Source organism: Salvelinus namaycush, chromosome 20 (genome assembly GCF_016432855.1).
Source record: "Salvelinus namaycush isolate Seneca chromosome 20, SaNama_1.0, whole genome shotgun sequence".
Taxonomy (NCBI): Eukaryota; Metazoa; Chordata; class Actinopteri; order Salmoniformes; family Salmonidae; genus Salvelinus; species Salvelinus namaycush.
This window is the reverse complement of record NC_052326.1, coordinates 39,900,281-39,957,679: the sequence shown is the minus strand read 5'-3', so window position 1 is coordinate 39,957,679 and position 57,399 is coordinate 39,900,281. Positions and strand designations below refer to the sequence as shown.

General features: G+C 42.2%; 3 protein-coding genes across 8 annotated transcripts; 2 read left to right on the top strand and 1 right to left on the bottom strand.

The window, feature by feature from the left end:
* The first annotated feature begins 4,007 nt into the window (after positions 1-4,007).
* LOC120065335 (transmembrane protein 263-like) lies at positions 4,008-7,493 on the top strand. The gene is made up of 3 exons (XM_039016252.1): positions 4,008-4,370; positions 5,209-5,293; positions 5,849-7,493. Exons 1-3 carry the CDS (start codon positions 4,362-4,364, stop codon positions 6,154-6,156), a joined length of 402 nt encoding a protein of 133 aa, XP_038872180.1. The 5' UTR covers positions 4,008-4,361; the 3' UTR covers positions 6,157-7,493.
* Positions 7,494-7,997: 504 nt separating this feature from the next.
* On the bottom strand, positions 7,998-22,824 carry LOC120065334 (cryptochrome-1-like). 3 transcript variants are annotated; one of them, XM_039016251.1, is made up of 14 exons: positions 22,689-22,824; positions 20,658-20,829; positions 18,704-18,812; positions 16,851-16,993; positions 16,572-16,756; positions 16,362-16,459; positions 16,140-16,280; positions 12,648-12,959; positions 12,309-12,460; positions 11,879-12,081; positions 11,597-11,719; positions 11,361-11,456; positions 9,823-10,043; positions 7,998-9,371 (listed from the first exon to the last, which is right to left on the bottom strand). In XM_039016251.1, the coding sequence occupies exons 2-14, from the start codon at positions 20,813-20,815 to the stop codon at positions 9,327-9,329; spliced, it is 1,986 nt and encodes a 661-aa protein (XP_038872179.1). In that variant the 5' UTR covers positions 20,816-20,829; positions 22,689-22,824; the 3' UTR covers positions 7,998-9,326. The 3 variants fall into 3 exon arrangements, with proteins under 3 accessions (XP_038872179.1, XP_038872177.1, XP_038872178.1); XM_039016250.1 differs by lacking the exon at positions 7,998-9,371 and having other exon boundaries at positions 9,931-10,043; positions 11,421-11,456; positions 11,613-11,719; XM_039016249.1 differs by lacking the exons at positions 11,361-11,456; positions 11,597-11,719 and having other exon boundaries at positions 7,999-9,371.
* A 452-nt stretch (positions 22,825-23,276) lies between these two features.
* On the top strand, positions 23,277-40,830 carry LOC120065333 (retinoblastoma-binding protein 5-like). Of its 4 annotated transcripts, none has more exons than XM_039016246.1 (14): positions 23,277-23,365; positions 24,823-24,848; positions 27,727-27,899; positions 28,103-28,243; positions 28,588-28,750; positions 28,937-29,046; positions 29,242-29,361; positions 29,659-29,812; positions 30,014-30,085; positions 37,925-38,042; positions 38,125-38,194; positions 38,311-38,558; positions 38,649-38,846; positions 40,037-40,830. In XM_039016246.1, the coding sequence occupies exons 3-14, from the start codon at positions 27,757-27,759 to the stop codon at positions 40,087-40,089; spliced, it is 1,590 nt and encodes a 529-aa protein (XP_038872174.1). In that variant the 5' UTR covers positions 23,277-23,365; positions 24,823-24,848; positions 27,727-27,756; the 3' UTR covers positions 40,090-40,830. The 4 variants fall into 4 exon arrangements, with proteins under 4 accessions (XP_038872174.1, XP_038872176.1, XP_038872172.1 ...); XM_039016248.1 differs by lacking the exon at positions 23,277-23,365 and adding an exon at positions 23,557-23,671 and having other exon boundaries at positions 38,649-38,726; XM_039016244.1 differs by lacking the exon at positions 23,277-23,365 and adding an exon at positions 23,557-23,671.
* Positions 40,831-57,399: the final 16,569 nt, after the last annotated feature.

Sequence of the window (57,399 nt, the reverse complement as noted above, 5' to 3'; positions counted from 1 at the left end):
AGTACAGTCTGTATGGCACTGCCATCACAGGAGACCATTCAGGAACAGAGAGATGTTTTTCTCTAGGCCGGCAGTGGGCCAGACGGCTGTCTGTTTCGAAGAACCTCACCACCTTCACCGTTGGCATGGCAACCAACACTCACTTGCTTCATGATGATCACAGTGCTTCCTGATGCTATGACTCACTTTGAGATCTCTGTGCATATTGACTAGGCTAACGTTATTTGAGGGTATTTTCATAAATATCTGTTTTACCGTTTAGAAATGAAAGCACTTTATGTATCCATTTGACTACGTTTTTGGGGGGGGGGGACAAATTCACTTATAGTGTATTATTATTATTATATATTTTTTATTTAAACTTTATTTAACTAAGAAAGTCAGTTAAGAAGAAATTATTATTTACAATGATGGCCTACCCCAGCCAAACCCTCCCCTAACCCGGACGACGCTGGGCTAACCCGGGTCTGTAGGATAGTACCACCCCGCAAAAAAACGGGGGTAAAACAAAAAATGTAGCTCAGTTGGTAGAGCATAGCGCTTGTAACGCCAGGGTAGTTAGTGGGTTTGAGTCTCGTGACCAGCCATAGGTAAAATGTATGCACACCTAACTAAGTCACTTTGTATGAAAGCATCTGCTAAATGGCATATATCATTGCTTATTATTAGATCAGACTAACCTAGTAATTTGCTTGTGTTACAGCTTTGATGAACGGGTTGAGACCAAATAGAGACTACACTGAGTCAGTCATGTGTGTCAATAAATGAGGGTCAACACTTGGATCACGAGCCCCATGTCTTATCTGAAAAGCAGGTCACCACCTGGGGAGGTATCCAGACCACCCACTGAGATGGAGGCTGAGATAGTTCTGGAACACCAGTGGCCCAATTCAGATACTTCTAGAATGCATTTGGAGAGATTTTAAACTGGGACCAGTGGCGGTCAGTGCTGTTTAAAATGAGGGAGGACAATTTTAAAGCTATTACATGATACTCAAATTTTCCCTATACCCATCATGAGGTTGCTACAACCTAGCCAATGAATGAAAGTTTACAACGTACAGTTGAAGTCGGAAGTTTACATACACCGTAACCAAATACATTTAAACTCAGTTTTTCACAATTCCTGACATTTAATCCTAGTAAAAATTCCTTGTCTTAGGTCAGTTAGGATCACCACTTGATTTTAAGAATGTGAAATGTCAGAATACTAGTAGAGAGAATTATTTATTTCAGCTTGTATTTCTTTCATCACATTCCCAGTGGGTCAGAAGTTTACATACACTCAATTAGTATTTGGTAGCACTGCCTTTAAATTGTTTAACTTGGGTCAAACGTTTCAGGTAGTCTTCCACAAGCTTCCCACAATAAGTTGGGTGAATTTTGGCCCATTCCTCCTGACAGACCTGGTGTAACTGAGTCAGGTTTGTAGGCCTCCTTGCTCCCACACGCCTTTTCAGTTCTGCACACAAATTTTCTATAGGATTGAGGTCAGGGCTTTGTGATGGCCACTCCAATACCTTGACTTTGTTGTGCTTAAGCCATTTTGCCACAACTTTGTAAGTATGCTTGCAGTCATTGTCCATTTGGAAGACCCATTTGCGACCAAGCTTTAACTTCCTGACTGATGTCTTGAGATGTTGCTTCAATATATCCACATAATTTTCCTGCCTCATGATGCCATCTATTTTGTGAAGTGTACCAGTCCCTCCTGCAGCGAAGCACCCCTACAACATGATGCTGCCACCCCCGTGCTTCACGGTTGGGATGGTGGTCTTCGGCTTGCAAGCCTCCCCCTTTTCCCTCCAAACATAACGATGGTCATTATGGCCAAACAGTTCTATTTTTGTTTCATCAGACCAGAGGACTATTTCCAAAAAGTACGATCTTTGTCCCCATATGCAGTTGCAAACTGTAGTCTGGCTTTTTTTATGGCGGTTTTGGAGCAGTGGCTTCTTCCTTGCTGAGCGGCCTTTCAGGTTATGCCGATATAGGACTCGTTTTACTGTGGATATAGATACTTTTGTACCTGTTTCCTCCAGCATCTTCACAAGGTCCTTTCCTGTTGTTCTGGGATTGATTTGCACTTTTCGCACCAAAGTACATTCATCTCTAGGAGACAGAACGTGTCTCCTTCCTTAGCAGTATGAAGGCTGCGTGGTCCCATGGTGTATATACTTGCGTACTATTTGTTTTAGTACTTGCGTACTACTATGTTTGTACAGATGAACGTGGTACCTTCAGGCGTGTGGAAATTGCTCCCAAGGATGAAACAGACTTGTGGAGGTCTAAAAAAAATTATCTGAGGTCTTGGCTGATTTCTTTTGATTTTCCCATGATGTCAAGCAAAGAGGCACTGAGTTTGAAGGTAGGCCTTGAAATACATCCACAGGTACACCTCCAATTGACCCAAATTATGTCAACTAGCCTATCAGAAGCTTCTAAAGCCATGACATCATTTTCTGGAATTTTTCAAGCTGTTTAAAGGCACAGTCAACTTAGTGCATGTAAACGTCTAACCCACTGGAATTGTGATATAGTGAATTATAAGTGAAATAATCTGTCTGTAAACAATTGTTGGAAAAATTACTTGTGTCATACACAAAGTAGATGTCCTAACCGACTTGCCAAAACTATAGTTTGTTAACAATACATTTGTGGAGTGGTTGAAAAACGAATTTTAATGACTCCAACCTGAGTGTATGTAAACTTCTGACTTCAACTGTAGGTGCACACAGGTCAAGAGAAAAAATGTAGGTGACAGACAGTGACACATTCAATACCGCCTTGTACACTCTTGCCTGCATCTAGCTGATATAGGGTGTAATTATTAGTCCAACAGTTGCAAACAAGATAATTTTTTTCCGATGGCAATAAATTAGTTAAACCAAAAGCTTACCTTGACTTGGAAGAGTTCCAGTGTTGTGTTGGAAAGTCATAGCCAGCTATCTAACACAGCATCCCTCTGTTTGAGCAGGGTGTTTCAGTAGGCTAAACTAGCTAGCTGCATTTGCTAGCTCAGTAAGTGAAACTGGAGAAAAAAAACGATGTAATCTCAACTATTGTCTTTCTCTCTCTTTGAGTTAACTACTCACCACTTTTTATGCACTGCAGTGCTAGCTAGCTGTAGCTTCAGTACTAGATGTATTCTTTGATCCTTTGATTGGGTGGACAACATGTCAGTTCATGCTGCAAAAGCTCTGATAGGTATGAGGACGTCCTCCGGAACTTGTCATAATTACTGTGTAAGTCTATGGAAGTGGGTGAGAACCATGAGCTTCTTAAGTTTTGTTTTGAAGTCAATGTACCCAGGGGAGGACGGAAGCTAGTTGTCCTCCGGCTACACCATGGTGCTACCCTACAGAGTGCTATTAAGGCTACTGTAGACCTTCATTGCAAAATAGTGTGCTCTAATCAATTATTTGGTGAAGTGATTATATTTAGTATACTGTAGTTTTATCTAAAAATTATAACTTTTTAAATGTTTTACCATTTTTATTTGTATGAAATTCACTGAGGAGGATGGTTCTCCCCTTCCTCCTATGAGGAGCCTCAACTGACCTGGACAGATAGAGCTCTTGAACCAGGGTTTGCCATGACATGTTTTTATGAATTAGGATGCTGTTACCTAATGATGAACACAATATATTTCCTTCGCTGAAACACAGGATTTCTGTGATAAGGGTCCATATAGAGTTATTATATTGTTGGTATGGTGTAACATATCTTATCTTAGACAAATGCTGAATAAACAAACGTTATATATTTCTCACCTGTTGTTATTTAGTTGAATGAATGTATTACCAAATTATAAAAGATGTACTGATTCTTATGAATTATATGCCATGTCGTGATTTTTTTGATAGCTATAGACCAAATGGTCAATGATAATTCGTCCATATTACATAACAGTTTGTCATGTTCTCTTTAAGTGAAGCCTTAAAAAGTAAATATGTAGTCCATGTAGTACACGTAAGAAGTGTAGCACTCATGAAGAGAGACAGGCCGCAGCCTGTTTTAGGTGACGCAAGATCCGGAGATGAGGGGCAAACGAGCGCAGTAGTTGAGGCGCCACGTCGGCAGAACCAACAAGATAAAAATTATACTTTTTTTTAGGAAAAGTTTGAAGCCTCGCAAGTACGATTATACGTGTGTTGAAATAGAGGGCAGGGCGTTATTAGTAAAGAGCAGATTTTAATATATATTTTTTAACAACAGTAAGAACTCGGAGGCGGAACATTGCGATAGTATTTCTCAAGGAGACAAACGAGCGCACCAGCTATTCTTTGTCCCAGGTGCGTTTTTTTTTTTGAAGACGTAGCATTCCCTTCTGCAAGCGGCCATCGGAAAGTACTGGAAATATGGTGAAGGTAAGGATTTGTCTGGCCTATTATATCGATTTCATTTTCACAATGCATTCCTATGTGTTTCGACAAGTAAAGTGATACTGCATATAGATTGGGGTATGATAAAACCATTGCGTACGAACGAAATGCCAAACCGAATTGATTAGATCCAGAGTGATGCACAGCTATTCGTTTTACACAACAGGTTAAAAAAACAAAAATAAATATAGTAAAAACGAGATATATCCCAAATGAATGACGTTTTGCTTTTCGTTATCCACTTTTCGTGAGTGTTATTCACTCAGCGCAGCATATGTATTCCAAACAGAGAAGAGCTTTCACGACGGGGTAACTTTTTAAGACCCTTGTTTTTAAAAACCTGTAGCTTGGCTCTGTCTTTAATGCCCCTTTGTTCATCAAAGAAAAATAATCTACACGAAACAACCAAGGATTATAGCCTATGGTTTTACAACAAGAGCAAGAACTTTTAAGATCAACAAGCACAGGTTTTTAACATTGTTTGCTTGACGGGCCCCGTCAAATTGAACGTTTTGCGCAAGAAAGCCACAATAATAGCCTTTCTAATATGCTGTTACTTAACCTACGTATTATGCACGTAGAACGTTTTTCATGGCTGCTCAGTAGGCCTACAGGGTAAAGCCTGAACGCACCCCCAACGTGGCAGCGAACATTTTTTGTACACCTATTTCTATTGAGAAATGTATTTCCAAGTGAGTTTGATTATACTCTTTTGACTTTACCTGGAGAGATGTTGCCTAATGCTTATAGGGCTAGTGGTGGTTTAACAACTTCTAAGATATACTACTTGTATTTATTTTTTTTATTTTTTTTCCTGTGTCAGAAGGTGAATGCCACCCCAGAGCCCCAGCCTGAAGGTTGTCTCATTGGAGAAGAACTGGAGCCCACTGAAAATGACCCCACATCAGGTAACTAGGCACAGAACACATCAACAGTGCACTCTGCATTGCACAATCTTTCTCTGCTGCATCACCCTTGGTGGGCATTTTTAAAGTGCCCGTTTGTCAAGGGACCCTTTAATCATCTGGGATATGGTGCAATTCAGGGTAAAGGGTTGGCTGTTGCTATTTAAGCAACTTGAGAGATGTATCAAGGGAATATGTTTGTTTGTGCAAGAGGAAGGGTAAGGGTTGTACTGCGTGTCAGTCTATCTTGTGGAAAGATTTCTCAGTAAGTGCATTATGTAGAATACCTCAAAGTATTGACATATGTTGCTATTGTTTAACAATATGATCCAATGTGTGTAGGTATACGCCTATTTCTAAAAAGCAGCCTCTTGAGTGCCTATATCCAAGCACAACCTGTTTTCTGTCTGGTCTCTCACACTCTGGTAATTGTCAGTCTCATAAATATGACACGTGGTCCTCACTCTTTCTTGCTCTCTGGTCTGTCTCTTTCTGAAACTCTACCGAGGTGTTTTTTTTGTGTGTTTGGTCTTTCTAAAAGCTATCTCTTTCTTCTAGATAAGGGAAAGGATGAAGGGAAGGAGCACCCCGTGGCACAGCCAGGCATGATCTGGCGGGTTGGGGGTGGCCTGTTCAGCGCCAGTAAAACAATGGTGGGCGCCACGGTAGGAGGAGTCGCCTGGCTGGGTGGGAAGAGTCTGGAGTACACCAAATCAGCAGTCACCTCTGTCCCCTCGATGGGCGTTGGCCTGGTGAAAGGGGTTGCCGGGGGCGTGTCATCGATTGCCGGGGGCGTGTCATCGGTGGGTTCCACTGTAGCCAGCAAAGTTCCGTTCAGATCCAAGACTAAGGACAAGGCAGAGTGAGGAGGAGATGATGATGGACACAACACACAATGCATTGCCCCCCCCCCCCCCCCCCCGACTGAGCCATAAGAGGATGTGATGAGTTGAGACAAAGCTAGTCACCGTGTTTTCAAAGTTGAATGGACATTTATTTTTCTTCTGTTAGTTTGTACAGCACATTCACTAAGTTGTACTTAGGGAGCTTGTTCAGTAGTGCCTTCTGTAGCCTCCCCTTTCCCTGTTTTTTTTTTTTTTTTTTTTTTTTTTGTTCTCAGTCGGTAACCATGTTTTTATGCAAGTAAAGTCGTATCGTATAAACATTTTTAAATCACGACAGCTGTGATGGAAACAGGTAGTTTTGGTAACTTGCTATTTAACGCAACTGTTATTCTGACAACTATAGGTAGTTGAAAATGCGAAGAAACATTGAACTTGAGATTTTCATTCGGTACATGAGTATTTAAGCGAAAAAGTACATTTTGTGCACTACGTCATCACGCACTAACTTATCTGCAACAAGTATGTTTGGTGGAAACACCATTGGTGGGAAAAAGCGTGTTTTCTTTATTTGAATATTCACATAAATCTGTCGCTAATTGGATGGAAACGTAGCTGGTGTTGAGGGAGATTCATGTTATTCAGGGCGGGGGTCACATACGTCCCTTTCTCTGCTGTCCTTACCCCCCCACCCCCCCTCCGTTCGCCCTCAACACAATTTCGCTGTGCAATGTGTACAGGGGCTTGTCATCCAATACAACATGGGCCCCTGAAGCCTTAAGACATTGTCTAGCAGTTTGAGACCGACATGCTAAGCTGGGTTCTTCTCCAACCAACTAAAGCCTGGTTTATGATGTGCTGGTATTTTTGTTTGATCTTCTGTGAGCGCTGTCCTAACACAGAACATTGCTCGTTTCAAAATGCTACAGTGAACATCTGTTGAAGGTATAGCTGTTTGGGACTTCTGAAAAGAGTTTGATAGCATTTACAAAACAAGAGTTGGAGGTGGTATGATTTCAAGAGAGACAATAGCCCTGTTAGGTTGCGGTGGTGGCATAATGATATGATAGCTTTAACCTTGGTTTTTCAATTGATTCATATATGAACTGGAAATGTCATCAATTTTATATAAAAAATATATATTTATTGATGAAGGGCTAGTCTCTCTACTGCCTGTCTGTTTTGACCCCTTTTTTATGTTTGTGAACATTTCTATAGAAACTCAGCATTTCAATGCAACATTTTGGGTTTGTTTGTCTGCATTCTGCCATGACTGGGCTGTTGCTGGTAGAGAATGCTGATGTGAATGTCTTGTATGTTTACTTTCTGACATAGTATTAAAGTGTCATAGGGAAGTTTAACTTTGCCTCTGTCTTATTCACAACTTGATGTACCTTGTGGTTTCAAGTCAAAGGCTGCCCAAATCTGTTCTTTTGCTAAATTATTGGTCAAGGAACTAAGCAGACCAGACCCAGCTGCTATTGCATTGGTGCCTATGGGAGAGCCACACAGTTAAACAGACCATTTTTGTTCAATGGTAAACTGCCTGAGTAGGACATCTTCATTTATCCACTGTCTTTGGTACCACATCACTAGATGAGGGTAGTCCATTGGGAACTGCATTTCTCTAATGGCATCATACTCTTGTGTAATGTCTATTTGCCATGTTGAAAGTGAGTGTTGCTGATCCTCAAGGGTCTGAGTGTTCGGGTCAATATGGAGTCCTATTATTAGCGTGGGTGCCAGACTGTTGCTGCATGACACAGCACTACATCACTATGGACAAGACAACAGGTTGACTAGTCTATAGCTCAAACTAACAGGCAACCAGCCAGACAAGATATAGAATCCTCTCAACAGTTATTTTTAATGCTCTACATGTACCAAAAGGAGATGTGCTAAATGACAAATGATCACTTATGTCTATTTCAACAAGCTGCTGATAAACCAATGGTATCTTGTATGTTATGTCTCAGGCAGGGATGTTTACAGACGCTTGCCTGCTCCATATCCTTGGTGTCAGTCTGGAACCAAGATGGTCTCTCCAAGTCAACTATTTCCAAACACAGAAGCAGATGAGAATGAGTGCCCCAGCTAAATGATTGTAATTACCAATATCTCTTATGAAATAATTAATCAAATGTTGCAAATTCCTAAACAAATTAAAATACCCTTAGAAATCGGACAAGATGGAACCACACATTTAAAAGTTAAGTGTACAGAGAGTTGTTTCAACCATTTAATTTCAGTTGAAATAGAATAGTCTACATAGACGAGCAGAGAGAGGTATACTGTATATACATTATTTGAACATGTATATCTGAAGGCAATTTTTTGGTAATTCTGTAAAAACAAAAGCAGCCATACACAGTGCCAGAGGGAAAACAAAAATGTACAAAAGCAACATACTGTTATTTATGGAAACATATAACCTGCATGATACCAGTCAACATACACTAGCATTTTCAAACTGAATATTGACGTCCTGCCTGCTGGTCACTGATATTACATTTGAGGGAGTTGACATTACACTATGGAAAACAGTATAAAGGAATGTAATGGTAATACATCTTTCAGAATCTGGTAAATCTAAGAACGTTTTCCAACGGCGGTGTCTCCAACAGACTGCTGGATAGATGGAACATTACTGCTGTGTGTCTAATACTGTCTAGTATAGGACACTGGTCTACCAACAGAAGTAACACTGACCTCGTTTAGACACTTCATATTCTATACCCAGAATAGCATTCATTCTTCACCCTCCATTTTAGCAGAAACTAGAAACATGTTGGGAAAATAACACATGAACAGCCATATGCTATTACACACACTTTCGCTACAGAGAGCAGCTGGTTTGATCTGACCAATTCGCTTGCTGTGATCCTCAGGGTTAGAGGTCAAAGGTAAACACTAGAGGTAATGGGTGATCCGGATCTAAATACCATGTCTCCTGTGAAATGGTTATATTATTCGTCTGTCTGCTCTGTCAGAATAAGTCCAGATGGAATTTGTCTTCAGGCTATCAGGCTGTTTCACAATAATACATTTGAGATCACAAATCTGAAAAGTAAGACTCAGGGACTTTCATGCCACATCTCATACAGGAACAGAGGCTTTTCCTTGATACAAAATGTAAAATATTTAAACATCTATGTACAGTATGTATAATAATATCCATCTATGACGGCAGCAGCTTATGAAGACACAGCCATCCTCTCATCCTGCTGACACGTACTCTTCTGAAACACAGAACAAAGGAAACATTATTATTATGCTTTACTAAGTAAATACCAGATAGGTTTACAGTATCACACTGCAGAATCCCTGAAACTGAGAGTAAAATAAATAAATATATTTTTTAAAAGCCTAAACTTTTCCCCCTACTAGCTCTGACTTTGCTGATAGCTACATTATTGAGGAGAAATGTACTTACTATGACTGAGATATGTGGTTGTTCCACCTAGCTATTTTAAGATGAACTGTAAGTCTCTCTGGATAAGAGCGTCTGCTAAATGACTAAAATGTAACATGTAAATGTTGAGTCAGTTATCCTATGCTCCAAAAAGTCTAACTTCATGAACTCAGAAACATGAATATTACGATTTTTTTGTAACTTATCGATCCCCCCCAGGTACATTACATTCTATTTTCTACAGTCTATGTTAACACACACATTGACCCCTGACTTACCTGTTTATTGTGTCGCTGCACCTTGAAGGCGTAAGACAGAGAGTCGTTGTCTCCGGCCACTTCCGGTTCCAACTCCCGTCTCCTCTTCCTAGACCTGCACCCGGCCCCGCCCCGGACCAGATAACCTGGATACTGAGGGACAACAAAGTCATGGGCACATTCTGTCCGACAGAGTTCCTGATTGGACGATTGGGCCTGTTCTGTGTGCGCCATTCCACAGCCTGCAGTGACAAAGAGAAAAACAGAAATAGACACATAAAAATTTCCTCCTGAACATAATACTGTAAGTGACTGTTGTGTCTAGTCTGATATGATATACTGTCTCTAGTCTGATATGATATCCCGTGTCTAGTCTGATATGATATCCCGTGTCTAGTCTGATATGATATACTGTCTCTAGTTTGATATGATATAACGTGTTGAGTCTGATATGATATACTGTCTCTAGTCTGATATGATATACTGTCTCTAGTCTGATATGATATCCCGTGTCTAGTCTGATATGATATCTCGTGTCTAGTCTGATATGATATCCCGTGTCTAGTCTGATATGATATCCCGTGTCTAGTCTGATATGATATCCCGTGTCTAGTCTGATATGATATCCCGTGTCTAGTCTGATATGATATCCCGTGTCTAGTCTGATATGATATCCCGTGTCTAGTCTGATATGATATCCCGTGTCTAGTCTGATATGATATACCGTGTCTAGTCCGATATGATATACCGTGTCTAGTCTGATATGATATACTGTCTCTAGTCTGATATGATATCCCGTGTCTAGTCTGATATGATATCCCGTGTCTAGTCTGATATGATATCCCGTGTCTAGTCTGATATGATATCCCGTGTCTAGTCTGATATGATATCCCGTGTCTAGTCTGATATGATATCCCGTGTCTAGTCTGATATGATATACCGTGTCTAGTCTGATATGATATCCCGTGTCTAGTCTGATATGATATCCCGTGTCTAGTCTGATATCCCGTGTCTAGTCTGATATGATAACCCGTGTCTAGTCTGATATGATATCCCGTGTCTAGTCTGATATGATATCCCGTGTCTAGTCTGATATGATATCCCGTGTCTAGTCTGATATGATATCCCGTGTCTAGTCTGATATGATATACCGTGTCTAGTCTGATATGATATCCCGTGTCTAGTCTGATATGATATCCCGTGTCTAGTCTGATATGATATCCCGTGTCTAGTCTGATATGATATCCCGTGTCTAGTCTGATATGATATCCCGTGTCTAGTCTGATATGATATCCCGTGTCTAGTCTGATATGATATACCGTGTCTAGTCTGATATGATATCCCGTGTCTAGTCTGATATGATATACCGTGTCTAGTCTGATATGATATCCCGTGTCTAGTCTGATATGATATCCCGTGTCTAGTCTGATATGATATCCCGTGTCTAGTCTGATATGATATACCGTGTCTAGTCTGATATGATATCCCGTGTCTAGTCTGATATGATATACCGTGTCTAGTCTGATATGATATACCTATCTATACCTGTCTAGTTTTACTCTGAGTGTATATCGGTCCAGGTCGTGGTCTAACTCCCCTGGGTCCCATCTGCTCCTCACCGTTCATTATTACACTTCTGTTTTCTCTACCACGGCCTGGATAGAGGAGAAGAAAGGGGGAGGAGGAAAGGAGAGTGGGAGAGGAGGGGAGGGTGAGAGGAGAGTAGAGGAGGAGGAGTTAGAGTGTGCTCACTTTGCAGTCATGGTGTGATAACAACAGTAAAGGTGTTTTAGGCCATGGTCCTTGCTCACCATGTTGGTCCCGCTGTGTTTTCTACCAGTAGAGGGCGAGGTCAGCGGCTTGACCGCATTCACATTCAGACCCTCAATAGGACTGTTTGGCACAGCAGCTAGTAAGCCTATCAGAAGAGAGACAAGTAATAATGAGCAGGTGTGAGAAAGAGAGAGATAGCGACACAGAGAGAAGGAGACAGACAGAAAGCAAGAGAGAGATAGAGAGAAAGAAAGAGAGAGAGAGAGAGAACAATACAAAGAGAGGGAGGGAGAAAAATACTTACAGATTCCTGTGTATCTGGACAGCTGCTGGTAGATTTGTCTCATCCTCTCTATGTTGAGTCGGCTGGCCTCTGCATGGTTCACCATAGGTTTGGGGTAGTCCACGCCGACCACACACCTGGCCGCCGACTGCACCTCTATGGGGGCGTTCCAAGGGTCGTAGATGTACTTGTCTGGCATGTCTTTCAGGACAGGTAAGTATCGCCTGCAAGCAGAAGAAGAAATTAAAACAGCGCATCGTCACAAATGCCAGAGGAGTTGGTTCAGCACCACATACAGACAGCAGTCAGACAGACTTACAGAACAGCCTTGCTAATGTATGACTTGTTAAAGCAGATACTTGGATACTTTATGCATTGATACTTTGTGTGTGTGCATGTTGTGTGTGTGTGCATGTTGTTTGTGTGTGTGCGTGAATTTAGATATACCAACCTGATGAAGTCTCCTTCTGGATCTATTTTTCGTCCGAAGCCCACAGGACAGTAGCAGTGGAAGAACTGCTGGAAGAAGGAACTGCAGGAGTGACACAGCCAGCTGCCTGCATTCACACTCCAGTCTGCATCCAGGAGCAGCTCCTCAAACACCTGACAGACAGGTAAACATAGTCAGATACACAGAACAACAACACGCAGTCATTCACACATAATGTCTCTACAGTTTTCTTCCTCGCCCTTCCCTCTCTCTCTTCTTTCATCCCTTCCTCCAAGCTAATCTACATGTCTTCTCTCCTCCAACCCTCATCTCCCTCCCTCCCTCCACCCTCCTCATTACCTTCATCCCCTCCTCCCAGCTGATCCACAGGTCTCCTCTGGTGAGGAAGCAAGCCACAGAGTGTCTGGCCAGGTGGTGGATCCATCCTTCCTGCCTCAGCTGGGTCATGATGGCGTCGATCCAGGGGAAGCCCGTCTTGGCCTCGGCCCACTTGGCCAGCGCCTCTGTGTTGCGGTCCCAGGGGATGCGGATACAGATGGGGTTGCCCTCCATCTTGTCGAAACGAGGGTTGTTAGTGGCAGCTGTATAGAAGAACTCACGCCACAGCAGCTTGTCGTAGAGGGAGATGGGAGGACTGTTGTTCGTCTTCACCTGTGGTGAGGACAGAGAGTGTGAGTTGGGGTTAGTGTTCAGTAGTGATAGTTGTGATCATTGTGAGTTGGGGTTAGTGTTCAGTAGTGATAGCTGTGATCATTGTGAGTTGGGGTTAGTGTTCAGTAGTGATAGTTGTGATCATTGTGAGTTGGGGTTAGTGTTCAGTAGTGATAGCTGTGATCATTGTGAGTTGGGGTTAGTGTTCAGTAGTGATAGCTGTGATCATTGTGAGTTGGGGTTAGTGTTCAGTAGTGATAGTTGTGATCATTGTGAGTTGGGGTTAGTGTTCAGTAGTGATAGCTGTGATCATTGTGAGTTGGGGTTAGTGTTCAGTAGTGATAGTTGTGATCATTGTGAGTTGGGGTTAGTGTTCAGTAGTGATAGCTGTGATCATTGTGAGTTGGGGTTAGTGTTCAGTAGTGATAGCTGTGATCATTGTGAGTTGGGGTTAGTGTTCAGTAGTGATAGCTGTGATCATTGTGAGTTGGGGTTAGTGTTCAGTAGTGATAGTTGTGATCATTGTGAGTTGGGGTTAGTGTTCAGTAGTGATAGCTGTGATCATTGTGAGTTGGGGTTAGTGTTCAGTAGTGATAGTTGTGATCATTGTGAGTTGGGGTTAGTGTTCAGTAGTGATAGCTGTGATCATTGTGAGTTGGGGTTAGTGTTCAGTAGTGATAGTTGTGATCATTGTGAGTTGGGGTTAGTGTTCAGTAGTGATAGTTGTGATCATTGTGAGTTGGGGTTAGTGTTCAGTAGTGATAGTTGTGATCATTGTGAGTTGGGGTTAGTGTTCAGTAGTGATAGTTGTGATCATTGTGAGTTGGGGTTAGTGTTCAGTAGTGATAGTTGTGATCATTGTGAGTTGGGGTTAGTGTTCAGTAGTGATAGTTGTGATCATTGTGAGTTGGGGTTAGTGTTCAGTAGTGATAGTTGTGATCATTGTGAGTTGGGGTTAGTGTTCAGTAGTGATAGTTGTGATCTTTGTGAGTTGGGGTTAGTGTTCAGTAGTGATAGTTGTGATCTTTGTGAGTTGGGGTTAGTGTTCAGTAGTGATAGTTGTGATCATTTTGAGTTGGGGTTAGTGTTCAGTAGTGATAGTTGTGATCATTGTGAGTTGGGGTTAGTGTTCAGTAGTGATAGTTGTGATCATTGTGAGTTGGGGTTAGTGTTCAGTAGTGATAGCTGTGATCATTGTGAGTTGGGGTTAGTGTTCAGTAGTGATAGCTGTGATCATTGTGAGTTGGGGTTAGTGTTCAGTAGTGATAGTTGTGATCATTGTGAGTTGGGGTTAGTGTTCAGTAGTGATAGCTGTGATCATTGTGAGTTGGGGTTAGTGTTCAGTAGTGATAGCTGTGATCATTGTGAGTTGGGGTTAGTGTTCAGTAGTGATAGTTGTGATCATTGTGAGTTGGGGTTAGTGTTCAGTAGTGATAGTTGTGATCATTGTGAGTTGGGGTTAGTGTTCAGTAGTGATAGCTGTGATCATTGTGAGTTGGGGTTAGTGTTCAGTAGTGATAGTTGTGATCATTGTGAGTTGGGGTTAGTGTTCAGTAGTGATAGCTGTGATCATTGTGAGTTGGGGTTAGTGTTCAGTAGTGATAGCTGTGATCATTGTGAGTTGGGGTTAGTGTTCAGTAGTGATAGTTGTGATCATTGTGAGTTGGGGTTAGTGTTCAGTAGTGATAGTTGTGATCATTGTGAGTTGGGGTTAGTGTTCAGTAGTGATAGTTGTGATCATTGTGAGTTGGGGTTAGTGTTCAGTAGTGATAGTTGTGATCATTGTGAGTTGGGGTTAGTGTTCAGTAGTGATAGTTGTGATCATTGTGAGTTGGGGTTAGTGTTCAGTAGTGATAGTTGTGATCATTGTGAGTTGGGGTTAGTGTTCAGTAGTGATAGTTGTGATCATTGTGAGTTGGGGTTAGTGTTCAGTAGTGATAGTTGTGATCATTGTGAGTTGGGGTTAGTGTTCAGTAGTGATAGCTGTGATCATTGTGAGTTGGGGTTAGTGTTCAGTAGTGATAGTTGTGATCATTGTGAGTTGGGGTTAGTGTTCAGTAGTGATAGTTGTGATCATTGTGAGTTGGGGTTAGTGTTCAGTAGTGATAGCTGTGATCATTGTGAGTTGGGGTTAGTGTTCAGTAGTGATAGCTGTGATCATTGTGAGTTGGGGTTAGTGTTCAGTAGTGATAGTTGTGATCATTGTGAGTTGGGGTTAGTGTTCAGTAGTGATAGTTGTGATCATTGTGAGTTGGGGTTAGTGTTCAGTAGTGATAGCTGTGATCATTGTGAGTTGGGGTTAGTGTTCAGTAGTGATAGTTGTGATCATTGTGAGTTGGGGTTAGTGTTCAGTAGTGATAGCTGTGATCATTGTGAGTTGGGGTTAGTGTTCAGTAGTGATAGTTGTGATCATTGTGAGTTGGGGTTAGTGTTCAGTAGTGATAGTTGTGATCATTGTGAGTTGGGGTTAGTGTTCAGTAGTGATAGTTGTGATCATTGTGAGTTGGGGTTAGTGTTCAGTAGTGATAGTTGTGATCATTGTGAGTTGGGGTTAGTGTTCAGTAGTGATAGTTGTGATCATTGTGAGTTGGGGTTAGTGTTCAGTAGTGATAGTTGTGATCATTGTGAGTTGGGGTTAGTGTTCAGTAGTGATAGTTGTGATCATTGTGAGTTGGGGTTAGTGTTCAGTAGTGATAGTTGTGATCATTGTGAGTTGGGGTTAGTGTTCAGTAGTGATAGTTGTGATCATTGTGAGTTGGGGTTAGTGTTCAGTAGTGATAGTTGTGATCATTGTGAGTTGGGGTTAGTGTTCAGTAGTGATAGTTGTGATCATTGTGAGTTGGGGTTAGTGTTCAGTAGTGATAGTTGTGATCATTGTGAGTTGGGGTTAGTGTTCAGTAGTGATAGTTGTGATCATTGTGAGTTGGGGTTAGTGTTCAGTAGTGATAGTTGTGATCATTGTGAGTTGGGGTTAGTGTTCAGTAGTGATAGCTGTGATCATTGTGAGTTGGGGTTAGTGTTCAGTAGTGATAGCTGTGATCATTGTGAGTTGGGGTTAGTGTTCAGTAGTGATAGCTGTGATCATTGTGAGTTGGGGTTAGTGTTCAGTAGTGATAGTTGTGATCATTGTGAGTTGGGGTTAGTGTTCAGTAGTGATAGCTGTGTGTGTATGTACACTACCTCCTTGTAGAGCTCTGCCAGTTTGCTGTAGAAGAGTCGACAGGACAGACATCCAAAGCGGAGGTAGGGGCTGAGACCCAGAGGACTGGGGAGCAGGGGGCTGGCGGTCTTCCTGGGACGCTCAAAATTCACCTGCCATGTCTGGAGAGAGAGAAAGGTTTAATATATAATACATATATGATATAAAACATAAGTCTGAGTCTGTGTGTGTGTGTTACGTACTGTGGAGAGGTCAGGTCTAAGTTGTTTTTCTACCCTGGTGAGAGCTTCACTCTCTCCTCCAGGCCACACAGCTGGAGCCAAGCCCTCAGTGTCAAAGCCTGGGGAGGGAAACAGGCACACAGCATGTTTAGACACTTGCGGTAAAAGTATTGAGAAAATGTGTTTTTCACAAGTATGGATTTCAATGGGAACAATTGTGAAGTGTCTTACCCAGCTCCTCCAGTAGGGGCACTCCATACTTGTCCGTGTGGTTGTCTGAGACGGGGGTGACACATCGACCCATGCTGGCCTGGGACAGAGCCTCTACTGGGGAGTCCGGGGGCAGCATGGAGCCCACCAACATCTGGAAACGCTTGAAGGTGAGAGGAGGGTGACCCCCGTTCAGCTCCATGATCCTACAGAGAGAAGAGGAGGAGGAGAGGGTTTCAATTCAGGGCTCGGTTTAATCCAAGCCTCCATGTGAAAATGTCATCCGGGTGTCCCACTCACTTGTCCAGGTCGTAGAGTGTGTGTGAGGTCCTGCTGACCACCTCCACTCCAGCCTCTGTGGCCAGCTTCCTAATGGCTGCACCCCTCTCCTTACCGAATGGCTCAGAGTCACACTCAAACGTCAGCTGAGAGATGTTCCAGTCCTGAGAGGAGAGGACACAGAAAACACTGATACAGTAAGGTGGATACAGTTGAAGTAAGAAGTTTACATACACTTAGGTTGGAGTCATTAAAACTTGTTTTTCAACCACTTCAAATGTATTGTTAACAAACTATACTTTTGGCAAGTCGCTTAGGACATCTACTTTGTGCATGACAAGTAATTTTTCCAATAATTGTTTACAGACAGATTATTTCACTTATAATTCACTGTATCACAATTCCAGTAGGTCAGAAGTTTACATATACTAAGTTGACTGTGCCTTCAAACAGCTTGGAAAATTCCAGAAAATTATGTCATGGCTTTAGAAGCTTCTGATAGGTTAATTGACATCATTTGAGTCAATTGTAGGAGTAACTGTGGATGTATTTCAAGGCCTACCTTCAAACTCAGTGTCAAACTCAGGAAAATCAAAAGAAATCAGCCAAGACCTCAGAAAGATAATTGTTGACCTCCACAAGTCTGGTTCATCCTTGAGAGCAATTTCCAAACACCTGAAGGTACCAAGTTCATATGTACAAACAATATTACGCAAGTATTAACACCATGGGACCACGCAGCCGTCATACCGCTCAGGAAGGAGACGCATTCTGTCTCCTAGAGATGAACGTACTTTGGTGCGAAAAGTGCAAATCAATCCCAGATCAACAGCAAAGGACCTTGTGAAGATGCTGGAGGAAACAGGTACAAAAGTATCTATATCCACAGTAAAACGAGTAACCTGAAACGCCGCTCAGCAAGGAAGAATCCACTACTCCAAAACCTCCATAAAAAAGCCAGACTACAGTTTGCAACTGCACATGGGGACAAAGATTGTACTTTTTGGAGAAATGTCCTCTGGTCAGATGAAACAAAAATAGAACTGTTTGGCCATAATGACAATCGTTATGTTTGGAAGGAAAAGTAGGATGCTTGCAAGCCGAAGAACACCATCCCAACCGTGAAGCACGGGGGTGGCAGCATCATGTTGTGGGGGTGCTTTGCTGCAGGAGGGACTGGAGCACTTCACAAAATAGATGGCATCATGAGGCAGGAAAATTATGTGGATATATTGAAGCAACATCTCAAGACATCAGTCAGGAAGTTAAAGCTTGGTTGCAAATGTGTCTTCCAAATGGACAATGACCCCAAGCATACTTCCAAACGTGTGGCAAATTGGCTTAAGGACAACAAAGTCAAGGTATTGGAGTGGCCATCACAAAGCCCTGACCTCAACCCTTTAGAAAATTTGTGGGCAGAACTGAAAAAGCGTGTGCGAGCAAGGAGGCCGACAAAACCTGACTCAGTTACACCAGCTCTGTCAGGAGGAATGGGCCAAAATTCACCCAACTTATTGTGGGAAGCTTGTGGAAGACTACCTGAAACGTTTGACCCAAGTTAAACAATTTAAAGGCAATGCTACCAAATACTAATTGGGTGTATGTAAACTTCTGACCCACTAGGAATGTGATGAAAGAAATAAAAGCTGAAATAAATCATTCTTAAAATAAAGTGGTGATCCTAACTGACCTAAGACAAGGAATTTTTACGAGGATTAAATGTCAGGAATTGTGAAAAACTGAGTTTAAATGTATTTGGCTAAGGTGTATATAAACTTCCGACTTCAACTGTATTTGCTGTCTCTGGTTTGAGGGTTTGGGTGAGGGGAGAGAGTATGGGTGAGGGGAAGACTGTAGGGGTGATGGGGTCTCACCTTAAAGAGTCGGGGGAAGATGTTGGCCGGCTGGCCTCGGATCACAAATAGACGGGAGTTGAGCTTCTGGAGGCTTGCGTCTAGATCTTCCAGACACTGCAGCAGGAACCTGAAACACAGGAGTGGGAGGACAACCGTCACTATATGGCCATGCAGGAGAGGACACTGCTTTGAGGGCATTCTCACAGTGTGAAGAGACTCATGTTTGTGAGTTAAACCTGACACCATGTATGATTGAATAAAACCCTAATAAGTCCAACTAAATAATACATTATTTAGAATGAAGAACACGGTTGTGGGCCAGGATATAAATAAAAACTCTAAATTACTTTCCAAGAAGCAGACTGGTGCCCTTTGACCATAATTAATATTAAGATGGTGATCGTATATACAGTATAACAGTGCAGGTTTCTGGCACAACCTGCATGACTGTAGGCCACCACAAGAGAGAGCGGTCTACAACAGAAACAGCCTAACACACAGAGGCCACTCACACCTTCACAACAAGCATGATTTCACAAAAACATTTGCCTTTTCGCATTTACCTTTCAAGCATTTATGGCCATTGAGGCACAGATTCTGGCACAGATTCAGTCCTTACTGTTGCAGCAGTAATATTTGGAATGAAACTGTGCAACGGTTAACATGGTTCAGTGATCAGTGTGGTATCCCAAATGACTGATTGACAGAAAACTCTGATCCTGCTGCCACAGAACAGCCCCCTGAGAGGAGAGCAGCAGGTGGTACATGGTGTGTGTGTGTATGTGTGTGTCTAGTGTGTTTGTGCAGAGTAAACACCTGAACACCTTTGAAGGCAATAAACAAGCTGTGGAGATAGCAGGCCTACACAGGGTTATCTGGGCTATCTGCCTGTCGATTCACACGTTTTCCAGATCAAATAAAATTTTAATAAAAAAGAGAAAAAAGTATAGTTGTGGACAAATTGACTTTGTCCTCAATTTAAAAGATGGCTAATCCAGCTACAGATCTGAGGGCCACTGCTGCATCCTGCTGCTTGAGCGCTTTTAAAGATCCAGCTAGGCCGCTCCACCACAGCACAGCCTGCTGTAAAGTCGGTCATCCCAATAGCAACCACTAACTCAGGAAACTTAACTCTCTATTGGCCCACTAACCTGTCTCCCTGCCTGGAAGACGCCATTTTACAGGCCTTGGCTCTAGCCTCGTTGGTTTTGGATGCCAGAAATAATGCCCCAGAGAGGACTTAATAATTTGTACAGAAAGTGAAAATATTGTCTGTTTCTATTACACTATGAATCCTCTCTTAACTGTGTCTGGAAGAGAGAAGATGTTGCTTTTGCCTGTCACTCATTCAATTAGGCCTAGTAGTAGTTATTCTATCTACTGAGATAAAATAATCAAGGAATAAGCACCACTACTTTTTAAAATACGAAATAACCTGGCAAATAATTGGAGAATACGCAAACATAGAATCCACTAACTTTCAATACAGAAGACAATGCTGTTAACACTACTTTTATCTTCAAAGCAGACAGAATTACAATATAGACCTACTTCTGCAATCCTGCTCTGCTGGGCCTATACAACTACCTGATCTATGGATGTCAAGATCCAGGCCTTCCACTGGCACATCTGATCACTCCATAGCCTACTTCTGTTTTCTCTAGCTTGGCCAGATAGTGGCAACCGTCTAATGGGAGCTGTTCTGAGAACCACTAGATCACTACAACTAACTACTATAACATCTGGTATGGGTCAATAAATTGGACTTCCAATTCACTTCTTGAATTGAAATGGAACAGACCACAATCCTGCCTACAACATCAACTTTGTAATACACTGAACAACACTGTTAAATAGTTAACACTGTAATACCACAATCAGAGCATACACAATGCATTTATGTCTACTGGGACAATATAATCTTATTGATTTGTTGGTTGATAGATGAATAGATAAGTTAGTTGTGCCTCACCTCCACCGGTTGACCCCCAGGTTGGAGGAGCCAGCGAACCAGGGGTCCAGGAAGTAGACACAGCGCACCGTGTCTGAATCCCGCACAGCCTCCAGCAGAGCCGGGTTGTCATGGAGACGCAGTCCTTTCCGGAACCAGTGGATGGAGTTCTTGGACATATTTGAAACAGGGACTGAAAAAAAATAGGGATTTTTTTTAATGTTTAGAAGCCCCGTATGTGCCATTGTGCAGGTTTTCCCAAACTCTGTCCTGTCACCATGGGTGCACATTTTGTTTTTAGCCCTAGCACTACACAGCTGATTCAAATCATCAAAGCTTGATAATGAGTTGGTTGTTTGAATCAGCTGTGTAGTACTTCGGGAAAAAAACGAAACATGCCAACCAGGACCAAGTTCGGGAAACCCTGCTATAGAGAACGGTTCACCTTTAAAAAAAAGTTATATATTTTTTGGTGCAAGTTATACTACATCTTTAAAGAGATGTAGTATAGAGAACTGATAATTAAACACACTGGAATAGAGCGTGCCATCTTGTAGTCCAAAGAAATGGAAATTAGTTACCTCTGTTTCATTCAGCTATTTCTATGAGTGAAATGAATGGGGAAGAATGGGGTTTTGGAACAAATTCCAAAAATAAGGTCTGAGATTAGTTAACACAGGCTTAGGAGATTTTATAAGTTTTGTTCTATCAGTCAGTTAACATTATCTTTATGAATTATGAAGCCTTTATGTACTTTATATTCTTGTTTTGATTATGTAAATGCTTAAAAATTCACAAAAAGTGACATTAGCTGATGAAGATTATCACATAGAGCTAAACATAAGATCTCTTAAGCCTGTGTTTACCACATACCTTATTTTCGGCAGTTATCCAAAAACCCTACAATAACCCCATTCACTTCCCTGTTGGCTTTGGCCAAGGAGACATGGCAGAGTTAGTGCCTACAAAAAGACACCATTACTATTGCTCTCTATTATGATTTATAATATTCATATTACACTATTTAATGCAATGCACTGTTCAATATTCACACTGTAATGATTATGAACATTTACATGTTCAGGTGAAAGTAGCAGACTAAACTAAACTCCACGATTTAAGATGTAGTTGAGTGTGGGAGGACTGGAGCTCCAACGTCACAGTTTTTTAAATAAAAAAGACTACTGATTTCAGCACCCAAAGAATAGCTCACAATTGCACACAACATTGTTCTGTGTAAATAAATGCAGGTTATTCTTTGGGTGCTGAAATTATGATATATATATATTTATTTTGTTTTTATCAATTCGCCCACACTAGTCGCAACTCCAACGTAAATCGTGGAGTTGAGTTTAATCGGCTAAGTGAAAGTGGACTTTAGTCAGAAATAATGTAAAATACTTGCAATGCTCACAGCACTTCCATTTGTCTTCAATTACAATATTTTCATATTTCTGTGACATGTATATAACATAATACTGTATACATTACAATACATTTATATGATGTATACAGTCAAATGGGACTGAAACAAATATGGTCATCCAAAATAGTTTAGATTCCTTCTACTCACTAAAAATAATAATTACCAAAAAAACACATATTTTTGGAGACAAATCAAACAAAAATATTATATTCCAAAAATAAAGCAATATTTTGTTATCAGCAGGCATGAAGAAAATGCAATAAATTTCGTTTCTCGATTTTTGAATAAACAGACGTTATATCACACAGATACAGGGCCGTTTAGAGCACTTCACAATGTAGGTCAATCTGGTGACCATAACAGCTAGACTGTTACAGCATCTGACCACAGCATCATTCGCATTATATACATGGCATACCTGCACACAAATTGTTCAGAAAACTCAAGACACACTTAAACACATTCTATACCTAATCCAAGGAAAGATCACTTTTTTGTTAATTGGCAATGCACAGCCTCAGAAGCGGGTCAATTACACTTACCTTATGTAAGTGTAATACATGTTCCCCTACTTTACAACGAATACCCCTAATACGTTATGATAACCAATAATCGCAAAAATGTACCTGTAATGTGTACTCAAGGATGTCTCTTATGTAATTACCGTTGACAGTGTCGTTAAATCCCACGGGTGGTCTCTCAAAATGTAAATTAAACTGTCTAGGGTTTTCTTTCCATAGTACAGTTCTTCCAGTGCAATAAATAGTTTCATAACTGTTCTAGCTACAGCGCATGCTCAATATTCCAGTGATCAACACATGATATAGAAAATATATTAATAGATATGATGTCTGTTTCAAACCACAGTACCTTTACTGTCTAGTTAGAAATATCTATTCTCCCAGCGACACGCCCCAACAAGCTACAAATTAACCACCTTGAAAAAAGACGTATCCAATTGGTGGATTTCCAAGTTACGCAGTGTGCATGAACTCACGTTTCTGTGGCATGGCTCCGGAACACTTTATGCAATATTTAGAGGCTTTTGGTGCACTACATATGATTTTTTTGGTGAAGTTTTCATTATGTGTTGAGCATTTTTATTTGACATGTAATACCTATATTTCGATAATCTGAAATCCCGCCCTGTTTTTATGTGTAACATGTGATTGGTTACTTTGGGAGAGACCCGGATGATCACTAGTGGTAAAATGTTTGAGTCCACTGGAAGAAAATATGTCTCAAAGTAGCGTGATGGCTTGCTAAAAACATGGGCACAAGCGCAACTGTGTCGGTCTTGATGGTGGGTGTTGGGTATAACGTTAATTTATTCAAATTTTGAATGAGTAGATTAAATCATGTGTACACAAATCTAAGTAACAATAATTAAACGAAAACACCCCAGTATCGACAAATGAATCCATTCCTCATTGATTTTTGTTTAGGCAGTTTCAGCATCGCTTTGTTTGGGGTCCTTCGTTAGGTAGGCACCAGTCGCGGTCTTGTTAACAGTAGAGCTACAAAGCAGTGTTTTGAATACATCAACTTGACTGTTTATTTTGATATTCGTGGTATCAAAATTGTTCAGCGATGAATTTAGAGTTGCTCGGTAATGATCATTTAACATTCTTCAATAATTGATTGGGCGCAAAAGCGCACGTAAACGAGGATACCGTAATCAGGCAGCAATACTAGCTAACGTTAGTAAGTAACGAACGCTAGCTTGTTCGCTACTAGCCCTCAAGAAACAATAAGAAGCAGTGAATAGTTAAACTAAATGTCCCTAGTGTTAATCGTACATTGAGGCACAAGGTGAAATCATACAGCAAATAATACGAAACGACTATACGTTAGCCAATGAATGAACGATCTGCGTATGTGAGGAACTGTCACTGCAGTTAGAAGGATAAACAGTAGTTTGATAGTCTATTTACTCTGCAGCCTGCGGATTGTGCTGGCCTATTTCAGTCAGTGATCTTGAATCTGTTGTTTTAGCATAACGGCTTGCGATACGGTTTTAGAAACCTTTGGAACTGAACTAATATGAGCGATAATCTTTCCAATTCAAAATATACACATACTGTACGCATTTGCACACTGCTGTGTATCTTTTGCATTTGAAAAATGATCACTGACATAAAAGGAACGTTTAAATGTTTCCATAAGCGAGATATTACAGTTTAGACAGAGCGTTTGGGTGATTTCCCTCACATGGCGGATATGTTCCTAAATAGAGATAATGCCTCGATCACACCAACAGTGTCATTGTACACAATGGTACTCGGCATCATCTGGATATGTGTACCAAAGGTTCAACATTCACCTTCTACTACCATTTCTGCCAAGCCGTCTACACATACAGTTTGATACATACTTTCGATAAATCCAAGTTATGCACCAGACAACGCAATGCTGCAAGGCAAACGCAGCGTTCCATTGGAAATAAAGTACTTCTGGTATGATCGTGGCGTAATACACTAGCGTTACCGTCTGAAGGGGCAAACCTAGGCCATTACTGTACATCACGGGTGTCAAACTCATTCCACGGGGGGCCGAGTGTCTGCGGGTTTTCGCTCCTCCCTTGTACTTGATTGATGAATTAACATCACTAATTAGTTAGGAACTCCCCACACCTGGTTGTCTAGGGCTTTATTGAAAGGAAAAACCAAAAACCTGCAGACACTAGGCCCTCCGTGGAATGAGTTTGACACCCCTGCTGTACATGAATGGGCTAACCATATTCTTTGTGTTCTACTACAGAGTCGTTCGGGCAGAACTATCCAGAGGTAGGCCATTCTTGTTCTAATGTTACCTGTAACTTGTCAACACATCTCTCCCTCACATGCCCCCTTCCTCACAGTGAATGTTTATGCCTTCTCCCTCACAGTGAATGGTTATGCATGTATGCTCATTCTAGTCATCAGAGTAGAACATAGCCAAGCAGTGCTCAAACCTTAGGAGGCATAACAGACGGTCCATTGAAAATATGACCAAAAAATTGTCAACCAAATTTTACTTATTGATACTAACGTAATTCTCGATTTGGAAGGCACTGGTGTCTTAGACTATTTTTTATATTTGCCGGTAGAACCCCGATAACTGAAAGATTTTACATCCACTTTTTGCACTGGGTTAGTTCTCTTACCATTGTAGCTGCCAGACATCTTACATTTCCCAACATCTTTGCTGGAATTAGTTATTTCTAGGCGCCATGGCCACATCATGATGATAGCAGCTTGTCACACATCAATCTACACACATGCTAGAGGCATTTCTCACTTGGTACAAATGTCTTTCTGAATATTTCCTCTTCGGAGTTCCACCTGCAACTAGAAACATTTGTTTTCCTAAATTTTCCAAATCAGGAATGAAGAAAGTACTATTCTGCAGTAGAGCAGGTTGAGAGCTTAAAGTTCCTTGGTGTCCACATCACCAACAAACTAACATGGTCCAAGCACGCCATGACAGTCGTGAAGCGTGCACAACAAAATCTATTCCCCCTCAGACTGAAAAGAGTTGGCATGGGTCCTCAGATCCTCAAAAGGTTCTACAACTGCACCATCGAGAGCATCCTGACGGTTGCATCACTGCCTGCTATGGCAACTGCTCGGCCTCCGACCGACCGTAACACGGAACCCTAAACCGTCAGCGCGCGTGCGCTATCGTGCATAAATGTATTTTGTCCCTCTACACCAAACGCGATCACGACACGCAGGTTAAAAATATAAAAACAAACTTTGAACCAATTACATTAATTTGGGGACAGGTCGAAAAGCATTAAACATGTATGGCAATTTAGGTAGTTAGCTTGCACTTGCTAGCTAATTTGTCCTATTTAGCAAGCTTGCTGTTGCTAGCTAATTTGTCCTGGGATATAAACATTGAGTTGTTATTTTATCTGAAATGCACAAGGTCTTCTACTCCAACAATTAATCCACACATAAAACGGTCAACCGAATCGTTTCTAGTCATCTCTCCTCCTTCCAGGCTTTTTCATCTTTGAACTTATGGTGATTGGCATCTACACTTTTACCACGACAACCGGCAAAACATTTCGTCTTTCAATCACCCACGTGGGTATAACCAATGAGGAGATGGCACGTGGGTATCTGCCTCTATAAACCAATGAGGAGATGGGAGAGGCAGGACTTTCAGCGCGATCTGAAAATAGAAAGGAGTTCTATTTTAGCCCTTGGCAACGCAGACACTCGTTGGCGCCCACGAGCAGTGTGGGTGCAGTAATTGAATAACATGGATTTCTACATTTATTTTGCGACGATCACGCACGCGACGTGTCCGGTCTGGTCGGCATGTCACTACAGAGGGTAGTGCGAACGGCCCAGTACATCACTGGGGGCAAGCTTCCTGCCATCCAGGACGTCTATACCAGGCGGTGCCAGAGGAAGGCCCTAAAAATTGTCAAAGGTTCCAGCCACCCTAGTCATAGACTGTTCTCTCTCCAGCCACACGGCAAGCGGTACCGGAGTGCCAAGTCTAGGTCCAAGAGGCTTCTAAACAGCTTCTACCCCCAAGCCGTAAGACTCCTGAACATCTAGTCAAATGGCTACCCAGACTATTTGCTTTGTCCCTCCTCCCCACTCTCTGTTGTCATCTATGCGTAGTCACTTTATTTAGCTCTACCTATATGTACATACTACCTCAACTAACCGGTGCCCCCCCTGTCTATATTGTTATTTTTTACTGCTGCTCTTTAATTACTTGTTATTTTCTCTTATCCATATTTTTTGAAACTACACTGTTGGTTCGGGGCTCGAAAGTAAGGATTTCACTGTAAGGTCTACCTACACCTGTTGTATTCGGTGCATGTGACTAATACAATTTGATTTGAAGTTAAAGGTATAATCCACCCCAAACCACTAATTCCTATGAGGTAGCTACACAATAATAGCAAAGTCAATTTCAGCATGTGAAGTAACTAGCTAGCTGTAAAGTCGCGGTAACAAACTGCACTATCAATTCAGGAGTTTATCTCACCGAGTTCAACTTGCAGTTCTCTACCCAGAGTGAGTGCAAGAGTACTTTGCTGTGGCAACAACGGCCCTTTCCCATGTTTCCGACAGACAGACACAGGGCTCATTGCGAGATGGTACTTGAAGGAGAAACTGAGTTGAATAATTTGGTACACTGTTGAGCACATCTCAGTGAAATATATACATTGTCATGACGATATAAATAGATGGATGTGTTATAGACAAGTTTGCCCATACCAGTTATTGGCTGATTTGGCGATCTGGAGTTCAGGTAATTGTTTTAAAAGTGTTATGAAATGTGATAGGGAATAATTGCACTATCTCCATTGACGAGAACCATGTAACTTTAGCTAGCTATGACGCGTTCCTACACGATTTTCTAATTTCACAGATGGACCACTTAGAAGTTAAATAATGGGGACAATTTTTATTGAACATAGGCTTTCACCAAATTGACAGGAGTTTCATGATTTTTATTTTTGGGAGTGGATTATCCCTTGAAGGTTGGTTAAATTTTTTTTTTACCGTATTGTCAATGGACTGTCTGCTCGACCACAAGCTTTAGCTATGCACAGGAGGTTCGAGCACAATTTGGCTAAGTAGAATATCGATATACCAATCTGTATGTGTGTTGTTTGTGAGTGTCTTGACATGGTTGCTGTCTCATTGGCAGGAGGCAGATGGCACTCTGGACTGTATCAGTATGGCTCTCACGTGCACTTTTAACCGCTGGGGCACGCTTCTGGCGGTGGGGTGCAACGACGGACGCATCGTCATTTGGGACTTCCTGACAAGGGGCATCGCTAAGATTATCAGTGCTCACATCCATCCAGTCTGCTCACTATGGTGAGAAAACAAACTGGCCACAAGAAAGTAAAAACACCGGCAAGCACACCGTTCAGAATCCGCAAACCATGTTTATATATGCTCAAATGTTCTTCTTGTATTTTGTCATAAACCATCATTTCGTTCCAGAGCCCTTGTCAAGGGGTGTATTGACTGTGGTTCTGAATCTTAACCTTCCTTAACGTTTCCCTGTGTGTCTGCAGTTGGAGTCGAGATGGGCACAAGCTGGTGAGTGCGTCGACAGATAACATAGTGTCCCTGTGGGACGTCCTGACTGGAGACTGTGACCAAAGGTTCCGCTTCCCCTCGCCCATCCTAAAATTGCAGTACCACCCCAGAGACTTGTGAGTATATATCTATATCTACCTCGTCCTATACCTCAGCCCAGTCTTATCCTTTCTAACTAATTCCTAACCTCATCCATCAAACTACAGTTAGTAGTACCGTCCCCACCCACCTGGGAGTATATATCTATACCCCAGCTCAGTATATACCTCCACCTTAGCTCAGCCTACACCTCAGCCTCTTATGCTTCCTAACTGATTGTCACTCCTAACCTCAACCCATCAAACTACAGTACCACTCAACAGACCTTTGAGTATCTGTATGGAATAATGGAATACTTGTATGGAAAAATATGGAAAGCACCCCTTGAAATCGCAACCTGTCCCCTCCCATTGTGTTTCAGGGACAAGGTCCTGGTGTGTCCTATGAAGTCTGCCCCGGTACTGCTGACGCTGTCAGACTCTAAACATGTGGTTCTGCCCGTGGATGACGACTCTGACCTGAACGTAGTGGCGGCCTTCGACCGGCGAGGGGAGTACATCTACACCGGCAACGCCAAGGGAAAGGTCAGAGGTCACCAGGGGCTGGGGCAATGGGCACAGTTTAGATTTGAAACCTTGTTTATTTATTTGTGAATCATACATACTCATTTTGTCATTATTTTTCTATTTAGCACTTTATAAACAATATATAGCTTGTGTATGTGTGTGTTGGAGTGTGTGCTGATTGTTTTCATTGATATAACCTTGCAGATTTTGGTGCTGAACACTAACACACAGGATCTGGTGGCATCGTTTCGGGTTACGACAGGGACCAGCAACACTACAGCCATCAAGTCCATAGAGTTTGCACGAAAGGGCAGGTGAGAGGACTGACAGTGACCTAATTTGTGTGTGTTTGGGACGGCTGAAAAGGCGGTAGGACTCTAATGATTGTGTGGGAATTAATTCTGGTGTTTAGAAGGCAGTTGTGGGCCGTTAATGGAGAATATTTAGAAGTTTCATCAATAGACCGATCATGATCCATTCTCTCTTCTCTCTTCTTCTCCTTCCTCCAGTTGTTTCCTCATCAACACAGCAGACAGAATCATCAGGGTGTATGACGGGAGGGAGATTCTCACCTGTGGGAGAGATGGGGAGCCAGAGCCCATGCAGAAACTACAGGACCTGGTCAACAGGTACACACACACCACCGCTGATAATGGCTGACCCTGGGCGTGACCCCAGTCTCAGAGGGTGTCTCAGGGGGAGTTGGGATATGCCAAAAACACATTTCACGCATGCGTATAATAGAAAACAGGACAAATATGAACACCACACACACACACACACACACACACACACACACACACACACACACACACACACACACACACCTTCATGGCGCATACAAACCACACACATGCACACTTTGATACATCTCTCTCCCCTTCTCTTTCCCTCTCTCCCTCCCCTCTCCTCCCATCTCTCTGAAGAACACCGTGGAAGCGATGTTGTTTCTCTGGGGATGGGGAGTACATCGTGGCTGGTTCAGCCCGGCAGCATGCTCTGTACATCTGGGAGAAAAGCATCGGTAACCTGGTGAAGATCCTCCATGGAACCAGAGGAGAACTACTGCTGGATGTGGCTGTAAGGAACCCCAAACCCCTTTCTTTCTCACCCTCACCCCCTTGGTTTTTATCTGGAGATATTCTCTCTTTTTTGCCTTGTTTCAGGGGGGGAAATCATTTTTGGAATTGTCTTTAGACTAACAGAATGAATAGTAACTCATTGTGCTGATGAACTTTGACCTGCCTCTGTGCTGACCTATGAACCCTGACCTCTCTTCAGTGGCACCCTGTGCGGCCAATCATCGCCTCCATTTCCAGCGGAGTGGTGTCCATCTGGGCTCAGAACCAAGTGGTGAGTGACAGATAACACAGGTTTGACCTGAGTTCTATAGCCTGGATCTGGTCTGGGTGCTGGACTGGTCTTTTTGCTAATGGCTAGGTCTTGAGATTGAGTGATTCTACTGCCTTTGTAAGGCAATGATGAAGGGTGGTTCCATGCCAGCATAGCCCAAAAATATTTTTGGTATATCACATTGTTCTGGCTATTTTCACATAGAAACTTAATTGGGAGAAAGGATGTTTGATATGCTTTTTACATTTGTAACACAAACCATTTTTGACAAAATCATGATGAAAATGGCAAATTTAGGAACTTTTTAGATCTTTAACCTTTCTGAACCACCCATCCCGGTACCTGGATAATTGTCATCAGCAACGCTGAATAGCATAGCGCCACAGTCAAATAATATTACTAAAAATATTTATAATCATGCAATCACAAGTGAAATATACCAAAACACAGCTTAGCTTGTTGTTAATCCACCTATGGTGTCAGATTTTGAAAATATATTTTACAGCGAAAGAAATCCAAGCTTTTGTGAGTGTAGTTTTCAATGCTACATCAGCTAACCCCAAATTAGCATAGTCACGAAAGTGTGAAAAACAATCAAATTCATCGCTTACCTTAGATAATCTTCGAACGTTTCCACTCACGAGACTCCCAGTTACACAACAAATCTTCTTTTTGTTCGATAAATATTACTTTTATCACAAAAAAACGCCATTTGGGTTGTGCGTCATGATGAAAAAAACGACAGCCTCATTCCGGTCCTGAAAGGAAGATGAAAATTTCCAAACGTATCAGATTAAAAAATATTACTAAAAATATTTATAATCATGCAATCACAAGTGAAATATACCAAAACACAGTTTAGCTTGTTGTTAATCCACCTATCGTGTCAGATTTTGAAAATATATTTTACAGCGAAAGAAATCCAAGCTTTTGTGAGTGTAGCTTTCTATGCTATAACAGTTTAGCCTTATATTAGCTTGGCTAGCATGGTCACGAAAGTAAGAAAAGCAATCAAATTAATCGCTTACCTTTGATAATCTTCGGGTGGTTCCACTCACGAGACTCCCAGTTACACAACAAATGTTCTTTTCTTTCGATAAATTTACTTTTATCACAAAACACCGCCATTTGGTTTGCGCAATATTTTGCGGAAACAAAAGCCGTGTTCCGTTCGACAAATCCCCAAAAGTATCCGCAATGGTCGTAGAAACATTCCAAATGTTTTTTATAATCAAACCTCAGGTTGTCTTTAACAAACATAATCGATAATATTTCAACCGGAGCATAACCTATTCAATAAGAGAGAAAAAGAAAATGGAGAGCCCCTCTCTCGCGCGCAGGAAATATTCGGAGGACACCTGACCTCTTTTGAAACATCTCGCTCATTTTTCAAAATAAAAGCCTGAAACTATGTCTAAAGCCTGGTCACAGCCTGAGGAAGCCATTGGAAAAAGAATCTGGTTGATACCCCTTTAAATGGAGGTTAGACAGGCCAGGAAACAAAGTATATATATATATATTTTTTAATATCACTTCCGGGTTACTTTTTCTCACGATTTCGCTTGCAGAATAAATATTATTTTTCTCACAGACAACATTTTGACAGTTTTGGAAACTTTGGAGTGTTTTCTATCCTGATCTATAAATTATATGCATATTCTACGATCTGGGCCAGAGAAAATTTACGTTTACGTTGGGTACGTATTTTGAAAAAAATAAAAAATAATTCTGACCCCTAGTGCTAAGAGGCTTGCAGTTGCGTCACAAATCAGCTACCAGCCGCACCAAGCTCCATGTTGGAAGACCCCAAAAAAATAGTTGGGGTACAGGAAATACATTTTATTCAATGGTGCTTGGCAAAGCAGAGATGACAAAATACTTTTTGTTTCACCCATACATCAATATTATTAAAGTACAGTATGTTTATAATATCATGAACAAGTTTTTTATATATTCCAAATTTCATTTTCTATATTCATACGTTTTAAAGGGAACTTTTGTTATGGCAACAAGGTGAAGGTGCCCTCCTCAAATGGCACAACAGAATCTTTCAGATTGACCGAAGCACAGCATATAGCAACCATCCCGTATACTTGAGGGATGTCTCCTTTAATATCTGGGAAAGGACTAAGTAGTAGAAGTAGATGCTGCGGTAGCATTGCTCATCTTCACGGTGGGAATCCAGTCGACATGGTGTCTTGATAAAGGTCAACTGGTGAACCTACAGTAGTACATCAACAAATGAAAGCAAACCTGATGTTAGAATATCACTTCTTCAGGTCACCTATACCACCAGGGCTCTTAATAGTTTGCTTCCTGTTTAATTCATTCAGGTGTTTAGTGTCACATAAAGATGACATTTATTGTCGGGCTTGAACAATGAATATACGATAACCACTGGAGTTTTTTGGGACAATAATGTTCTCCAAGCTATATGGATGTCATATTGTACAATTTGTCTCCCCTTTTCATGGTCATGGCTAGAAAGGATCCAGCTTCTGTCAAATGAACATCATATTTGACATTTCGTAACAGATTAGGAGAATTAGGTTAGGAAACAGGTTAACTAAAATGAACAAAAATTACTTTTGACAAAAGCTGAATCCTTTTAGCCAGGACTCCTTTTTTATAGGTCTAGATTACATGGTTGCATTCAAGACAAGGTCGTTTTTATTGATCTATTGTCAGTAGAGTAGGCCTAGACTACCATCCTATAAAAAATGATTCTGCTAATTTCTCCAGTCATATAAAGTGTAGTAGAATTGCATGAAATGTTTATCAAAGGCCACATTTTTCCTTTGGAAAGGAAACGGCTCTGATATAGCCTATAAACCTATGCCACTACACGCTTAATAGCCTAAATTAGCACTATCATATCTAGTCATAACATGAGGAAAAGTAGGCTTACATTTGTCTGCAATTGCGATGAGGTATGCAGTCCTTTGTCATAAAGGACTGCATGCCTAAGACCGAGTGTAAGGCACTGCATCTCAGTGCTAGAGGCGTCACTACAGACCCTGGTTCGATTCCAGGCGGAATCGCAACCGGCCGTGATTGGGAGTCCCATAGGGCAGCACACAATTGGCCCAGCATCGTCCGGGTTTGGCAGTGGTATGGCTGTCATTGTAAATAAGGATTTGTTCTTAGGTGACTTGCCTAGTTAAATAAAAAATAAAATTAAAAATTGCTTCCCCAAAACTTTAAACTCACGCAACACATGCTAATTGCTAGACTACAAGCTATCTACCTAGCTAATTTTGGCTAACTTAGTGTTGCTGTTAACACCTAGCATAACAGCTAAACTAAACTTGAAATCGTTCAGACTTGATTTACCAGTGAGGAAATGATCATAGCAGACCCGTTACTGACATCTGTCTGGGTTTAGGTCTTAACGGGCAAAAAGGTTTCTTCGCTTTTCTGACTGTTCGTGGGTCTTCTCTTGGTGTCACCAATGGTGCTTCATGATTGCGGGGATCTGTAAACATATTTCCCCCCCGTTGTCTTTCCTGCCTTGTTAGAGCAGACAGATACTCTACAGAAAATGACCGTAGTAATGAATCAACTTGTTTTTGGCACTGTTATCATGCAGTTTGGGGTAGCCACTCGGCTGTTGTCAGAAGAATTAATGCGGTGGTCTTCCAACATGGCCGCCAAGAGGTGTCGTACGTCACCTGCAAGCCCTCTATACATGCCCCCTGTAAGACCCAATGATCCGTGAACCGTACATGATACAGTCATCACCTTGGTGTCATTATACTCCTAATGGTGTGCTCTAAAATATGGAGTATCACTACATAGAGGCTAGGATATGCATATTATTAGTAGATTTGGATAGAAAACACTCTGAAGTTTCTAAAACTGTTTGAATGATGTCTGTGAGTATAACAGAACTCATATGGCAGGTGAAAACCTGAGATAAATCCAACCAGGAAGTGCGAAATCTGAGGTTTGTAGTTTTTCAAGTGATTGCCTATCCAATATCCTGTGTCTATGGGGTCAAATTGCACTTCCTAAGGCTTCCACTAGATGTCAACAGTCTTTAGAACGTTGTTTCAGGCTTCTACTATGAAAGGGGAGCGAATAAGTGGTATGGTTTAAAGCCTTTAGGTTAGTCACGTGCGCGGCCGTGAGCACAAGCTCCGTTACTTTTCATTTCTAAAGAAAAAAGGAATTGTCTGGTTGGAATATTATTTAACATTTATGATTAAAAACATCCTAAAGATTGATTCTATACATCGTTTGACATGTTTCTACAAACTGTAATAGAACTTTTTTGACTTTTCGTCTAGACTTTGTGCTCGCATTTTGGATTACTGGACTAAACGCGCAAACAAAAAGGAGGTATTTGGACATAAATGATGGACTTTATCGAATAAAACTAACATTCGTTGTCTGGCATGGAGACCTGGGAGTGCCATCAGATGAAGATCATCAAAGGTAAGTGATTAATTTTAACTCTATTTCTGACTTTTGTGACACCTCTCCTTGGTAGGAAAATGGCTGTATGGTTTTCTGTGGCTAGGCGCTGACCTAACATAATCGCAAAGTGTGCTTTCGCCGTAAAGCCTTTTTGAAATCTGACACAGCGGTTGCATTAAGGAGAAGTTTATCTTTAAATGTATGTTAAACACTTGTATCTTAGATCAATGTTTATGATGAGTATTTCTGTAATTTGATGTGGCTCTCTGCACTTTCACCGGATGTTTGTTTGAGACAATGCATTTCTGAACATAACGCGCCAATGTGAACTGAGATTTTTGGATATAAATATGAACTTTATCGAACAAAACATACATGTATTGTGTAACATGAAGTCCTATGAGTGCCATCTGATGAAGATCATCAAAGGTTAGTGAATAATTTAATTTCTGACTTGTGAGCCCTCTCCTTTGCTGGAAAATGGCTGTATGGTTTTCTGTGACTAGGCGCTGACCTAACATAATCGCATGGTGTGCTTTCCTAGTAAAACTTTTTTTGAAATTGGACATGGTGGTTGGATTTACAAGAAGTTTATCTTTAAAATGGTGTATAATACTTGTATGTTTGAGGAATTTTAATTATGGGATTTCTGTTTTGAATTTGGCGCCCTGCAATTTCACTGGCTGTTGTCGAGGTGGGACGCTACCGTCCCACTTGTACCAGAGAGGTTAACCAGGTAGGCCAGTTGAGAACAAGTTCACATTTACAACTGCGACCTGGCCAAGATAAAGCAAAAGCAGTGCGACAAAAACAACAACACAGAGTTACACATGGGATAAACACGGCAGCTCCTGTCCGGCGCTTCCGGAGTCTCCCGTCTATTCGGGGCCCGCTGTAAGGGTCCCCAGTCCGAGGTCGGTGGCGAGGGTCGCCGCTCCAAAGGCGCCACCTAAGTGGGCCAAGTCTATGGTGGAGTGGGGTCTACGTCCCGCACCAGAGCCGCCACCGCGGTGAAATGCCCACCCAGACCCTCCCCTATAGGTTCAGGTTTTGCGGCCGGAGTCCGCACCTTTGGGGGGGGGGGGGGGGGGGGGGGGGGGGGGGTACTGTCACGTTCTGACCATAGTTCCTTTTTTATGTCTTTATTTTGGTTTGGTCAGGGCGTGAGTTGGGGTGGGCATTCTATGTTGTTTTTCTATGTTTTCCATTTCTGTGTTTGGCCTGGTATGGTTCTCAATCAGAGGCAGCTGTCGATCGTTGTCTCTGATTGAGAATCATACTTGGGTAGCCTGTTTTCCCCATTTTGGGTGTGGGTGATTGTTTTCTGTTTTGTGTGTATTCCTTACAGAACTGTTTCGTTTTCGTTCTCGCTCTTTATTATTTTTGTCATTTCAGTGTTCAGTTTATTTTGTTTATTAAAATGGACACTTACCACGCTGCACCTCGGTCCTCTTCTCCTTCACCAGACGAAAGCCGTTACACATTCATTCAGATATTTTCATACATTCAGTTTTAATATTTGCATTTCATACTTTCCTGTACCTGTGGGCTGCCACTCGAAAGAAGAAAAATGCATACAAAGACAAAGAACAGCATCAACAGTTTTGTAATATTCTGTATGCAAGGAAAATAAAGAAAAAGGCTCTCCAACCCCCTCAGTCCCCATGCACCCGCCCGCATCCTCCCTCCCCACCCGGAAACCATGTCTTCCACCCTGCCTAGCCCCCCTCCACCCGCATCATCATCTTTCCTCAAACCATTACAATCCATGATATCGCCAAGGGTATAGATACCACATTTGGACCATTGGGGCAAGGCATTATTGTTAAATAGTCTGGGTGTGCCATTTCAATCCCAGTTGCATAGATTTTCAATTTTGCAGCAAATAGAAATTGTGTGAATAAATAATAGGGCTAAAGCGTAGTTTACATTTGTTTAAGAGAGAGATCAATGAACACCACATCTTCCAGGGCAATTAGAGCCACCATATTTCTCTGTTCTCAGCCAGGGAGAGGAAGAGTCATTTCTAAACCAATTCAAAATTGGGGGGTAAAATGCTAAATGCACTCTCTGTAAATGTGTTAATTTAGTCTGGGATCTCTTACCTTTTCATATACATTTTGAATACGCTCTGTGAATTTTATCCCAATAGCCGGAAGGGGGAGACTCACAAAATTCAACTGAGGCAATGTATTACATTTCACAATAGAAATTCTGCCGGTGAGAGCGACTGAGATGTTAGTCCATTCTACTGAGGTCTGATTGAATTGATTTTAGCCTTCTGTTGAAGTTTTTGGCAATGGTTTTATCTAAAGAAGGAAATATACTGTATCTATTCCTAAATATTTAAAATGACAAACAATTGGGATTCCATATGTAGAGATGGTGTCATCTGTCTCGTTCTTGAGGGGGAGTAAGGCAGATTTGGTTAGATTTATTTTATTTTTGAGATGTAGCTGAATTTGTTCATAATCTTCAAAGTGTTTGGGAGAGATTGAGATACTTTATCTAAATAATGTAAGATATCGTCTGCGTGTTATGAGATGGCTTGAGAGATATTGGTGTAATTCATTTTGATTTCCGAACTGCCTGGGCCAGGGGCTCCATAGAAGAAGAAACAAATAGCAGAGGTGAGATGGGTTCACCTTGCTTACTACTTCTAGTGATTCTGAATGGAGCAGAGCAGGTATGGCCTGTTATTACTATGGCTAAGGGAATTGACATATATAATTTTTTGTCCTATTCAATGGTTGCAATATCCGCTAATTGATCATTACTGCAAAGCTTGTTAGCCAGTAGAACACTGGGTCGATTACCATGGAAGTAATGGTTGAGTCTAACTCGATGGATGGCAAATTCTGCTCCGTCTTATAAAAGAAAATGGTTTGTGATACAAATGTAAAAAGCATGTTAAAGGTAGACTCAGCGAAATGACGTTACCTCGAGCAGCCACGCAGATATTGAGATGAGTGAGATGAAGACTTCGCTGCAACACAGTCACACACAATGTCTGCACATGTGCACGGGTTCACTTCACGCTGTTTACAGTGTGGTAGCCAGTGCACCAAAACAGCAGAGCAGTTGAGCCCTGTGCTTCAACGCTCATAGTTTTTGCGGAAATTGACCCATTATGCTGTTTACTTTCTGCATCTACGTCATATTGCTGAGTCTACCTTTAAACATTCTTCCTCCCAATGAAGATGTGAGAATTGCCAGAACAGTCTGGAGTACCAAAAATATTTTGGGGCTATGCTGGCGTGCAATCGCCCATGAAGCACTGTTGAAAGAGGAATCATTCAGGAGTCCACAAGATTCCAGAATCATAAACCAAAACTGTCTACTGATGAGGATGGATGTTATGGTTGTGGATCTAATGGAATGGGTTGGTTAATTCATTCCATGCTGTGATTTTGTGTTCAGGAAAACTGGAGTGCGTTCGCCCCAGACTTTAAGGAGCTGGATGAGAACGTGGAGTACGAGGAGAGAGAGTCTGAGTTTGATATAGAAGACGAGGATAAAAGTGAACCTGAACAGACAGGTACACACACACACACAAACATGTGCATAAATGGAGAGACATTGCTACTTGTCAGGGACTTATTTGTGTGTGTGTGTCCCAGGTGCGGATGCTGCGGAGGATGAGGAGGTGGATGTGACCTCTGTTGACCCCATTGTGGCTTTTTGCAGCAGGTGAGTGTGTGTGATGATGATGAAGGTAGACAGGTGTTGTGATGGTGATATTTTTATAGCTTTAAATAGGCAAGGCAATTGAATAGAAATGTAATTGCAACACAATACTGTGTTAGTGATGAGGAGCTAGAAGACTTCAAGGCCTTGCTCTACCTGCCCATCGCTCCAGAGGTAGAGGACCCTGAGGAGAATCCATTTGGTCCCCCTCCGGATGCAGCCGTCCAGACCGCCCCCGCAGAAGATGGTTCTTCCCACACAGGGGGCGGGGACAAGAAGCAACGCCAGCCATCCTCAGAAGGAGCTCCTCCCAAAAAGAAGGCCCGTACCACCACCATCATCGAACTACAAGGGGTGCCCAGTGATGGTGAGAGTCAGAACACACACACACACACACAACAACTTTTAACCATTGATTGGATACCTATTTGACTTGTGTTTTCTCCCCCTATCCCAGAGGTGCACCCCTTACTGGGGGTGAAGGGAGACAGCAAGTCCAAGAAGAAGACGGCAGGGCGGCCGAAAGGCTCCAAAGGTAAAGAGAAAGACTTCCCCTTCAGGCCCAAACCCTACAGGGGGGACAGGGTCTACCCTGACGGAGTGGAAGTGGGAGGAGGGATGAAGGGCAGAGTGGAGGGGGGCCTTACTGCTGCAGGTAAGGATGTGATATGATATGACGCCACAATGGGGAGCTATGCTGATCCTGCTAGCTACAATGCTTCACCAGCCATCTGCTCCCGCGGCCCGGCTAGGCCCACCCTACAAACACACACGGACCCTTTAACTGAGCCCAAACCGCCCACTATCCCCAGGCCCCCAACCCCCTACCCTACAACCCACCCTCCTTAGGTGGTGATTAGGAACTGATTCTGGGACAGATTTGAAATGTGGTGGTGGGACTAATCCAAACAAAATCAAGATATTCTCCCCACTGTGAGGGTTTGGGTTAGTTGTGATTCTGGCTTTCTGGTTGTTGGTTTGGTTTGGTTTCCAATATGGCCACCGGCCAGCCGACTGACCTGGAGCTAGATGGCTTTATACTGACCTGACCTGCGGCTGGTTTGTCTACTTCCTGCTTGCCCTTCCTGCTCCACTCCGCTCCGGCCTCGCTCTTCCCTGGGCTTGTGTGTCTGTAGGTGTGTGTTGGTGGATGGGTATATCCAGGTTTGTGTCTATGTTGGATGTGTTTGGGTGTTTTGTATATTTGTGAAATCAATTCTGCTCTAAGATCTGTGATGTTTGCTGTGCTTTTTTTAACAACTGTCAAATCATCCTGCTGGACCACAATGCAAGACACTGAGAGTTGAGCAAAACTGAGCTGTCATAGGCTGTGGTCAAAGTTCTTCTCATTTTTTTGTTGGTAAAAGACAACTCATGGTCCCTTGGGACCTATGCAATGTAATTGGGTCAAATTGCATCAGTGATTCAAAAGGAGAAATATACAAATGTTTGTTATTACAATACATTTGTGAAACTTTGCAAGCAAGCAGTGAGGGAATTTCTTCTATTGAATTATGTTTTATTTTCCAATGCACCTCCAAAAGCATATTCTTTCAAATTGCATTATTGAAAATTGTTATGGTAAGAGATTATACACCTGAAATGCCTCTGCTTTGAATTCTGTGTTTATTTCATGTTAACCATACTGTCTGCTCTGGGAAAAGTATGAAATCGATAGACTATCATTTCTGTACCTGGGAAGAAGGTAAGACAGACAATATTTAGTGTTCAAGCCAAGGTCAGGTCCTGAGTGTTTCTCCTCAGTAGATAAGGAGTATGTATGTATGTTCATTGTGAGACCTGTTCTATGTATTCTATGTGATATTGTTGGTGTTGTTCCTACAGGGAGCCTGGTTTCACAGTCCTACAAACGGCATGATATTGTGGGTCTGGACTGAGCCAGCATCATCATCGCCCCCCGTGGTTCTGAAAGGAGGACAGGCACCTGAACAGTTTTTTTTTTTACATTTTATTTTTTACTCTCCTAAACTCAAAAGACAATTTTTGTGACATCACTCAAGACTCATTATGACATCACAGCCTTCTATCACTCAGGCTGTTGACTGCGGGGTTTCGTAAACCCACGGGCTGTCTCTTTCTGTGTTGCCATGGTTACTTGGATTATCTCCCTTCTATCAAAGACTGCTGTATGAGACCTAATGATATCACAGGTTTGGATGAGAGTTCTGACTGGTAACTCTATGCCCCAGCAACATGGCAGATTCACACTTTTTCTTTTTGCAGTTTTTGGTACTAGTAACAGAAATGGACCAAGAGAAGGGTGGCATGTAGCCTAGTGGTTAAGAGCTTTGGGCCAATAACTGAAAGGTTGCTGGTTTGAATCCCCGAGCAGACTAGGTGAAAAATCTGTTGATGTGCCCTTGAGCAAGGCACTTAACCCTAATTGCTCCTTTAAGTCTCTCTGGATAAGAGCGTCTGCTAAATGACTCAAATGTAGAAGAGGGAAGCAACAATCTGTAATAGTAAAGGATCACCTCTTCTCTATGTCTGTCTTTTTCTCTGGAGGATCACTGTACAGATATAATAAGCTGCACTGTAGTGTGTCGCAACTTGTCTGCTTTTAACTCCTTCAAAATATATATATATATTATTAAACCATTTTGATTTTGGTGATGCCACCTCTGTGTAATTATTGAGTCTTCCTGACTGGAGTTTCTTGTCTGTGGAAGAATGATCTCTCACTCTGATTATCCCCCCCCCCCCCCCCCCCCCCCCCCCCCCTGCAAACACAATAAAATATCAGATTACAGTCACTCACTGCACAGTAGGGTTGAATAGGGGGTTTCCTGCCAAAACCCACTGCCTTTTCCCGGGATAAATATGTGAGAAACCGTTAAATTATATATTTTTAAATTAAATGAACAGCATAATGTGAAATGGAACCGTTAAATTATATGAGATGTCTAAATCTGTCTTCTCTGCTATCTGCATGATGAATCATCAACACTCAGGGTGGGGACAGAGACCGCATCTCAGTAGACTATGGAGCGCAGTCCATCTATCATCTTATGGTAACTTTTTTTTCTTGTGACAGTTGGGCCTACAGTGCATTTGCTGTATAATGCGTTGCCTATACTACAGTATGATAATATAACAACTGAATGCACGTCTAATTTACACATCTCCACCTGGCTTTCAGGGGTCACCTTACTTTTTCATTGTAAAGATATATATATTTTTTATATTTGCAGCTGCAGAGTTTTAAACAGCCTATTACTAGAATATCATTGCTATAAATCAGTGCACATTTGAACACTGTCTTTCTCCATTAATTCCATTCAAATTGAGTCCAAAATAGATAATCCTGTTCAAGATTGATTTCTGTGTGTATGTGTACAGTGGGGCAAAAAAGTATTTAGTCAGCCACCAATTGTGCAAGTTCTCCCACTTAAAAAGATGAGAGAGGCCTGTAATTTTCATCATAGGTACACTTCAACTATGACAGACAAAATGAGGAAAAAAAATCCAGAAAATCACATTGTAGGATTTTTAACGAATTTATTTGCAAATTATGGTGGAAAATAAGTATTTGGTCAATAACAAAAGTTTATCTCAATACTTTGTTATATACCCTTTGTTGGCAATGACAGAGGTCAAACGTTTTCTGTAAGTCTTCACAAGGTTTTCACACACTGTTGCTGGTATTTTGGCCCATTCCTCCATGCAGATCTCCTCTAGAGCAGTGATGTTTTGGGGCTGTTGCTGGGCAACACGAACTTTCAACTCCCTCCAAAGATTTTCTATGGGGTTGAGATCTGGAGACTGGCTAGGCCACTCCAGGACCTTGAAATGCTTCTTACGAAGCCACTCCTTCGTTGCCCGGGCGGTGTGTTTGGGATCATTGTCATGCTGAAAGACCCAGCCACGTTTCATCTTCAATGCCCTTGCTGATGGAAGGAGGTTTTCACTCAAAATCTCACGATACATGGCCCCATTCATTCTTTCCTTTACACGGATCAGTCGTCCTGGTCCCTTTGCAGAAAAACAGCCCCAAAGCATGATGTTTCCACCCCCATGCTTCACAGTAGGTATGGTGTTCTTTGGATGCAACTCAGCATTCTTTGTCCTCCAAACACGACGAGTTGAGTTTTTACCAAAAAGTTCTATTTTGGTTTCATCTGACCATTTGACATTCTCCCAATCTTCTTCTGGATCATCCAAATGCTCTCTAGCAAACGTCAGACGGGCCTGGACATGTACTGGCTTAAGCAGGGAGACACGTCTGGCACTGCAGGATTTGAGTCCCTGGCGGCGTAGTGTGTTACTGATGGTAGGCTTTGTTACTTTGGTCCCAGCTCTCTGCAGGTCATTCACTAGGTCCCCCCGTGTGGTTCTGGGATTTTTGGTCACCGTTCTTGTGATCATTTTGACCCCACGGGGTGAGATCTTGCGTGGAGCCCCAGATCGAGGGAGATTATCAGTGGTCTTGTATGTCTTCCATTTCCTAATAATTGCTCCCACAGTTGATTTCTTCAAATCAAGCTGATTACCTATTGCAGATTCAGTCTTCCCAGCCTGGTGCAGGTCTACAATTTTGTTTCTGGTGTCCTTTGACAGCTCTTTGGTCTTGGCCATAGTGGAGTTTGGAGTGTGACTGTTTGAGGTTGTGGACAGGTGTCTTTTATACTGATAACAAGTTCAAACAGGTGCCATTAATACAGGTAACGAGTGGAGGACAGAGGAGCCTCTTAAAGAAGAAGTTACAGGTCTGTGAGAGCCAGAAATCTTGCTTGTTTGTAGGTGACCAAATACTTATTTTCCACCATAATTTGCAAATAAATTCATAAAAAATCCTACAATGTGATTTTCTGGATTTTTTTTTCTAATTTTGTCTGTCCTAGTTGAAGTGTACCTATGATGAAAATTACAGGCCTCTCTCATCTTTTTAAGTGGGAGAAATTGCACAATTGGTGGCTGACTAAATACTTTTTTGCCCCACTGTATATACATAACATGTTTGTATATACAGTTGAAGTCGGAAGTTTACATACACCTTAGCCAAATACATTTAAACTCAGTTTTTAACAATTCCTGACATTTAATCCTAGTAAACATTCCCTGTTTTAGGTCAGTTAGGATCACCACTTTATTTTAAGAATGTGAAATGTCAGAATAATAGTAGAGACAGTGATTTATTTCAGCTTTTCTTTCATCACATTCCCAGTGGGTCAGAAGTTTACATACACTCAATTAGTATTTGGTAGCATTGCCTTTAAATTGTTTAACTTGTGTCAAATGTTTCGGGTAGCCTTCCACAAGATTCTCACAATAAGTTGGGTGAATTTTGGCCCATTCCTCCTGACAGAGCTGGTGTAACTGAGTCAGGTTTTGTCGGCCTCCTTGCTCGCACACGCTTTTTCAGTTCTGCCCAGAAATTTTGTAAATGATTGAGGTCAGGGCTTTGTGATGGCCACTCCAATACCTTGACTTTGTTTGTCCTTAAGCCATTTTGCCACAACTTTGGAAGTATTCTTAGAGTCATTGTCCATTTGGAAGACCCATTTGTGTCCAAGCTTCAACTTCCTGACTGATGTCTTGAAATGTTGCTTCAATATATCCACATAATTTTCCTTCCTCGTGATGCCATCTATTTTGTGAAGTGCACCAGTCCCTCCTGCAGCGAAGCACCCCCACAACATGATGCTGCCACCCCCGTGCTTCACGGTTGGGATGGTGGTCTTCGGCTTGCAAGCCTCCCCCTTTTCCCTCCAAACATAACGATGGTCATTATGGCCAAGCAGTTCTATTTTTGTTCATCAGACCAGAGGACTTTTCTACAAAAAGTACGATGTTTGTCCCCATGTGCATTTGCAAACCGTAGTCTAGCTTTTTTATGGCGGTTTTGGAGCAGTGGCTTCTTCCTTACTGAGCGGCCTTTCAGGTTTGTCGATATAGGACTCGTTTTACTGTGGATATAGATATTTTTGTACCTGTTTCCTCCAGCATCTTCACAAGGTCCTTTGCTGTTGATCTGCGATTGATTTGCACTTTTCGCACCAAAGAACGTTCATCTCTAGGAGACAGAACGCGTCTCCTTCCTGAGCAGTATGACGGCTGCGTGGTCCATGGTGTTTTTACTTGCGTACTATTGTTTGTACATATGAACTTGGTACCTTCAGGCGTTTGGATATTGCTCCCAAGGATGTTCCAGACTTGTGGAGGTCTACAAAAAAAAGGTCTTGAGGTCTTGTTTGATTTCTTTTGATTTTTCCATGATGTCAATCAAAGAGGCACTGAGTTTGAAGGTAGGCCTAGAAATACATCCACAGGTACACCTCCAATTGACTCAAATGATGTCAATTAGCCTATCAGAAGCTTCTAAAGCCACGCCATCATTTTCTGGAATTTTCTAAGCTGAATTTTCCAAGCAGTCAATTTAGTGTATGTAAACTTCTGACCCACTGGAATTGTGATACAGTGAATTATAAGTGAAATAATCTGTTAACAATTGTTGGAAAAACTAGTTGTGTCATGCATAAAGTAGATGTCCTAACCAACTTGCCAAAAGTATAGTTTGTTAACAATAAATTTGTGGAGTGGTTGAAAAACAAGTTTTAATGACTCCTACCTAAGTGTATGTAAACTTCCAACTTCAACTGTATAATGTGCGGGAGCCTAGCTATATATTTTATTTGACTTTTATTTAAGCAGGGAGTCATCATATTGGATAACTGCACAACAATTTGGCGTTCTTTGGGCTTGGACTCATAACATTTCCATTGTGCATGACACATCAGGCTCAGGCAGGCTCGGGTTTGAATTTTCATTCATTTTCAATCAAGGCATATTTATATGCTTTAGAATGACACTTCCGGTTTTGGTGGGAAATACCGGGGAGAAAAGTGATTTATTCTTAGGATGGAACATTTGTAAAATTCCGGGAAAATATTCAACCCTATTACACAGTACACATACTGTAGTATCCTCTCCACCAATCAGAGCTAATGCAGTCCAGTCACCATTGTAACCTTCAGAATACTATGACACAGGTTTGTGCCACATGATGTCGCTGCTGCAGCACCAATCTCCCAGCACAGCGGAGTGGAGCCTGGTGAGATATGGCCTCACTGCCTGGCAAAGCTAGATGGTGATTCTGAAGAGCTTTTCTCTGTCATTTGGATTCCATTTTGTGCTTCTGCACAGTTGGATTCCATTTTGCCTTTATTTTAAAAAGAACTGACAAAAAAATATGAGAGAAATATGGATTGTGATAGAGAATAGAGAAAAGACACAACAGCCAACTGGCCAGTTCTACATCAGATCCCAGTGTGTGCATTATTTATCTGGTAGAGTGAACCAACTTTGAGTGTTGCAGATGAAAATGTACCATTTAGGAAAAAAATCCCAGTTGTGCAGACACACACAGTCAGACACATCTGGCCACCCTCTCAGGGTGATAAAGGAATGAGTGAATGGCCAGAAAAATGAGTGTTTCCTTAACATGGCTGACTGGCTCATCATTCACTCTGGTTACATAAGACTGAGCTCATTAGACGATTGGCCAGATGTATCGTGTGTTGGTGTTCTGGTGTTGGGTGGGTTCTGCTGACGACATGGGTTTGGAGTCAGACTATGGACAGGCTGGAAGAATTTAAACCAGGAAGAAGTCTCATTCAGATCAATGTCAGATACTCAAGTGACACCCTATGCTACCGGGGCCAAAGACAGTACTGTGCCATGGCCTATAGCATGCACTATGATGGTGTTGACCAGAGTGTCTATGTGGTGTAGTCGTGCACTTCGGGAAATAGGGTGTCATTTAAGGTTTGCTTAAGGAATCTATTTCCCATGGTTGTCAGCTATTTACAGTACATGGTATAATCTTTCCAGATATCAGATCATCTCTGTAATGACTGATGACTGACCACAAGTTATCATAATCAAAACTTGTTCATTAGCTAGCCTGTTGTCAACATGACATGAACTATGGAGGCCTACGAGGGTGAACATTGACCACATATTGATGTGGTGTAAAGGGTCCATTAAGAGGAGTGGGTCCATCTACTTGTCTCCTTTTAGTTATCCACACACTGATGTAAAAGAAGTTGACCGGTCGAGTCAAATTCCTGGCAGGCCATATTGCGTTCAGCCATCTTGTTTCTTCAGATCAGTTAGGTCCATGTTGGACAGCTCAACGAGGGCAAAGGTGTCTCTGTTCTAGGAAACAGAGTGGAGGACAACATTTACATGTGACTCAACATTGTGAATGAATGTGGAAACGACTCCATAATGAAACAGATTTACAAAATGACTGGAGGCCAAACTGCTGTGAGAACTAAACACATTAGCCTAGTCTGAAAAGTAAACAAGCTCCTACCCCTTCTGTTTTAGCAAATCTGAAGGAACAGAATAGGTAAGGAGGCTCTATGGAAGGATAGATAAAGCTAAATGTACCTTATTATCTGATCACATCGTAGAATCAAAATTCAACCACGGCACAGGTTTTAGTAGCTAATTAAAATATCTTTATTACAACCACATGTACATCATCCTCATATTCCAAAAAGAGTCTTCTGAAAAGTGAAAATGAGCAGAACCAGAGATTGGCAGGGAAACAGTCCAAGGGGAAACAGTACAGTGTGGGTAGAGAAAAAACTCTGAGGTGTGCAGAGCTTTAAAACACAAGTGTCTCTCCTGTGTGCTTTCACTTCTCCTAGGAAAGGAGGGCTATTTTCAGCCTTGATAATCCTCACATATAGAGGGAGGGGGATGAAGGGAATAAATCCTATCTTGTTCATCCATTATTCAGGGTGTTTGAGTCATGCCGAGTGTGACGTGGAACACCTTGAGGAGAGAGCAAGCAATCCAACATTCTCTCTCTCTATATATATATATTATTTATTTCTATGTCTATATATATACAGTTGAAGTCGTAAGTTTACATACACCGTAACCAAATACATTTAAACTCAGTTTTTCACAATTCCTGACATTTAATCCTAGTAAAACTTCCCTGTTTTAGGTCAGTAAGGATCACCACTTTATTTTAAGAATGTGAAATGTCAGAATAATAGTAGAGAGAATGATTTATTTCAGCTTTTATTTCTTTCATCACATTCCCAGTGGGTCAGAAGTTTACATACACTCAATTAGTATTTGGTAGCATTGCCTTTAAATTGTTTAACTTGGGTCAAACGTTTCGGGTAGCCTTCCACAAGATTCTCACAATAAGTTGGGTGAATTTTGGCCCGTTCCCCCCGACAGAGGTGGTGTAACTGAGTCAAGTTTGTAGGCCTACTTCCTCGAACACGCTTTTTCAGTTCTGCCCACACATTTTCCATGGGATTGAGGTCAGGGCTTTGTGATGGCCGCTTTTCCATGATGTCAAGCAAAGAGGCACTGAGTTTGAAGGTAGGCCTTGAAATAAATCCACAGGTACACCTCCAATTGACTCAAATGATGTCAATTAACCTATCAGAAGCTTCTAAAGCCATGACATCATTTTCTGGAATTTTCCAAGCTGTTTAAAGGCACAGTCAATTTAGTGTATGTAAACTTCTGACCAACTGGAATTGTGATACAGTGAATTATAAGTGAAATAATCTGTCTGTAAACAATTGTTGGAAAAATGACTTGTGTCATACACAAAGTAGATGTCCTAAGCGACTTGCCAAAACTATAGTATGTTAACAAGAAATTAGTGGAGTGGTTGAAAAATAAGTTTTAATAACTCATACCTAAGTGTATGTAAATTTCCAACTTCAACTGTATATATATTTATCTCTCTGTGTGTATATATATATATTTATCTCTCTATGTGTGTATATATATTTATCTCTCTATGTGTGTATATATATTTATCTCTCTATGTGTGTATATATATTTATCTCTCTATGTGTGTATATATATTTATCTCTCTATGTGTGTATATATATTTATAATCTCTCTATGTGTGTATATATATATAATCTCTCTATGTGTGTATATATATATTTATCTCTCTATATGTGTATATATATATATTTATCTCTCTATGTGTGTATATATATATTTATCTCTCTATGTGTGTATATATATATATCTCTCTATGTGTGTATATATATATGTATCTCTCTATGTGTGTATATATATATTTATCTCTCTATGCGTGTGTATATATATATTTATCTCTCTATGTGTGTATATATATATTTATCTCTCTATGTGTATATATATATTTATCTCTCTATGTGTGTATATATATATAATATCTCTCTATGTGTGTATATATATTTATCTCTCTATGTGTGTATATATATATTTATCTCTCTATGTGTGTATATATATATATTTATCGCTCTATGTGTGTATATATATATATATTTATCTCTCTATGTGTGTATATATATATGTATCTCTCTATGTGTGTATATACACTGCTCAAAAAAATAAAGGGAACACTTAAACAACACAATGTAACTCCAAGTCAATCACACTTCTGTGAAATCAAACTGTCCACTTAGGAAGCAACACTGATTGGCAATAAATTTCACATGCTGTTGTGCAAATGAAATAGACAAAAGGTGGAAATTATAGACAATTAGCAAGACACCCCCAATAAAGGAGTGGTTCTGCAGGTGGTGACCACAGACCACTTCTCAGTTCCTATGCTTCCTGGCTGATGTTTTGGTCACTTTTGAATGCTGGCGGTGCTCTCACTCTAGTGGTAGCATGAGACGGAGTCTACAACCCACACAAGTGGCTCAGGTAGTGCAGCTCATCCAGGATGGCACATCAATGCGAGCTGTGGCAAGAAGGTTTGCTGTGTCTGTCAGTGTAGTGTCCAGAGCATGGAGGCGCTACCAGGAGACAGGCCAGTACATCAGGAGACGTAGAGGAGGCCGTAGGAGGGCAACAACCCAGCAGCAGGACCGCTACCTCCGCCTTTGTGCAAGGAGGAGCACTGCCAGAGCCCTGCAAAATGACCTCCAGCAGGCCACAAATGTGCATGTGTCTGCTCAAACGGTCAGAAACAGACTCCATGAGGGTGGTATGAGGGCCCGACGTCCACAGGTGGGGGTTGTGCTTACAGCCCAACACCGTGCAGGACGTTTGGCATTTGCCAGAGAACACCAAGATTGGCAAATTCGCCACTGGTGCCCTGTGCTCTTCACAGATGAAAGCAGGTTCACACTGAGCACATGTGACAGACGTGACAGAGTCTGGAGACGCCGTGGAGAACGTTCTGCTGCCTGCAACATCCTCCGGCATGACCGGTTTGGCGGTGGGTCAGTCATGGTGTGGGGTGGCATTTCTTTGTGGGGCCGCACAGCCCTCCATGTGCTCGCCAGAGGTAGCCTGACTGCCATTAGGTACCGAGATGAGATCCTCAGAGCCCTTGTGAGACCATATGCTGACACATGCACATTTGTGGCCTGCTGGAGGTCATTTTGCAGGGCTCTGGCAGTGCTCCTCCTTGCACAAAGGCGGAGGTAGCGGTCCTGCTGCTGGGTTGTTGCCCTCCTACGGCCTCCTCCACGTCTGGCCTGTGGCCTGCTGGAGGTCATTTTGCAGGGCTCTGGCAGTGCTCCTCCTTGCACAAAGGCGGAGGTAGCGGTCCTGCTGCTGGGTTGTTGCCCTCCTACGGCCTCCTCCACGTCTCCTGATGTACTGGCCTGTCTCCTGGTAGCGCCTCCATGCTCTGGACACTACACTGACAGACACAGCAAACCTTCTTGCCACAGCTCGCATTGATGTGCCATCCTGGATGAGCTGCACTACCTGAGCCACTTGTGTGGGTTGTAGACTCCGTCTCATGCTACCACTAGAGTGAGAGCACCGCCAGCATTCAAAAGTGACCAAAACATCAGCCAGGAAGCATAGGAACTGAGAAGTGGTCTGTGGTCACCACCTGCAGAACCACTCCTTTATTGGGGGTGTCTTGCTAATTGCCTATAATTTCCACCTTTTGTCTATTCCATTTGCACAACAGCATGTGAAATTTATTGTCAATCAGTGTTGCTTCCTAAGTGGACAGTTTGATTTCACAGAAGTGTGATTGACTTGGAGTTACATTGTGTTGTTTAAGTGTTCCCTTTATTTTTTTGAGCAGTGTATATTTATCTCTCTATGTGTGTATATATATATATAATATCTCTCTATGTGTGTATATATATATATAAACTATGTGTGTATATATATATATTTATCTCTCTATGTGTGTATATATATATATAATCTCTCTCTATGTGTGTATATATATATATATTTATCTCTCTATGTGTGTATATATATATTCATCTCTCTATGTGTGTATATATATATATATTTATCTCTCTATGTGTATATATACATATATTTATCTCTCTATGTGTGTATATATATATATTTATTTCTCTATGTGTATATATATATAATCTCTCTCTCTGTTGTTCTCTTCGTTCTTCTTCCTCTCTCAGCTCCACACCCGACAAGTGTGAGTCCTACTTGCTGTGTGTGTAAGAATCACATGCACGCTGTGTGAGTGTGTGTGAGAAACACACACAGTGCATTAAGGTGTGTGATCCTGTAGCCCCAGTAATTATGAGTGCTTATGACACTACGCAAAAAGCAAATCACACCTCTGATCACACCTTTCATTTCAGTTATCAATGATAGTATGAGTAGTACCTACCACAGTGACTTTAGTTAACATTTGCTGCATAGCCCTGACATAAGCCTACATAACCCTGACATAATCCTGTATAACCCTGTCATAAGCCTATTTGACATCTGACCCCTATCTATTGATCAATTAAGTGAGAAACAAATATTAGACAGATATTGACAGATATTAGAGCGTGACACCACATTGTCCACCAGTGTTGTACCCTAGTGTTGTACCCTAGTGTTGTACCCTAGTGTTGTACCCTAGCGTTGTACCCTAGTGTTGTACCCTAGTGTTGTACCCTAGCGTTGTACCCTAGCGCTGTACTCTAGCATCGTACCCTAGCGTCGTACCCTAGCGTCGTACCCTAGCGTCGTACCCTAGTGTTGTAACCTAGCGTTGTACCCTAGTGTTGTAACCTAGCATTGTACCCTAGTGTTGTAACCTAGCGTTGTACCCTAGTGTTGTAACCTAGCGTTGTACCCTAGTGTTGTAACCTAGCGTTGTACCCTAGTGTTGTAACCTAGCGTTGTACCCTAGTGTTGTAACGTAGCGTTGTACCCTAGTGTTGTAACCTAGCGTTGTACCCTAGTGTTGTAACGTAGCGTTGTACCCTAGTGTTGTAACCTAGCGTTGTACCCTAGTGTTGTAACCTAGCGTTGTACCCTAGTGTTGTAACCTAGCGTTGTACCCTAGTGTTGTAACCTAGCGTTGTACCCTAGTGTTGTAACCTAGCGTTGTACCCTAGTGTTGTAACCTAGCGTTGTACCCTAGTGTTGTAACCTAGCGTTGTACCCTAGTGTTGTACCGTACGTTCCATAATGAATATGTACTAAACAACAACAGCCGTGACCTCCAGAGACCTCCAGCAACAAACCACCAACCCCTGGCCAGCTCAGCCTACACCATCTACCTACTACTCTACAGTACCTATCTCTGGAACAACCACTTCAGAATACAGAATGAATGCCTCAATAGACAGGCAATGTAAACATTATGCCAATGATAGGATGGGTTGGGTTGGTTGTTGTGCAATCAAGGGTACCAGGTAGTTTGAGCACGATCACATCCGGTAGCAAAATCTTCTACTGCAGCACCATTCCCCTATAAGACTGTAAACAGGATCTCTGATACAAAAACACATTGATTGTGTGGGGTGGTTATCAATCCACAAAGTGCTCCACTAGCTTTGTTGTGGCATCTTATCTCCTCTCCAGTAAGCTGCTGTTTTCTGGTGGATTCTCTTACAGTGCAGTATTGCTTTTAGAAATCTCAGTCACAACTTTAGTTGAGGCATAAAAGTCCAAATGTAAGAGTTTCATCAATGTCACAAGGCAGCATTTTTGCACCCAAAAATACCCAAAGATAAAATCAACAAAATTACATGATATTGTATTGTGTTTCAAATTGTTTCACAAACCCCATCAGCATGAGGTAGCCAGACATGGTGCAGACACACACACAGACCGATCCTCTCTCACACAGACACACAGATTGTAATAGATACAGACTTGCAGTGCGTTACAGTAGTCAGTAAGAAGGTCTGACACATACACACACTTTGTCAGAGGTGCTGTACAGTGGTGACACACACTTATATACTCACACGCATACACTTACCCTCAAACAAATTTTGTCCATGGTGCTTTATGGTGGAAAAACACACAGACATACACTCAGAGACACACTCTATACAGTAGTGACAGTCAGTAGTGAGCTGGGACAGAGGGACATCTCCTCCCCGGTGCCCAGCCTCGTCCCATGAGTCAGCAGCTCCTCCACCGTCGTCCAATCATCTAACAGCTTCCTGTTCCTCAGACGACTCAACTTCTTTTGGCTGAGCTCCAGCACCGTGCTGCACCGGCCGTCTCCCAAAGACCCTCCCCCTCCAGACATAGCCTCTCCTTCTCTGTTAACTCCTCCCCCCTGTCCACCCATAGCTCCTCCTCTTGTGTTGACCCCTGTATCTCTCATAGATCCTGATCCTCCATTGGCTCCTGGCCTTGTGTAAGCCTGCTGCCCTCTGGCCTGCTGTTGTTGATGTTGCTGCTGTTTCTGCTCGCGGGCCAGTAGGAGGTGCTCCCGTCTCTCAGTGCGGCTCCAGTACCTCCCCCTCATCACCTCCTGGCTCTCCTCATCTGTACTCATCCCGCTGCGCTCGTCCGCTAGCCGCGATGCCCGGTCACGAAGAATCTGGTTCCTCACAGCCCTTGCGTTAGGGTTAGGGTTAGGAAGGTTGGGGTTGGTGTTGGGGGTAGTATCAGGGTTGGGGTTAGGATTGGAGCCCATCCTGGACACTCCAACGACCCCAGACCCGAACCCAGTGTGGCTCTCCAGGGTGCTGTAGAGGCCCCCACCACCCCCGGACCTCTGGCGGGACAGACGGTTGGCTGGTTTAGGCCATGTCTCATGGATGTCCATGGATGTCTGGGGTGGGTGGCTGAGGGTGTGGAAGCGGTGCACCTCTCTTCCTCTCTCTCTTTGTTTTTCTCTTTCCCGCTCTCTTTCTTTCTCTCGTTCTCTTTCTCGATCTCTTTCTCGTTCTCTTTCTTGCTCCCTCTCTCTTTCTCTTTCTCTCTCTCGCTCCCTCTCCCACACTGGTAGGTCTGTCATGAAGCTCCTCTCCTGGTGCCTCCTGTCATTAACCAGCTGGTCACGACCTCCACTATTGTCCCAGTAATGTCCCCTGGGTAAGGGCATGGCCCCTCTGTGTTCCCCCGGAGAGGTTGCATGGTGCTGAGGTGAGAGGGCAAGTCCTGCTGGGTGTGTGAGCACTAGTTCTGGTTCTCCCTCTTCAGGCAGGCCCAGCTCCAGGCCTCTAAGTGGAGCTACTCCACAGTGCTGCAGGGTGGCGTAAGAGGGGGAGGACGGGTGACTGGCCCGTCTGACACGCTCCTGGGGTGGAGCCCGGTGGTGCAGGGTCCTGCTTCTCCTCAGCTGACCCTCCGAGCTGGAGCCCTGGTGCTGCAGCGGAAGCCTGTGGTGACCGGAGGGGGTACTGCAGGTGGAGAGGACAGGGGCGTGGACAGAGAGGGGGCCAGGGGTGTGCTGGGGGTTGAAGAGGGAGCCACTGCTGGAGCTGTGTTTGCTCAGACAGGGACGATCCGCCTTCCGGAACTGGACAGACGACACCCTGAAGAAACAGAAAACTATTAGAAACAGAAGCGATAAATACAATGGTACCGTGGTGAACAACCTGCATTATCATCATTGAACCCTGGACTGAGAACACTTTGAAGATGAGGTTTGGATGGTTATGGATCATGTTATCATGATAAGCTATGATAATCACAGTGATGTTAGTCTGGTGATAAGCTCCTACCTGAAGAGTCCTCGATGTGGAGGGCCCACGGATGGAGCAGTCAGGCGAGGCGTGAGGCAGGAGTGCTGGGGCTGCATGGTCAGTGCCTCAGGGATGGCCTCCAGCAGCTCTCTGTGGTTCTTCTGCCAGCTGTCGCGGCGCTCCCGTGTACACACCTCCCCTTGGTGGTGCAGACGAGCGTTGTACAGGCGCATGCGTTTCTCTAACAGCCTCTGGAAACGGCGGAACGCTCCGGTGCTCATGCTATAGAAGCCAGAGTCACTTAGCTCAGACGAGATGAAGGATTCAGAGGACGGAGACCCACCACCTCCACCCCCTCCTCCGCTGACCAGCAGGCCCCCACCGGAGCCTCCTCCCCTGGGGTGACACTCCTCCAGACCCCCCTCCTCAGTCTCCAGGCCAGAGAGGTCTCCCTGGTGCAGGCTACCGTCGGTCCAGCCCAGGCCACTGTCCAGCTCATGGTGGAGAGGTAGGTAGCCCAGAGGTTTCTCCAACATATAGTCCTCATCCTCAGTCTGAAGGAGAGAGAGCGTGAGAGAGGGACAGAGCGAAAGAGGGAGAGAGAGAGAACACAGTCACACACACACACACACACACACACACACAGTATGTAGATATACAGTACACAGACACACACACAGTATGTAGATGTACAGTACACAGACACACATACAGTATATAGATATACAGTACACAGACACACACACAGTATGTAGATATACAGTACACAGACACACATACAGTATGTAGATATACAGTACACAGACACACACAGTATGTAGATATACAGTACACAGACACACACACAGTATGTAGATGTACAGTACACAGACACACATACAGTATGTAGATATACAGTACACAGACACACATACAGTATATAGATATACAGTACACAGACACACACAGTATGTAGATATACAGTACACAGACACACACAGTATGTAGATATACAGTACACAGACACATACAGTATGTAGATATACAGTACACAGACACATATACAGTACACAGACACACACAGTATGTAGATATACAGTACACAGACACACACAGTATGTAGATATACAGTACACAGACACATATACAGTACACAGACACATACAGTATGTAGATATACAGTACACTGACACATATACAGTACACAGACACACACCGTATGTAGATATACAGTACACAGACACACACAGTATGTAGATATACAGTACACAGACACACACAGTATGTAGATATACAGTACACAGACACACATACAGTATGTAGATATACAGTACACAGACACACACAGTATGTAGATATACAGTACACAGACACATATACAGTACACAGACACATACAGTATGTATATATACAGTACACAGACACATATACAGTACACAGACACATATACAGTACACAGACACACATACAGTATGTAGATATACAGTACACAGACACACACAGTATGTAGATATACAGTACACAGACACATATACAGTACACAGACACATACAGTATGTAGATATACAGTACACATACACATATACAGTACACAGACACATACAGTATGTAGATATACAGTACACAGACACATATACAGTACACAGACACATATACAGTACACAGACACATATACAGTACACAGACACATACAGTATGTAGATATACAGTACACAGACACACATACAGTATGTAGATATACAGTACACAGACACATATACAGTACACAGACACACACAGTATGTAGATATACAGTACACAGACACACACAGTATATAGATATACAGTACACAGACACACACAGTATATAGATATACAGTACACAGACACACACAGTATGTAGATATACAGTACACAAACACACACAGTATGTAGATATACAGTACACAGACACATATACAGTACACAGGCACACACAGTATGTAGATATACAGTACACAGACACACACAGCATATAGATATACAGTACACAGACACACACAGTATGTAGATATACAGTACACAGACACACATACAGTATGTAGATATACAGTACACAGACACACATACAGTATGTAGATATACAGTACACAGACACATATACAGTATGTAGATATACAGTACACAGACACACACAGTATGTAGATATACAGTACACAGACACACATACAGTATGTAGATATACAGTACACAGACACACACAGTATGTAGATATACAGTACACAGACACACACAGTATGTAGATATACAGTACACAGACACATATACAGTATGTAGATATACAGTACACAGACACACACAGTATGTAGATATACAGTACACAGACACACATACAGTATGTAGATATACAGTACACAGACACACACACAGTATGTAGATATACAGTACACAGACACACACAGTATGTAGATATACAGTACACAGACACACATACACACCTGGCTGTGGAAACTGCTGGGCTCCTCAAGGTTGGTGTTGCAGCAGCCAGTCAAACAGCTCTGATCCCTTGGAACACGACGGTCCAGCTCCAGGTCCTTAGGGAGAGAGAGAGAAAGAGCGGTTAATCAATGTTTAACTAACTGTGAATAATGTGTGTTTACGTGAATAAACAAGCATTCCATTTTTTTATGCTAATTCTAGAACTTTGGTTATGTAATTCAAATGTTCATCCAGCCTCTCTCCCCCCAAAATATCCCTAAAATATCCCTATGTTATCAAGAGTCCTGATTATTAAGTATTGCCTTTAATTGTACTGCATCACATGCTGTAGGTTTGCAATCCAGATTGACTGAACTGAGGCTTGTGTCTTGCAGCAGTGGTTAAATCAGTCTGTAGACAGTAAATGTTTGTAGATGGGAGAGAGGAGTGTGTTTTTCCCTCTGTCTCTCTAAGCTGAGCATCCTTCCATTCTCCAAGGGGATTTCATTAGGCACTGCTCACATTCCACCCACTGAACACGTGACTTCTGTTTATGACTGTGTGACCGTGTGTGTGGCGGAGCGTGTTTGGGAATATACTGTGTATTGTGTGTTTATTTGTGCTTAAGGATAGATGTGATGATTTAGATGTAAATGTGGTGATGATTTAGATGTAAATGTGGTGGTGATTTAGATGTACATGTGGTGGTGATTTAGATGTACATGTGGTGGTGATTTAGATGTACATGTGGTGGTGATTTAGATGTACATGTGGTGGTGATTTAGATGTAAATGTGGTGGTGATTTAGATGTAAATGTGGTGGTGATTTAGATGTACATGTGGTGGTGATTTAGATGTACATGTGGTGATGATTTAGATGTACATGTGGTGGTGATTTAGATGTAAATGTGGTGGTGATTTAGA

What these genes read in the sequence shown, in the direction of transcription:
- LOC120065334 (XM_039016251.1), bottom strand. Translation starts at nt 20,815, where the DNA reads ATGTCCAAGAACTCCATCCACTGGTTCCGGAAAGGACTGCGTCTCCAT. An exon ending in CTGGGGGTCAACCGGTGGAG is followed by an intron (nt 18,813 to 20,657) that starts GTGAGGCACAAC and finishes CCTGTGTTTCAG; the next exon opens with GTTCCTGCTGCAGTGTCTGG. An exon ending in CCAGAAGGAGACTTCATCAG is followed by an intron (nt 12,082 to 12,308) that starts GTTGGTATATCT and finishes TTCTGCTTGCAG; the next exon opens with GCGATACTTACCTGTCCTGA.
- LOC120065333 (XM_039016244.1), top strand. An exon ending in CAGTACCACCCCAGAGACTT is followed by an intron (nt 28,244 to 28,587) that starts GTGAGTATATAT and finishes ATTGTGTTTCAG; the next exon opens with GGACAAGGTCCTGGTGTGTC. An exon ending in TCTGGGCTCAGAACCAAGTG is followed by an intron (nt 30,086 to 37,924) that starts GTGAGTGACAGA and finishes TTTTGTGTTCAG; the next exon opens with GAAAACTGGAGTGCGTTCGC.
- LOC120065335 (XM_039016252.1), top strand. An exon ending in TGAAAATGACCCCACATCAG is followed by an intron (nt 5,294 to 5,848) that starts GTAACTAGGCAC and finishes TCTTTCTTCTAG; the next exon opens with ATAAGGGAAAGGATGAAGGG.